Source organism: Brassica napus, chromosome A6 (assembly GCF_020379485.1).
Source record: "Brassica napus cultivar Da-Ae chromosome A6, Da-Ae, whole genome shotgun sequence".
Lineage (NCBI taxonomy): Eukaryota > Viridiplantae > Streptophyta > Magnoliopsida > Brassicales > Brassicaceae > Brassica > Brassica napus.
In genome coordinates, this window is record NC_063439.1 from 9,983,701 (window position 1) to 10,047,106 (window position 63,406).

At 33.6% G+C, this 63,406-nt stretch overlaps 7 protein-coding genes, 1 non-coding gene and 2 pseudogenes across 8 annotated transcripts; 6 read left to right on the forward strand and 4 right to left on the reverse strand.

Annotated features, from left to right (window-relative positions):
* The first annotated feature begins 2,185 nt into the window (after nt 1-2,185).
* On the forward strand, nt 2,186-2,778 carry LOC106350104. The gene is made up of 2 exons (XM_013790040.1): nt 2,186-2,315; nt 2,468-2,778. Exons 1-2 carry the CDS (start codon nt 2,186-2,188, stop codon nt 2,776-2,778), a joined length of 441 nt encoding a protein of 146 aa, XP_013645494.1.
* Nucleotides 2,779-18,688: 15,910 nt separating this feature from the next.
* On the forward strand, nt 18,689-22,327 carry LOC106347432 (wax ester synthase/diacylglycerol acyltransferase 6). The gene is made up of 7 exons (XM_013786961.3): nt 18,689-19,060; nt 20,379-20,996; nt 21,088-21,154; nt 21,243-21,364; nt 21,454-21,663; nt 21,762-21,899; nt 21,994-22,327. The coding sequence occupies exons 1-7, from the start codon at nt 18,761-18,763 to the stop codon at nt 22,153-22,155; spliced, it is 1,617 nt and encodes a 538-aa protein (XP_013642415.2). The 5' UTR covers nt 18,689-18,760; the 3' UTR covers nt 22,156-22,327.
* Nucleotides 22,284-24,586, reverse strand: LOC111198611 (annotated as a pseudogene).
* A 593-nt stretch (nt 24,587-25,179) lies between these two features.
* On the forward strand, nt 25,180-28,008 carry LOC106347433 (pentatricopeptide repeat-containing protein At3g49170, chloroplastic). The gene is made up of 2 exons (XM_013786962.3): nt 25,180-27,371; nt 27,447-28,008. Exons 1-2 carry the CDS (start codon nt 25,301-25,303, stop codon nt 27,926-27,928), a joined length of 2,553 nt encoding a protein of 850 aa, XP_013642416.1. The 5' UTR covers nt 25,180-25,300; the 3' UTR covers nt 27,929-28,008.
* A 155-nt stretch (nt 28,009-28,163) lies between these two features.
* Nucleotides 28,164-30,462, forward strand: LOC106351643 (probable polygalacturonase). Its single transcript, XM_013791413.3, has 5 exons — nt 28,164-28,308; nt 28,404-28,742; nt 28,880-28,982; nt 29,081-29,329; nt 29,664-30,462. Exons 2-5 carry the CDS (start codon nt 28,404-28,406, stop codon nt 30,347-30,349), a joined length of 1,377 nt encoding a protein of 458 aa, XP_013646867.2. The 5' UTR covers nt 28,164-28,308; the 3' UTR covers nt 30,350-30,462.
* A 1,182-nt stretch (nt 30,463-31,644) lies between these two features.
* On the forward strand, nt 31,645-34,846 carry LOC106347436 (uncharacterized protein At3g49140-like). The gene is made up of 11 exons (XM_013786964.3): nt 31,645-31,829; nt 31,913-32,012; nt 32,500-32,719; nt 32,925-33,027; nt 33,105-33,172; nt 33,272-33,421; nt 33,526-33,687; nt 33,768-34,058; nt 34,133-34,285; nt 34,378-34,473; nt 34,591-34,846. The coding sequence occupies exons 1-11, from the start codon at nt 31,766-31,768 to the stop codon at nt 34,699-34,701; spliced, it is 1,518 nt and encodes a 505-aa protein (XP_013642418.2). The 5' UTR covers nt 31,645-31,765; the 3' UTR covers nt 34,702-34,846.
* A 1,565-nt stretch (nt 34,847-36,411) lies between these two features.
* Nucleotides 36,412-39,397, reverse strand: LOC106347437 (peroxidase 34). The gene is made up of 4 exons (XM_013786965.3): nt 38,901-39,397; nt 37,741-37,932; nt 37,118-37,286; nt 36,412-37,031 (listed from the first exon to the last, which is right to left on the reverse strand). Exons 1-4 carry the CDS (start codon nt 39,132-39,134, stop codon nt 36,562-36,564), a joined length of 1,065 nt encoding a protein of 354 aa, XP_013642419.2. The 5' UTR covers nt 39,135-39,397; the 3' UTR covers nt 36,412-36,561.
* Nucleotides 39,398-47,404: 8,007 nt separating this feature from the next.
* On the forward strand, nt 47,405-47,511 carry LOC125576055. The gene has a single exon (XR_007314588.1). It is a non-coding gene; the product is annotated as a small nucleolar RNA R71 (small nucleolar RNA).
* Nucleotides 47,512-51,344: 3,833 nt separating this feature from the next.
* Nucleotides 51,345-59,471, reverse strand: LOC125609924 (annotated as a pseudogene).
* On the reverse strand, nt 54,400-56,045 carry LOC125609923. Its single transcript, XM_048781538.1, has 6 exons — nt 55,908-56,045; nt 55,449-55,817; nt 55,204-55,366; nt 54,689-54,715; nt 54,518-54,605; nt 54,400-54,421 (listed from the first exon to the last, which is right to left on the reverse strand). Exons 1-6 carry the CDS (start codon nt 56,043-56,045, stop codon nt 54,400-54,402), a joined length of 807 nt encoding a protein of 268 aa, XP_048637495.1.
* Nucleotides 59,472-63,406: the final 3,935 nt, after the last annotated feature.

The window sequence follows — 63,406 nt, forward strand, 5'->3', positions numbered from 1 at the left end:
GAAATATTGAGTTTCCTTATATTTATTAAATCATATAAAAAAATTGTGATTTTTAAATTAAAAATGAAATAAAACATGGATTTGGAAACTTCTTCTCACGCCATCTTCTTCTCCCCTTTTTTCTTCAAGGAGAAGAGAAAAATGAGTTTGATTGATTAAAAATCGAGTTTTAAGAGTTCAGCTTGTGTTTGTTTGGTTCAAATCAAGTAGAAATCAAACCGGATTTAACTGACGAAAACCAGGAAATCGATTTGGAAGACTTACATGGGCACGGGATCGATAGATCCCAAAGACGCGACCGATCGATCGAAGTGGTATCGAGCTTCTGCGATCGACTAACCTGGGCTTGGTCGACCAGTATATGCTCCGCATATTTTCGTTGTTCTGGATATATTTATCAGGATTGACCGGTTCAGATCGAACAGTTGTTTACGGGATCGATCGATCCCTTTGAGATAATTTTTTTGGAACTTTAAGTTTTTCTGGGGGATTTTAAAAACAAAATTCTTAATTATTTGAGTTAACAATTATATTTCAATATTTAACAATTATTTTATTAATTTTAATTTTGAAATTTTAATTGAAATTAAGGGCAATATTACCATTTTGAAAATATTTAGACTAATATTAATAAAGTATATGAGATTAGCCTAATATGACACATTTATCATGTTTTTGGCCTAAAAAATAACATTCCCTAAAACGTATTACATGTACAACAAAAAAAATTACTCCATTTAGGAAATTGATTATATGTGTTTATTTATTTTACAAGATAATATATAAATCTATCTTATTAAAACATAATCATACGATTTTCATGTGTTATTTTTTAAGTTGGAATTTTTTTGAAAAGTATTAAATGTATATTAATAAAATTACTCAATCCAGGAATTTTATTAAATGTGTTTATTTCTTTACAATATAAAATAAAAATAGTTTCAATAATTTATTTAAAATATCTTTTTAATATATTTTGATTTTAAATATAAGTAAATATTTTAAAATTCTAACAAAATCTTTTGAATAAATATTCTACATATTCTTAATAAAAAATATTTCTATTAAATAATTCATTGATTTCGTAATTAGTAAAAATATTATAAATCATTGTTAATTAATCCCGTTATTATTTATTACAAAAAATAATCATTGGATGCTATTATAAATTCTGTACTGATCTAATATGTTATACTAAAACGAAGATATTATATGGACTTATATATGCATATCATATTACATTGATAAATTAGCATAAATTATTTTAAGATATAAAATTACATTCCTTTAATTAAAGATAAATAATACATAATATGTTCTCAGAACATGTTAAAATTAGAAAGATATACAATACATTTATACAAGAGTGAAATGATTGACATATCTTTAAATTTTAAATTAAAAGTTATTTATCATCTTAAACTGATTAATTTAAAATTTTATAAATTCTTGTTAGTTAATTCAGGTATTATTTATAAACAAAAATAATCATTTGATGGTATTTATATATTATATATTCATCTAATATGTTATACTAAAATGAAAAATATTAGATGGACTACACATGACATATTATATTATATTGATAACTTATAGTATTTTAAAGATATAAAATGATATTAATTCAAATTAAAAATAAAGAATACCTAATATGTTTGCAGAACTTGTTAAAATTCGGCAATTATTTATTATCTAAAAGTGATTAATTTAAAAATAATGATTTTTGAAAAAAAAAATATTTTTGCGCTTTTAAAGCGCGGATCTGAATCTTGTTATAAATATTTTTTTGTTTAGCATGTTAATGTATGAGATTCATATTATATTATATTTAGTTTTTAGGTTAATGGTTAAATATATTAAGTTCTTAATATAATTAGTATATTTAATTAATCTAATTAAAAACACTTCAATTTTTTGGTTCGGTTTAATACCAAACAAAACAGAACCATTTGAGTTGATAAAATCTTGAACAAAATGGAAAACGGGTCCTGAATTTGCTGGAAGTTACTTAAGCTTCGAGACATCGCTTGTCAATTCCTTCGCTTTGAGGTCAAAGATGGTCTTGATAATTTCTCCTGGCATGATAAATTGCTACAGTTGGGAAAACTGATTGACATCACGGGTTCTTCTGGTCCTAACTTGTTAGGAATTCCTCTTAATGCAAAAGTAGCTGATGCATTAGGCAATGAGCTTTGGCGACCGTGTTGTTCGCATGTCAGACAGTTCCCGGCGTTGCGAAATGCAATCCTGGCACTACCTTTTGATCCAGCCCTTGGTGACAAAGACAAAGTTCTCTAGCGCCATTCACAGCGAGAGTACTGCAACAGTTTCAGTGCGTCACACACCTGGGAGCAGCTCCGACAAGTAAAGCCTAAAGTTTCTTGGGAGAGAATCATTTGGTTTGCACAGGGCGTTCCACAATACTCTTTCATTATCTGATTAGCGATATGGAACTGGTTATCTACAGGTGACCGTATGAGATCATGGGGGAAAACTCAGGGTTGTATGTTTTGCGGTGAGCCAGACGAGACTCGGGATCGTCTATACTTTGCCTGCCCTTACTCCTTCACAGTTTGGCTGAGAGTGGGAGGAGGACTGCTTGCAGATCAAGCCTCTCCTGACTGGATTGACACGCTTAACTTCTTGCACCTGGGAGGCCGCAACCTGATGGATCAGATACTCTTGTGTATGATGTTCCAAACTACGGTTTACTACCTCTGGCAAGAGCGAAATACCAGGAGACATGAAGGACCTTGGATCCCACATGAGCAGACTTGAAGACTCATTATCAAATCAGTGAAAAACTGAATATTCTCCTTGGGATACAGATTTCAACATAAGTTAACATGTCTCTTGCGCAAATGGATTGAAGTTAATTAATTATTTATTCTCTTTGGGTGAGTTTGTAGTTTATGCTTTTCATGCCTCAAGGTTCTACATTACACAATTCATATTTGTAAATATACCTTTTGTTGATCAATAAATTTCAAATTTTGATGAAAAAAAATCTTGAACGAAATGGTTTAGATATATACTTTAGTTTGGTTGGGTCGGTTTGGGTTCAGATGGATCGGTTTGGTTTGATTCGGTTTGGTTTGGATTTGTTGCCCACCCTTACTTCAACCTATAAATCTTATTACTATTTAAATGATATATATTTTATTGATAAACTATTTATACTAATACCATTTATACTTCGATAGTAATAAGTAGCTGTTCATTTTAAAGGTTTTGTTTAAGTAAAAAAAATATAGAGGATGTTAACTACGGGAATACAAACTTAGCCATATTCTGGATCAATTAAAAAATCAAGGTATGGTTAGTTGTTGAAAAAACTGAATTGTTTTATGAATATGAATAATCGTTCAGATAAAAAATAGAATAGTTTTTGAATAAATATTTAAATGTTTGATCCAAGCTAATAACTAAACAAAACAAACTAAAAGTCATGAGAAAATATGGAATAAACAGATTTTAGTACTGGATACAGTAGGGGTGGACACGGATCGAATACTAGCATAATTTTAATATTTGTGATTTGCTTTGTATTAAACGGATATCAAATATTCTGATTTACTTTGCTTTGGAAAAAAATTAAATATCCGGTTTTTTGGATATCCGGAAAATTTACAGATATTTGGGAATATTTACGGATATTTTATCCACTTTGTTAAATACAAGCGAAATCTAGAAAAAAAAACTATATGAAATTGTTTTAAAATAGTATCTTTTACATATTATAAAATAAAAAAAGTAAAGATTAGTTAAACTATATGTCCATAATTTTAACATTATTTAAAATTTTATAAAGCCTAAAATTTTAAAAAAATTGTAATTTAAAAAAGTATATTATTTTCTTAATTTAATACTTTTATAAGTAACTTTTAAATAAACTTAATAAAATTATATGTTAAAATAATATTTATATAAACTTATACATTTAAAATTCTATGTTTGATTTTAGATATACATCTATCTATCTATTACAATTAAATAGACTTGCCTTTCTCCTTATGAAGCCACGTCAGTATGGAGGAGTGGGCATTTTAAGACACGTGACAGCAAAAAAATCGTCAAACTCGCTTGTCCTTTACGTTTCGTGGGCTTTCGCCAGAATCGCTGTTTCTTTGATTTTGGTGGACTTTTATTTAGTTCTCAATTTCGCGTGGGCTTTAAGCAAAAATTTCAAGTCCATACAACTTAGGTTTCGTCGTCTTCTTGTCGGTCTTCGATATTCTCAGTTTAGCAGACGAAAGACTGAATATCTTCCCCGTTACCCTGCCTTTTGTCGAATCGAAGATCTGAGTAACGGATGCACCACTCTTAAGGACGATGCCATTAACCTTCGCATTCAATCTCAGTGAACTCGACCCCCACTTCGTCTCATTACTTCGCCACCTCTGTCCTCTTCAATTTATTCACGATCTCCTACCCATAAATAGACATCTTAGGCATAGTTTGCACAGATTCTTTTCTCATCTCCCCTCAATATGAAATCAATTTCGCGAGGCATGAAGCAATCGGTTCTTTATAAACCTCTGTCAATTTCGCGAGGCATGAAGCAATTGTATTGTTTTTTTTTTGAGAATCTAATACATTAATCTTATCAGTATTTTACAAAGAAAATGTTACAATATGATAAATTTATTTTATGTTAACTTTTTCTTTTAAATCTCATTAATGAAAATGTATTGATAAAACTATTGTAAAATTATTACTAAACTCCCTGAAGAAAATCAATTTGATGTTTTCAAAATACTTACATATAATTATTGATTATCTAAAATTAATGAAATATTTCATTTTACTTTTTATATTTTATTTTATTTTGCCTAAGTTCAGAGGTAAAACCTATAAAACAGATATTTTTCCCCTATAAAAACAGATCATGTTAAATAAGATCGTAACTTTTTATATTATGCGAGAGAAATAAATTACTTTTAAATAATTAACATAATACTAACAAAAAAATCAATTATATGAATTCCCGCAAAACAATAGCTCATTCTCAAAAAAAAAAAAAATTCCCTCAAAACAACTTATTTCACCAGAACAAATGATGATTTAATGCTAACAAATTTCACTACTAGAAGAATTTTATCCCATGTCCATTTTCGTCAGACTCAACTTTTGCAAGCACTAAAGATGTAACAACTGCTATTTTTATAAACAAATGACTAAGTTTTTTTTTTTTGAAAAAAGGGCTTTTTATATATTATATATGATATGTGCCTAAGAAGGCAATGTTTTGGACATAAATCCATTACAAACGAGGTCTTGCAAGCCATTAAATAGAAGGGGATAAAGCCCATTTTCAAAAGCAGGGTCATGGCCCAAGTAAAAAAAAAGAAGTGACGACGGCTTCCGAACTCTTTGACGATACGTGCAGAAGTGATGTCGCGAAGGTGATAATCACAGGGGTGATAATCACGAAGGCAGTTGATCTATCAGCCACCAATCCAAATCTGGAATAGAGTTGAGGCGAAAGCGGAGTTCTGATCTCGAAAGCTGGAGATTTTGTTTTTAATCAGAGAGGATGCAGCAGTGGAGATGGAAGATGATGATCGGTAGTGCTGACGATGGAGACGGTTGTTTCGCTCAGTCCAGATGAAATAGATCGAAGCCTGCCAAGCTAGGAGACTGAGGCATCTCTCTGGCTTGGAGCAGGAGCGACGCTCAAGGTAGTGAAGGGTCTGGGACCAAGAGTGATTTGCCACACAGTTTGCTTTTTGTGCTAAAGAGGCCCATACTGCAAAGGAGAAGGGGCACTCGAAGAAGAGATGATCTCTAGACTCGTTTGCCGCATTGCAGAGAAGGCAGAGGGGACTTGTGGAGAGACCCCAGCTGATGATACGATCTCGTGTTGGGCATCTATTTAGAGTGACCAACCACGCAAGGAAGCTATGTTTTGGAACGCCTCGAGAGAACCAGACAATCTTGGACCAGGGGACATGAGTTTGATGCGGCTTGATGAGGTTGTAGGTCAGACCCGTCTTGAATGTTTGGGAACCGTTTCCTGGTTGTCTCCACTCATACAAGTCATGCGACTGAGAGAGAGTAAGAGTAGTGAGAAAGGTATGGAGAGCCAGTTGAGAGTCAGAGCGAGGAGCTGGGATATGCCATCCTCCCTCGTAGTGAATGTCAGCCAAGGTAGCATTTTGACGTATTCCCAAGGCTGATGTGGTGGTTATATTGAGGAACTCCCTAATGTTTCCAAAAGGGCTCCAATTGTCCGACCAAAACCGTGCGGATGCTCCATCTTCTATCTTGATGTGGATCCAGCTGTAAGCATACTCTCTAACTCGAAGTAGTTTCCTGATTGCATAGGAGTGTGATTGCTTTTCCTTGATTGTCCAGAAATTACTCTTGCAATCTCTGAGTATGTGTTTTGTAAACCAGGCTACCCATATAGATCCTGATCGAAAGAACAGGAGCCAGACAAGCTTGAGAGTGCATGCTTTGTTCCAGAGGTGGAGATCACGGATTCCCAAACCACCTTCCTCCTTTGACAATGTAACCGTTTCCCACGATACTCGAGCAGAGTGGTGCCCCTCTGTCGTCCCTTTCCATAGGTAAGCTCCACAGATAGAGTTTATCAGTTTAATGCACTTCTTAGGGATAGTAAAAGTAGAGCACCAGAAGTTTGAAATCCCTGCAATGACTGTGTTGATCAATAATAGCCGCCCTGCAAATGAGAGAGACCTAGCGCTCCAGCTGTTAACTTTGTTCTTTACTTGTTGTATTAGTGGTTCACAGTTAGCTAGAGAGAGTTTTTTAGTGCATAGGGGAATCCCAAGATACCTGACAGGTAGAAGGCCATGCGTAATACCCGTCTCACTGATTATTCGATCTATTTCAGGTTGCTGGATTCCACAGGAGAAGAAACTTGTCTTTGAAATGCTGACCGCAAGACCTGAGACATCAGTAAAGTTCTGGATAATCTGAAGGACATTTTTCACCGACCGGAGTGAACCGTCACAGAATATGAGGAGGTCGTCTGCAAAGCATAAATGCGTTAGCTTAGAGTCCTTGCAGTGGTGGTGATAGCCGAAACTTCCTTCTGCTGCTCCCCGATCAAGCAAGATAGACAGACAATTCATAGCCATGACAAAGAGATAAGGGGAAAGGGGGTCTCCTTGTCTAAGTCCTCTCGTGCTCCGGAAATAGCCTTGGACAGTGCCATTGAAGCCCACCATGAAGCTCGGAGTAGTGACACAAGCATGCAGCCGCAGAAGGTAAGCAATTGGAATGTTAATTCCTTGCAGCATATTAAATATGAATCCCCAATCAATGGTGTCAAAAGCTTTGGCTATATCTACTTTGATTGTTACTCTTGCTGGACCCTTATCTCTATGGTATCCATGGACTATTTCAGACGCCAGGATGGTGTTTTCAACGAGCAGCCTTCCTTGGACAAACGCAGTTTGATTGGGAAGGATTAGTGAAGGTAGCAGGGGCTTCAGGCGCTTGACCAGCAGCTTTGAGATGAGCTTGTAGGTTGTATTACAGCAAGCAATTGGCCTATAGTCAGAGATCGCAGAAGCACCTATCCTTTTAGGCACTAGTGTTAGAATGGTGGAGTTTACAGCATAAGGTAGAAAACCTGTGAGGAGGAAGTTCTTTATGCTCGCAGTAATCTCACGTCCAACCACAGTCCACGCTGATTTGAAAAAGCCAGAGGTAAGTCCATCTGGTCCTGGGGCCTTGTTTGAATTGAGTTTGTACATTGTCGTTTTGATCTCTTCATCAGTGGGCATTGTAACCATTGTCAACGCATTTTCTTCAGGGCAGCGAAAGTCAGAGATCTCCTGAAACCAGATGGGAGAGACTGCAGTAGTGAGTTGAGTTGGAGGAGCCAGGAGTTGTCTGAAGTGAGCGATAGCCATAGCACCCATGTGGCTCGGATCAGTTATAACCTCTCCAGTGGGCAAGATGAACGAGCGAATCGAGTTGAAGGAGTTCCGTATTTGCATCAGTCGGTGAAAGAAGGTTGTGTTGAAATCTCCTTCTCTTAGCCAGTTGATGCGTGACCTCTGACGGAAGTAGCTTTCTTCTATGGATCTGAGGAAGTTCCATTTCTCCTCCAGCTCCTTTTCCTTTTGGAAGTTCTCCGAAGTTGGGTTAGATAACGCCTGCACCTGCACATCTTTTAACAACAAGTTAGTCTCTCTCACTCTTTCTTGGATATTTGAGAAATTCTCTCTATTTAGTTTTTTTAGCTCTCTTTTTATTTTTTTCAGTTTGACACACAAGTGAGAAAGATCCCAAGCCATGCCTCCGGACTGATCCCAAGCCTGCAGCACTGTCTGGAAGAAAAGAGGGTGTTTTGTGAGGTAGTTGAAAAATTTGAAAGGTCTGGTTCCGGGGGTAGGGAGGTCGACAGCCAGGTCAACAACAGAGGGGGAGTGATCAGAGATTTCAGGGGCTAGGAAAAAAGCTTGGCTGTGGGGAAAAGTGGCTATCCAAGATTGATTGATAAGGATTCTGTCTAGTTTTTTGGCTATGGGGTAGGAAGGGCATTTGTTGGACCAAGTGAATAGGGGGCCAGTGAAACGGAGGTCGAAGAGGCTGAGGTGGGATAGGGTGTCTCTGAATTGTGTCATATGAGGGTCAAAGCAGTTTACAGAGGGAAGGGAGTGCTCAGAATAGTGAGTGATCTGGTTGAAGTCACCTCCAACAATCCAAGAGGAAGAGTCGAGGGAGTAAGTCTGCTGTACGTTGATAAGGTCAGCCCATAAATCTGAGCGCTCCTCACTTGTATTTGCTGCATAACAAGCTGTTAGCACAAACTGTTGTAAGGGAGCTATGGTGACTTCACACGTGATTGATTGCCTCGATTGGTGTAGAATGTTGACAGTGAGATGAGGCTTCCAGATTAGAATGATTCTGCCATCATGATCTGAAGCATGATTTGAGAAATGATTCCACCCATTGCTAGTTTTGGATAGAACGTGATTGAGTTGCGGCGCTTTGATATGAGTTTCCAAAAGAGCACCGAAGTGGGCCTTACTAGAGGCTAACCACTGACAAAAAGGGAGGTGCTTATCCGGGTCATTTAGACCACGGACGTTCCAAAAAAATATCTTGTTACTCATAGAGAAAGGTTAAGGGTCTCTCCTTGGGGTAGGAGGGAGCCTTCAAAAGGAGTTTTTGGCGGAGTGGGAAGAGTTTGGTCAGGGATATGAACCGAATCAGGAGGGTCAGAAACAGGAGCAGGGGAAAGAATGGGTGGAGGGGGGTCAAGGAGACTAGAATCAAGGGTGGAGAAGGCATTTTTTAGAGTGATGGAGAGGTGGGATGGGGGAGAGGGGCGTTTTTTAGTGACTTTGTGTTTAAAGGGGGATGATCGCCTTGTTTGAATAGGGTTTGCTGCAAGAGCTACAACAAAGTGGCTGTCCTTTGAAGAAGAGGAAAAGGTGATGGGAGGGAGGAGGTCACGGGGAGGGGAGAAGGGGGCTTGGGAGGAGGGGATAATGGCTAGGGAGGAGAACGGGTTAGCACCAGAGGAGATGGGCCTGATCTCAATCAATCTTGACTCTGAGGCAGAAGAATGAGGGGTTGACATTATCTCCTGCAGGTCTGCTTCGAAATCATCTGTCTCAGTTTCTGGATACGGTGCATCAGTCATTTGTGTGTCTGGTTTTTGCTGCGCAGGCATGTTTGTCTCTGGAGTTACTTCGTCAGAGCTAGGAGGTTGAAGGTCAGTTTTTTTCTCAACCCAAACATGAGTAGCAGTTAGGCAGTCCTTTGATATGTGCCCTATTTGTTTGCAGAAGGAGCATACAGGAGGGGTCCAAGGGTACTCAACATGGACAGGAATGATCTCTCCAGAGGTTCTTCTGAGCTCGATCAAAGTTGGAAGGGGCTTTGTCATGTCTGCCTCAACCTTTACATGCGCAATATTGACGTCTGAGATGTTCTTTGTAAACTCATCTGTTTCTTTTGGCTCACCAATCAGACCAGCAGCAAAACTGAGGCCTTCTAAAGTTCTCAGATCAAGCGGGAGACCATTGAGATGCGCCCAAAGAGGAATAGATCCTATATCAACAGCGGAGACTGATCCTCTAGATGACCAAGGAGTGACCTGAAACATGGCAGTTCCAACATACCATATCCTTTTTTCAAGAACTTTTTTCCTGATATATTCATTTGGGATTCTAACCATGATTGTTCTCTTTTCTTTGTTTGTGCGAATGTCAAGCTTCTGACCTTTTCCCCACATAAAGTTCAGGACGCTTTGGATTGCTTGATACGAGGGCATCTTTGCAAGGAAGGAGCCAAGGACGAAATCCTTGTGAAGCTCAGCTCCCCGTTGGAAGACTTCATCAGGTATAGTAACTTGTGGAACACCATTTTCAGAGTAGGATAAGGGTGCTACTCTTCGCAAGGTTTTATCTGCTATTGGCTTAGCTTTCTCAGCATAGGAAATGGGAGGGGAGGCAGGTTTAGGAGATGGAGTAGCAGGCTGAGAGGATGATGATTGGTTTGGTTTTGAGGTGGAAGGGTTTGGGTTTAGTTGAGGGAGTTTAATGGTGGGGTTATGGCCAGGGGAATGGTTTGATTTACTGGGAGTATAGTTGGAAGGGTAATTGGATGAGTTCTTTGGAGGTAGTACAGTGAAACCCGTAAAACTGTTGTGAACAGTAACATCAAGGGTAGATTTAAAATCTGCAGATCTAGTATGGAAAAGAGACTCTTTCACTTTTTCTGGTGCAGGACCAGAGGAGGAACAGAGTAGTAAAGAAGATTTGCCATTACCAGATCCAAAAGAAGCAGTCCCTTTTAGAAGAGAAATTTGCTTTTTTGAAAGAGGAGGAGAGGCAACAGTAGTTTGCAGGGTTGGGAATTGGAAGTCAAAGGAAGGAGAGGAAGGGGAGAGGGGGTCGGGAGGGTCGGGGGGGTCCGGTGGAGGGGCAGAGCTACCAGCAGTAGCAGGAGGAAGCAGGACGGAGGCGGGCACAGGGGGGAACCAGGGGTTCACTTTCTCACTCATCACTTTCTCACTACAGAATCTTTTATTATTTTTGTATCACAAATGACTAAGTTCGTCTATTTTATTTGATATATGTTCAATCAATTTTCGTTTAATCAATTTTATATCTTAAAGTTATAATTTAGAATTCCACGGCTATTATATACTGCGTGAACAAAACATATTAGTGGATTTATATTCGCCGCATATAAGGAAACAGTTAAAAAAAATATTATCACTCTTCTACAGGTAACAATTTGTCTATGTCTTCTTTCTCCAACATATATATTTTGTAATTAGCACATTTACCCTATACACTATTAAACACAATTTGTTACCTACAAACTAAACACACGTCCAACATAAAAAGTCTCTCTAAACTCCATAAAACAATCTCATCCCACTTTTATAATACACTTGCATCAATAACGATAACAAATAGATGACCTGAATTTTAAATTATACAACAAACCGAAAAAGAATTACAAATTTGATAACCTCAAAGATTAAAACCTAAATAACCACGTATATACATGCCCATTTGCAGTTTTGGTGTGTATAGTTATTTGCTTGATGACATATTCTTTGATTGTTCTAGGCTGGAATATAAACCTAACATATTGTTTTGTTCCATTTAATTATGTAATTATATATGCTTTACGACGTTACTATGTGGAAATTGAGAATGGGATATTTGAGTAGATAGGAATTTTTTACTTTCATTCAGTACATCCACAACTGAAAATATTATATGATTTAGTTACTTTTTTTTTGTTTTAGTCTTTGAAGAGAAAAACAATTTTCAAAAAACATTTGTACGGAGTTCGGTTCCTCTTAATTGTCAGATTATTAATAGTTAAAGTACATTTAAATTATTTGGTTAAATTATATTTGGTTCACTCTAACTTATCTGAAGCAAATTATTTGCTATGATATGAAACTCAAGTAAAATTCTGATAGAAATGTAATACTTTATTAATTTATAACACTTTATAAAAATATTTTCAAATAGCATGAGCGACATTTCCAACAAATAATTTATTATAAAAAGTTCAACACATGCTAAAATAATTTACAACACATAATTAGTAAAACACTAAAAATTTAAGAAAATTTCATTATAAATTGAATATCTAATATAAACTGAAAAACATATATTATAAAACAGCATTAGTTGTTACATAATATATACTAATTATTATTTATGAAATTATTGAAATTTTTATATATTAATTTAAAGTATAATTATTTATAATTTTATCACATTACATTTGATTTTCAATTGATTTACCTTGGAGGTGGATGTATTATTATCGGAAGAAAATTAGTTATTGTAATAATATTAAAATCTGGTACTCTTAGAAATAAAAAATAAAAATATTAGTTATTGTTACTTTAAACTTTCTTCAACTATATCAAATTGCAATAAAGATCAAATAGAAAAATATAAATCATTACATTTTCTTATAGTTTTTAAATTAATATTTTTTGACAAAAAAATGTGAGTGGTTTTTCAACCCAAACTAATAAAATTTAATTAAATTTACAATATGATCTTAAAATAAAAACATATTAAAGTAAATTTTCAAATTTTTTATAAAATTAAAATATATTTTAGTCTAAAATAGTTTTAACGTAAACTCACCCGCCCGTAGGACGGACCAACCCCTAGTCTATTTATATAAAAGTCAGAGCAGAATGGATATCCGAGTCTAAATTTTTTAGTATTTGTGATTTGTTTTGTTTTTAACGGATATTAAATTTTAATATTTGCTTAGCTTCGAAGACTTACGGATATCCAGATTTTTCGGATCGAGTTGAAATGAATAATGAATCGAATCAAAATTTACGGATAAAATGCCCACCCTTAGATACAAAAGTATTAAATAAAAATACAAATGAATCTAATTGTCATTTACTTTAGTGATTTTGGTCGTTGTGAGTCAAATCATTTTGTTGTTGTTTTGAACGTCGTTGGTTACTTTAAGAATAACAGCTGGTATAACAGCAGGTTTGATCGTGTTGTTCACTTTTTGTGAATCCAGTTCACGGCAACTTCACTTCATGCCTCATGTCAGTATTAGAAAACAGTCTGGAAATGGTTGAAACAAAAACTGTTATCCACTGGCACACGAGCCAGTGGAATCAATTCTACAACTTCTTAGTATAAACTGAGATATGATTAATGTATTCATCGTGCGATATGTTTTCCAAACCACATTGTATGCGATCTGGCGGAAACACAATCAAAGAAAGCATGGAAAACCACCAATGACACATGCCTAGCTTATGCTGGAGGATTAGCTATTTGGTTTGCCACAAGATAGTAATAGCGTTACAGGTTTAGGAATATAAAAAACTATGCACCAACGCAACACAAAGTGTGAAACAGTTTTTTCGAAGAAATTTAACAAAATCTAGAATCACCTCCACAAGAATATGACTACAATATTAATCGGGTTTATTTCAACTGACTGACCACTTTGTTTAAGAGAGAAACTATTAAACTTTTAGGCGATTGAATTTCTACACTTCTCTATTTACCTCCTAATTAAGTCTTAAATCTATTACTCCCTCCGTTTCATTAAGATAAGACTTTTTAGAAAAAAAGTTGTTTCACAAAAATGTATTGTTTGTGCTTTCTATAATTGTAAACTTCAAGAAAATTAATTGACTTTATTGAATTACTATTGGTTTAAAATTATTAAAAATTAAAAATTACAGAAAACGATACATTTATTATGGTAGTTTAATGTGTTTTTTAATATGTGTGAAAATACTAAAAAAGTCTATCTTGGTGAAACGGAGGGAGTATCGCCAAAGATATTTTCAAGTCTCTCTTTCATTTATTTTTGCAAAAAAAAAAACGTTAAACTTTATTGTAACATAAAACTGTTTTACAACCAAATTTAGCTACACTGAAATGTTCTAAAAGAATTGTAGGAATGTATGAAAAAGAATTAGAAAAGAAAGTAAGCAAAACTTAGCGGCGAGTATCAAACAACAACTTCAGGAGATCATGTATTGGTGGTCTCTTTGGCTACGAATAGAGATGAGGTACTCACATACGGTTAAGAAGACATGGAACAGCCTGGTCACAGTCTCTTTTGAACTTGGGAACACTATATATAATTTTGAAAGGAGAGGTCAATCAACTTTATTATTAGGTAGTTACTAACCATCCTTTAGTTTAAGATAATGTCTAAGATATCCATTAAACCACCAGCTGTAGACTGTGGTGTCGTTGTACACGATAGCCGGCTTTAAACTCTGGTGTTGTTTTGTACGACAACCAGCTCTGATCCTTTCTAATGCTTGTAATCAGATATATTGTATATACTATTTGTTTGAATTATAAGTTGTTTACCTAAAACACATATTTTAAAAGAAACACTGGTTTGTGTTTAACCATTTAATTAAAGAAAGAGTGACCAATAATAAATCATATTTCAAAACTTTGAAATTTTAAATTTAAAATAAATTTTACTTAACTAGTAAACTTTTTGCATTAGATCGATTTGAAAACAAACTATATTATAAAACAAAAAGTCATCCAAAACCATTTATGTATTAAAACAAAAGGAATATATATCAACAGACTATTTAAAAAAGGGAAGTTCCATATAAATATCCAACTAATTTCGTTAAACTTTTTAAAAATTAAATTGTACCAGGTTCGATACCCAAAATGTTTTTTCTCATTTTAATACATTTACTTTTAAAAATGTGCTCATTTTAATATCAAAACTATGTTTATTTTTAATCAAAAATATTAATAAGTTTCAAACAAAACTAAAAAACTCTCAAATTAAAAACAAATCTTAAAAATTTAAAATTTTATTTTAAGTTTTAAGAATATTTTCCGATAAAATTTTAAAATACGGAAAACTGAATTCTGAATAAAATAAATAAACTAATTTTAAACTTTAGAAAACAAACAAAATTTGAAGTTAAAACTAAAACGATCATTATATTTTTAAAAATATTTTCCACAATTTAATTACCTTTACTCCTATAATTTAAAATAAAATTACGATTTTTGAAAATTTATTTTTTAATTTTTGAATATTTTTATAATATCCTTTAAAAATTCAAATTTTTTTATTTAAACATAGTTTGAGTATTAAAATGAGCACTTTTTAAAAGTAAATATTATAAAATGAAAAATATAATTAATTTAAATATTAAACCGGGTAGCAAAAAAAGTTTGGATATTAAGAAGCTTAGTAAAATTTAATTGAAGTATTTTTTATGAAATTTTTTGTTATAAAAAATGTTTAAATTATATGCAGTAGAGCTTTTCTTAACTATGTTATTCATAAACTAAAGCTTTAACTTGCGACCACTAAAATAGAAATATGAATGAGTAGGAAAGAAATAAATAGGAACAAAATAAAAGGAATGAAAATGAATATTATTATTTTTGTTTCATATCAATTTTGATAAGAAATGTTTTTTTTTAATTGTTCCTTAAAATTCAAGGAATGGAAAGGAATCAAACGCACCAAAATTTCTTATAAATGGGTAATTTTTAAGGAATGAATAGAAACTGACTATTCTCCTTAATTTTTTATGTCACCATTTGAAGCCTATATTTTGTTATCTTGTCCACCATAGCTACTGGCTAAAGAAATTATAAACCGTTAATAAAAAAGGTCATAAAAATGTGCAATAACTCCAAAACATTAATATCCATTGGTCTATTTCGGGGTTTCTAAACCCAAGATACTTAATTAACGCATGAAGAGACTACACAGTGTAATTGTCATTTATGAAGATGATGCATATCATAGAATTAGTTTTTTTTAATCACGAGAGTATAATATTTTAGGGAAATTGGACCGTCTGACAAAGAAAAGAAGCATAATTGGATAAATAGCCAAATGCCCTATCTTTTCTATACATACATTCTATTTTATGTAATAATACTGCAAAAAAGAAAATAAAAATTCTTAACTATTAGCTGTGCGCAAAGTAACTCGTGGCATTTTTAGAACCACATCATCTTTTTTACTATACTACTAGGATAAGATCTGCGCTTTGCGCGGAGTGAATTTAAAAAAAAAAAAAATTTAAAAACTAATCTGAAGATCGTTTGTTCTACAGACTCATATGTCTAGATTTATTCGGACCCAACCTTTATTATATTGTCATACTTTTTTTTTTTTTGAAAAAGGTTATATTGTCATACTTTTGTTCTACATACTCATATGTCTAGATTTATTCACATTGTAAACGATGAAGTATTCACATTGTAAAATAATCATATGTCTAGATTTATTCACATTGGATCATAGAAGCAGAACATTTGTTGTGTAAACTTTACTCATTTGTATTCATCTTCAAGCATAATGTGATGACTCTATTTTGAAGCATATTCCATTTGGTTAACTCAAAGTTTTATACGACATTTTTAATATGAGTAATGACGAAATATGATTTAACCAATGTATTCGAGTTTATAACAAAAAAAGTTATATTTTCTTAGGATGTTTAATTTTAGACTAAGCTCAACATATTGTGCTCTATAAAACTGCCACGTAAAACTTTTAAGAGCACAAAAACTACCACGTAGGAAGGGGCTATTTTCAATTAGTACAAACTTGAGGTTGTAACTATTTAAAAGATCCCCAATTAATATATATGAGATTTTATCATGTTCCACTCTATTTGACGGTTACTAAAAAGTGTTATATTTTGTTTAGATAAAATTTATTAAGTTCTAACTATCATTACCTGTAAAAATTGTACTATGAGCTATATTGTGTAGTTTTATATTACATAATATAATTTAACTTTACATTATATTATGTGCATTTTAGATTTTAATATTTGGGTTTAGGGTTCATATTTAGGTTAGAGTTCATATTCGGGTTAGGGTTTAGTGATTATAGTTTAGGGTTTAGTATTTAGAAGGGGAAAGGCTATGGTTGAGGTTAGAATTAACTTCTTCCATGTAATCTTACACATTTCATAATTTCACCAATATGTACTATGTTATTTATTTTGTTCCATTATATTTGGGTTTAGGTTTATATTTGGGTAAATGTTTAGTGATTAGAGTTTAGGATTAATTATTTATAAGGTAAGAGGGTATGGTTGGAGTCAGCATTAACTTATTCCATGCAATCGTAGATATTTCATAGTTTCACTAATATGTACTATGTTATTTATTATGTTTAATTATATTTAGATTTTGGGTTTACATTTGGTTTTATGGTTTATATTTAGGTTTAGAGTTTACTGATTAAAAATTAGGATTTAGTATTTAGGGATTAAGGTAAGATTAGAGATCAGGTTGGAATATGTTTAGTATTTAGGGATTGTAGGTTAAGTTATAATCTTATACTACTTCAATGATATGGAATAGCACATTACGTAAATATGTATGTGATCAATAAAAGTATACGTAGATGACTCTTCCTTCTTTCATATAGAATAATATTCATGTGCCACTTTACAAAATCCAAATGACAACCTTCTACTTGAAGGGGCGTAATCGGATGGATTGTGTACAAAAAGTCTCACATTTAATTATGTCAAAATCAATGCTATTCACTTAATTTCACACTCCAATATGGTTATCTCACCAATAAGTCCATTATTTTATTACAAGAGTATAATATTTTATTTTATGTCTCTAGAAACAATCTAGCTCATACCGCAAACAGTATTGAAAAATTACCACAAATACCACATTCATAATATCACTTTTCATGTCTACACTAACCACTTTTACCTTCACTTTTAATAAAGGATAAAAGATATTTATCCATAAGGTTAACTAATCTAAACTTAGGGTTTAGAGTTGAGAGGTGGGATAGAGTTTTTGGAATATGAAATTTAAGATTCTAATAAATATATAAATAAATACTTAAAAAAAAATTTAAAATAGTTTCAAACATAATTTTTGATTTTCAAAAAAAAGTTATAAAAAGTGGTATGAAACTATTGATTCACCTAGATTTAGGTTTAGAGTTGACGGGTGGGGTAGGGCTTTAAGTATAAATATATACTTAAAATATAAAAAAAATATATATATATAATTTTTCAAACATAATTAGGATTTTTGATTTAGGATTCAAACAAATAAAAAATATAAAAAAATAAAAAATAGTTTCAAACATAATTTTTGATTTTCAAAAAGAAATTTTGAAAAAATAAAAAAATAGAAAAAAATAATTCAATAAAAAAATATTTATAAAAAAGTTTGAATTTGAAAAAGTATAATTGAAAAACATAATTTTATTTATTTATTTAAATAATGATTTATTGTATATATATATATATAACAAGGGTGTAAGATTCTTTTGCCACTTAATGAAGAAAATATTTTTGAAAATGTCCATTAAGTGGTGGTAAAGATGAAAAGTGGTACTATGAAAGTGGTAAACATAAATTTTCTTTTTTCTAGTAATATAAAATTAAACAATAAATGATAGAGGATAAACAATTTTAACAAATTTTTATTATTCAAAATAATTAATTGTTATATATATTTTGCTCACATTAAGTAATTTCACATTTTTTATTTATGGAAAGAAGAAAAACTAATTTTTGTAGACTACTAATTTAATTTTGTTGTTAGTTTAATGAAAATATAATATGTATTTAGATGCTTCAATGTATTTGTCTAAAGACACTAAAAAATCATTCTATTGATAGAGACATGTCATAACTCATATGTTGTTATACTGATTCTCAGTTTATATATAAAGGATGTACAAAACATAGAAATGTGAGGCTCTCTATATTAATAGAGACATCGAAGTTAAGAGAGATAAAACTATGGAGATTAAGGTCGAACCGAAAGCTATGGAAATTAAGGTCGAACCGAAAACTATGGAGATTAAGCTCGAACAGGAAGCTATGGAGATTAAGATACATCGAGACACACCAGAGGCAACCCTGAAGAAAACGAAAGAAGAAGAGCAACCGCTTAGTCCGGCGGCGCGTGTGTTCCACGCACCGGCGTTCAATTGTTATGTAATAACGGTGATTGGTGTTAAGAAGAAGATCGAGCCAGATGTGGTCATCGAAGGATTAAAGCAAACTTTGATCAGACACCCTCGTTTCTCCAGTAAAATGGTCAGTCCAAACACTTTTGCATACACATGCAAATGTTTATACGTTTAGAATGATCGTAACTTATAGTTTTGATATGGTATATATAAACTTATATGCATGTATAAGTTTTCCCTATGGCAGGGAAAAAAAATCAACTCTTTTTTATGGATAGACCTTTTTGATTCAACAAGTTTGGTTGGTTTGGAAGTTACAAAAAAGTTTGGTTGGTTTGGTTGTTTATTTAACACTTTACCAGAAAAAAAAACAAGTTTGGTTGATTTATTTTTCATTTATTTTTGACCTCGTTTTTGCGTGATCGTCGAGTCTGGATAGTGTTTCTTGACCAGTAATCTTTTGTAGGGCGATTTTTTTGTTTGTTAGGTTTGTATTTTTTGTCCCACAATGTCAGTGTCACACTCTAAACTCAGACTAGAATTTTTTTTCCAACACATTCTGAAAGTTTCTGTTAGTTGAGCCAAACCACTGTATATACTTTTCTTTCCCTCTTATATACAAGAGTTAATAATAATATAAACGTTTTCATGTAGATTATTTTCTACATGATTAAACTTAAAATTTGCTGGTCAAAAACATTGCGTTTTATTAAACTGTTACAATTAAAGGTTTCAAAAATATAGTGTGAAATCTGGCTTAGAAAGGTAGATAAGCTAAAAAGGCAAGATAAATATTTAGAACAGGAAAAAGAAATTAAGAAATGGTAGGTGAAGAAAATATAAAATTCTAAAATGGGAGAATATTGTTCCATTTTCGCTACAAAAATATAAAAATTGTAGGTGAAGGAAATATAAAATTCTGAAATTTCATTCCGAAATAGGAGAATATTGTTCCATTTTGCTTACAAAAATAAATCTACCAGAAATCATTTTAAATTTTTAATAGTACCATTTTATTCCTCTCAAATCATAAATTTCTTAGGAATAAACAAATATTTTAAAATAATATTTTTCAGCTAAAAACTTAAGTATTTAATTTTTCATCCTAAACATTAAGTATATATAATATGTTTCAATTCATTCGCTTCTATATGAATTTTAGTTTTAAATACTAAAAGATTGTATATAAAAATATATTTATCATGCTTGGTTTGATCAATCTTTTATTCTAATGCTACTAACATTAATTTTCTGATTTTTCTTACTTGTATGTAATTCATTATTTATATATGTACGTATAGCTCATTTTCCTCCTGCAGTCCTTACAAAAATTTTATTGAACTTGACCATTTTTCTTTTCTTTTCTTTCCCTTTCCCCGAATCTGTTTTTAGTTTGAGATATTTACGGTAGTTTTAACATATATTAAATGATTAATTACTTGTAGGTCAACAAAACAAACAAAAATAAACAAACACAAAGATGGGTTCGGACAAACGTGGTCGCCAATAATCATGTCATCGTACCAGACATCCAAACGCAAAACATAGAGAACGCAAACGCAGACAAGTTTCTTGATAGTTATGTCTCCGATCTCACGCTGGTCCCTTTAGACACCTCGAAGCCATTATGGGAGCTTCACCTACTCGATTTAAAAACATCCGATGCTGAAAACGTCGCCGTTTTGAAGTTTCATCACTCTTTAGGAGATGGTATGTCTCTAATGGCCCTTGTCCTCGCTTGCATGCGTAAAACATCGAACCTTAACGAGCTCCCGACTCTACCGTACCAAAACCGAACGTCATCTGGATCTTCACGGTTAACGGGAGGTTCATGGAGTGGTTTCCGGTTCTTGTGGTTATTTATGGTTCTATGGTCCACGATTATGTTGGTTTTAAATACGATTTGTGATGCTTTGAGGTTCATTGCTACGGCAATGTTCCTTAAGGACACCAAAACACCAATCAAAGGCGATTACCGGCTAAGTAAGCCTAAACGGATGTCTTTGGTTCATCTTACCGTAAGCTTAGACGACATAAAGCTAATCAAGACTAACATGAAGATGGTAAGATTCCTTACAATTTTTTTTTTGTGTTAATTATCGACGGTTGATTTAACTTTATATATTTATTATTAATTTGTTTTTGGTTTATTAGACTGTCAACGATGTTGTAATTGGAGTAACTCAGGCTGGTCTCTCGAAATACTTAGAGAGAAGATATGGTACATACTAACTCTTTGCCATATACATGTCATAGAATATTGTATTATTAACGACTGAATTTTTAATAATCTTATGATAAACTAATAGGAGAAAAGAAGAATGTAGTAGGAGACGATCAAAAATCTAAAAGGAATTCAAATGATATGCCTAAAAGAATAAGGCTAAGATCAGCTCTTCTTGTAAACTTAAGACCCACCACTGGAATTCAGGTAATTTCTTAAAAGCTCACTTACCTACCACCTCCTTTTCATTTTAATGACTACCATATAATAAACGTTTTTTTTTTTTGTAAAAACAGGATCTAGCTGATATGATGGATAAAGGATCTAAGTGTAGATGGGGTAATATGATCGGCTACATTGTGTTTCCGTTTTCTATCGGTCTACGAAAGGATCCCTTAGAACATCTTGGAACAGCCAAAAGGATCATCGACCGGAAGAAAAACTCGTTGGAAGCTGCGCTAACATTCATCGTTGGTAAATTCATGATTAAAGCGTTTGGTGTTAAGGTTAGTTTGGATAACAATCATGATTACACCTAGCTAACTCACCATTTATTTTCGTTAGTTGGTCGTTGATCTATTTTTATGATTTGAAATGAATGTAGGTGACAGCTAATCTATTAAATAGAATGTTGTCAAACACAACGATGTCCTTTTCAAACTTGATTGGTCCCATTGAAGAAATTAGTTTCTTTGGACATCCTATCACTTACATGGCCCCCAGTGTTTACGGCCACCCCCATGTAAGATTCTAGCTAAACCATTATGTTCTATCTAATTGTTTTCCTTTTAAAATTTGGTTAATAAGATTTAATGATCTCATGGGTCTTTGATTAGGCTTTGACGATGCATTTCCAAAGTTACATGAACAAGATGACGATTTCGTTGACAGTAGATCCAACGGTTATAATCAATCCTTATCAGCTACTTGACGACTGGGAGGAATCTCTAAGAACCATCAAAACTGCTGTACAAGAAAGAGGCTCCACTCATCAGTAAATCGAGTTTAATCTTTATTCTTACTTGTATCTGTACCAGTTACCAAATCTCTCAAACATCAGACACACTTTTTTTATATGCTCACCTTTGGATTAAAGTTTCTGATTGTTATTTGAAAGATGGACTAATTGGTTGAGGCAACTTGGAATTAATAAAACATCTTTAGTTGCAATTTCAATTTCCATTTGAATAAAATATATCTCAATATAATTTCAAAAATATGTATAAAGAACAACAATAGATAAAATCTTTCAATTGGAACAACCACCGTTTAGCTCTTCTTCCATAACCACCTGGAGCAAATTCTCATAGTTCTTCTGCCATTGATCATTCATCTGTATAGATTTTTTGTACTCAAGTTTCAATCTTTCCATTTCGATCTCCGTTGCTGCAGAGCCTTGTTGCTGATAACCTCAAGCTCTTTAACTTGCTCGTTAATAAGGTCAGCGCTGTGGTAAGAAGAGTAAACAGGAACATCAGAAGATGGCGGCGGATAAACGATGACTATACCATCCATGGTATCATCATCTCCTTTTCTTTCGTATTTTTCCAAAGGAGGAGGTAACGAAGAAACATTTCTTTTCCAGGAAGATTGTCCTTTGTTGGCATTACCAACGACAACTTGAATATTGTTCACAGGTCCTGTAAGAAGAAAAGAAACAAGTTTGCAAGGCGAAAAAGGGTTAAATAACAGATAATCACATTGCATAAGTAGAACTACAAACAGAAGAAAAAGAAACCTTTTCCATGGCCGAAAGTGAAAGTACCAACAGGTTGACGTGATCTGGGATTCCAAACGCAAATAACACCACCTTCTGATCCAGAAATCAAAAGGTTTCCGTCTGCGCAATATGCTAAGCAAGTAATAGCTTTGCTGTGTTCAAACAAATATGATTTGAGTCAATCACTATTAGTAAGTCAACGGATGCTAATTTCTCAGTACAAGTCTATTGTGAACAGATGCGAATTTATCTCCAAGAAAGCAAATAACTTAAAAGAGCAAAATAACAATTGAGGCAAATACCTATTTAGGGTTTGTATATTGTTATGTGAATGAATATTTACAAGAACTTAAAACGCAATATTTTTTTTTCCTCTTTAGCAAAACATTCTAAGGGTACTTTTGTGCACAAAGATCTTTTACTGGTGAACAAAGTCCATTACATGATCCATTGAAACAGAAAAATCAGATGCAAAATGTTAAGAGATCTACTAGAAACAATCTTATGAGATCTTAGAATCAAGAACTACTTACAAGCTAATGTTCACCTATATAAAGAGATCCCATAAACACCATCATTTGAACTATTACACGCTATTTTTCCTATTTTATAAGAAATCACACAAAACCCATCCCAGAGTAAAAAAGAACTACTATAGCATTCTGTTTAAGTTTAGATATTATGTTATACAAGATGCTAACGAAAGAGAAGAAGATAGTAAGGAACAGGAAGTATCTTGGGTCTGATACTGAAACAAGACACTGTGTCGCATAGTCACTTGAGGAATTCAAGGCACCGATATAAATTTTGCCATCTCCGCCACCAGAATAGAACACAGAGCCGCCAGGGTCCAATGCAAGTGCATTGAAGCAGAAACTATCAAAGGATTGCAGCCACCATAGTCTATAACAATATCGGTTACAGCCATCGTATGCTCATCAAAAATGTGTTCATAGAGAGTTCTTTCTTGGTGCTGCCTTTGTTGATGATCAAAGAGCCTAACTCACCAACAAAACAAGAGCAAGGTATAAGAATAACGGCAATACCTTAACTTAAAGAGAAGTACTAAAAAAATGCTTAACCTTATAAGAGACCAGACTCTAACAGACCCATCTTGAGATCCAGAAACCAACAAAGAATGGTCTCCAGAGAACACCAAGCACGTTACTGAAACGTAATGAGTAATGAGCATGCCACTTCTTTAGCAGCTTCCCAGTCGCAACCTCCCAAATGAATATATCTCCAGAGGCTCCACCACCAACTATGTAAGTGCCTTCACTGTTAGTTGTAAGAGCCGTTATTGATTCCACGGGAAAGCTCTTAACTTCCACGAGAGGCGGCGAGGAATTTCTCTCCGACGGCGGTGAGGCCGTGGGCGGGAGAGGCGCACTGCTTGAACCGAAGCTGCTCGTTCCCGGTTTTGAGATCCCAGCTTCCGATTCCGCAGTCGAATGACGATGAAGCAATAACAGTTGTTGTCTCCATGGGAAGTTTCTCTGTTTGGGTTTTATGATTTCAACTAGGGTTTATAAAATATGGGCTTAGTTGAATAAAATAATGGTTCTGTGGCGTAATTAGCAGTTCCATAAAAAGTAAGGGGCTATAATATAAATATCAGATAATTGATATTTCATTTGATTTACGTACACCTGGGCATTTCAGATATTGGTTTGGTTTGGGTATTTCCGTATCGGGTAGTTCGGTTAGGAGACTAAAAAAGCTATTTACTACATGAACTATTTCTGGTTTTATTTTTGTTTTCATAGTTTCGGGTTCGGTTCGAATAGTAAAATTAGGAAAACAAGAAAAATACCCAAAAAAGTTTGGTTTTCATTTGGTTCTGGTTCCAGTTCGGTTATTTCGGGTAGTTCAGATAATTAAAATAAAATATCAGGTATTTTAGATAAAATATCGAATAATTAGAATGATTTGGATAAAATCTCGGATATTTCAGATAAAATTATCATGATACTTTCAGATAGTTCAGATAATTTATAGTAAATTATTTTTCTTCAAATATTTTAGGATACTCTTAATAGATTTTTAATTATAAATATATAGTTAGTTATGTTATATGTATACATAATTAATATTTTTTTATATCCAGATAACCATTCGGTTCTCGTTTGGTTAGGAACTATATGAATATTTAAAAAATTTGCTCCGGTTGCGGTTTCAGATATTTCTATTCGGTTCCAGTTTTTTTTGTCTAGGCCTAGACATATAGATGTTTGGGTTTTATATTATGAAATCAATCAGGGTTTATAAAATGAGATAATTAGTTCTCAATAGGGCATGATGAAACAAATAATAGTTTTGCGGAGTATTAGGAGTTTTATCAAAAGTAAGGGGGTTAAAGTGAAAATTTTAGATAAATAACATTTTATTGAGATACGGTAACGGAATCGTTTAGATGAGAAAGGATGGCGACGATAAGCTTCTCGCTTCCATCTCCCGCCAAACTCCCGGTTACATCTCCACCGTCCGTTCCAAATCGTATCAACATCGCCGACCGTTTGATCCTCCGCCACCTCAATGCCGGAGATCTCCGGGGAGCGATCTCTTCTCTCGATCTCATGGCTCGAGACGGGATCCGCCCCACAGACTCCGCCACTTTCTCCACCCTCCTCAAGTCTTGTATCCGAGCTCGCGACTTTCGACTCGGGAAACTCGTTCACTCCCGGTTAGCTGAGTCCGATATCGAGCCTGACTCGGTTCTCTACAACTCACTGATCAGCTTGTACTCCAAATCCGGAGACTTGGCGCGAGCAGAGGAGGTGTTCGAGACCATGGGGAGAATCGGTAAGCGAGACAATGTTTCGTGGAGTGCTATGATGGCTTGTTACGGTAACAATGGGAAGGAACTCGACGCGATTAAGTTTTTTGTTGGGTTTCTGGAATTGGGTTTAGTGCCGAACGATTATTGTTACACGGCGGTGATCCGCGCTTGCTCGAATCCGGAGAATGTTGCCGTCGGGAGAGTGATTCTAGGGTTTTTGATGAAGACTGGGTACTTTGAATCAGATGTATGTGTGGGTTGTTCTTTGATTGATATGTTTGTTAAAGGAGAGAATAATCTCGAGAATGCGTATAAGGTGTTCGATCAAATGTCTGACCTAAATGTTGTTACTTGGACGTTGATGATTACTCGGTGTATGCAAATGGGGTTTCCTAAGGAAGCGGTTAGGTTTTTCTTGGACATGGTTTTAAGTGGATTTGAAGCAGATAAGTTCACGCTTAGCTCTGTTTTCTCTGCGTGTGCTGAGTTGGAGGATCTGTCCTTTGGAAAGCAGTTGCATTCTTGGGCGATTAGGTCGGGGATGGCGGATGATGTTGGGTGTAGTTTAGTTGACATGTATGCGAAATGTTCTGCGGATGGTTCGTTAGATGATTGCAGGAAGGTGTTTGATAGAATGGAGGATCATAGTGTGATGTCATGGACGGCATTGATCACTGGTTATATGCAAAGATGTAATCTTGACGCAGAGGCTATTAACCTCTTTTGTGAAATGATAAGTCAAGGTCGTGTCCAGCCAAATCATTTCACTTTCTCTAGTGCGTTTAAGGCGTGCGGGAATCTTTCGGATCCACGGGTGGGTAAACAGGTTCTTGGTCATGCGTTTAAAAGAGGGCTTGCTTCGAATAGCTCTGTTGCGAACTCGGTTATCAGCATGTTTGTTAAATCTGATATGATGGAAGACGCCCGGAGAGCTTTTGAATCGCTTTCTGAGAAGAATTTGGTCTCGTATAACACCTTTCTTGACGGAGCCTGCAGGAGTTTGGATTTTGAGGAAGCTTTTGAGCTTTTCCATGAGATCACTGAGAGAGAGTTAGGTGTTAGCGCTTTCACTTTTGCTAGCTTGTTGAGTGGAGTTGCAAGTGTTGGTTCGATAAGAAAAGGCGAGCAACTTCATTCCCAGGTGGTTAAACTCGGGCTCTCATGCAATCAACCTGTCTGCAACGCTCTGATCTCTATGTATTCCAAATGTGGAAGCATTGACACAGCTTCACGAGTCTTTAATCTAATGGAAGATCGTAATGTCATCTCCTGGACTTCAATGATCACAGGTTTCGCTAAACATGGATTCGCTAAAAGGGTACTGGAAACATTCAACCAAATGATGGAGGCAGGGGTAAAGCCTAATGAGGTCACTTACGTTGCAATCTTATCCGCATGCAGCCACGTTGGTTTGGTTTCCGAAGGTTGGAGACATTTCAATTCAATGTATGAAGACCACAAGATCAAACCTAAAATGGAGCATTATGCTTGTATGGTTGATCTTCTATGTCGATCCGGGCTTCTCACTGACGCATTTGAGTTCATTAACACAATGCCCTTTCAGGCTGATGTTCTCGTGTGGCGTACGTTTCTTGGAGCGTGCAGAGTTCACAGAAACACAGAGTTTGGAGAGATTGCTTCAAGAAAGATCCTAGAACTCGACCCGAATGAGCCTGCGGCTTATATACAGCTCTCAAATATATACGCTAGTACAGGTATCTATACTAGTCAGACAATGAAAAAATTGGTGTGAAGTTAAACTATGTTGAATGTTTTGAATTTTGATGTAGGGAAATGGGAAGAATCTGCAGAGATGAGGAAGAAGATGAAAGAGAGAAATTTGGTTAAAGAAGGAGGTTGCAGTTGGATAGAGGTGGGAGATAAGTTTCATAAGTTCTACGTAGGCGATACATCTCATCCGAATACTCATCGTATATATGATGAACTGGACCGACTGATCAGAGAGATTAAACGTTGTGGATATGTTCCGGATACGGATCTTGTTCTTCACAAGCTAGAGGAGGAAGATGATGTAGCAGAGAAGGAGAGGTTATTGTTTCAGCACAGCGAGAAAATAGCGGTTGCATTTGGGCTTATAAGCACGAGTAAGTCGAGACCGGTTAGGGTGTTCAAGAACTTGCGAGTATGCGGAGATTGCCATAACGCAATGAAGTATATTACAGTGGTCTCTGGTAGAGAGATTGTGTTGAGAGATTTAAATCGCTTTCATCATTTTAAAGATGGAAAATGTTCTTGTAATGACTATTGGTGAGTGGTTACTTTTGAGATTTAGACACATGAGGCTATCACAAGATTGTAGATCCTTTACCAATGAATTGATTTTATTTTGCATTTGAAGCAAAGGAGGTTATCGAATATCTAAAAACTGAATAGTTTTTAATCAAAGAAGATAAGTTATTTTTAGGGAAGTCAACACCATTGCTTATTTGGTAAATCAAGATTACACAATCACGATGTTATAAATACATGAGATTGGCTGTTTACGAAGATCGGATTTTGCCATCTTACTCTCTTTTTTTGTTGTTATTTTTTCCTTATATTTTTCTTATATTGACTATCATTTTATATAAAACTATCCTCAGTTATATGTTCTTCATCGAGTAAATCGCCCTTGATCTCTCAAATTCTAAGGTAATTATTTTTTATTCACTTCTTTCTTGATAGTGATTCGTTTCTCATTTTTAGACAAAGAAAGAGAGAATTCTGATATATTCATTTTCTTACAGATGAAAATGATTCAGACAAGTTTGTGTATACTAGTGGTATTAACAGTATCCGGTTTTCCGATGATGGAATCCAGCGTTGAAAGCAAGAAAGGTATAGAATACATGGCGATGCAATGTCGGAAACACAAAGCAGTTTTGACAGATTTTGGAGCTGTTGGTGATGGGAAAACCTCCAACACAAAAGCGTTTAGAGATGCCATCGCCAAGCTTACACCGCAGGCAGCTGACGGTGGTGTACAACTCATTGTTCCGCCGGGGAACTGGCTCACCGGAAGTTTCAACCTCACAAGCCATTTTACTTTGTTTATCCAACAAGGTGCAACTATTCTTGCTTCTCAGGTAATATATCCACCTTTAAAATGTTAGCTAGTGTTATTTATAGCCTACATAGGAATGAATGTGCTAAAAATTACTAATTTGATTTGAGATGAATAATTTGTCTACGAATAATCATAGTTTGGTTTGAAAACAAACAGGTTGAGTCTGAATATCCTATGATTCCACGTTTGCCGTCATATGGAGATGCAAGGTTTGCTAGTTTAATCTATGGAACTAACCTAACAGATGTTGTTATCACCGGTAAGCACAACATGAAAAATCATTAATCCATCAAATAGTCTATATGAGACTGAATCAAAATATGCATTAGTTTATATGATTTGAATGTTTTTTTGTAGGTAACAAAGGAACAATCAATGGACAAGGGAAGTCATGGTGGTTAAAGTATCGAAGTGGTGGTTTCAATTTGATATCAAGACCTTTGTTGATCGAAATCCTCTACTCTGAAAACGTACAAATCTCAGATATCAATTTAATCGATTCTCCCATGTGGAACATTCATCCTGTGTATTGCACGAACGTCATCATCAAAAATATTAAGATTGATGCTCCTATCGATTCTCCTAACACCGATGGAATCAATCCTGGTACATTATTTTCTAAATAGTTTATTGATAAATTCTTTGATTTTCTAATGAAAACGTTCTAGCTGAGAATAAAAAGCATTCGGTTTAAACAATTCATGTTCTTGATTTGGTTTTAAGCACTTGCTCATTTTCTTGATTTGGTTTAAAATACTTGCTCATGCTCTTGATTTAGTTAGCTCATGTTCTTGGTTATGTTTTAAACACTAGCTAATGTTCTTGATTTGGTTTTAGACACAAGCTCATGTTCTTGATTTTGTTTTAAACGCTAGCTTACGTTCTTGATTTTGTTTTAAACACAAGCTCATCATGTTCTTGATTTTTTGTTTCAACGTAGATTCTTGCACCAACACATTAATAGAAGACTGTTCCGTTACTTCCGGTGACGACTGCATCGCGGTCAAAAGCGGTATCGACCAATATGGAATCGCGACCGCAATCCCAACACAACAGCTCTCGATCCGACGTCTCACTTGCGTTTCACCCGACAGCGCAGGTATAGCCATCGGAAGCGAAATGTCTGGAGGAATCAAAGACGTTAGAATCGAAGACGTGACGCTAATCAACACACAATCAGCGATCAGAATCAAAACCGCCATAGGACGTGGAGGTTACGTCAAAGACATTTTTGCAAGGAGGTTCACGATGAAGAATATGAAGTACGTGTTCTGGATGACTGGTTCATATAAACTTCATCCCATAGGCTTCGATCCTAATGCGTTGCCAGAGATTAGAAATATCAACTACCGTGACATGACGGCTGACAACGTTACGATCTCGGCTAAGTTAGAAGGGATCAAGAAGGATCCTTTTACGGGGATATGTATGTCGAATGTGACTATGGATTTGTCGCCCACCACGAAGAAGCTGCAGTGGAATTGTACTGACGTCGCCGGAGTTACGAGCAGGGTTAAGCCGGAGCCATGCAGTTTGTTGCCGAGTAAGGGACCTGCGATGGACTGTCATTTTCCGACGGATAAGATCCCTATTGAGAGTGTTGTGTTGAACAAATGCACTGCTTAGAAAATGTGTCATAGGTTCATTAAGGGAAAAACTAATAGAAAAAATGATTGGTAACTACACCAAATATAATCTATCATATATGTAACTTTGATAATGTATTTATATGTATATTAATAAATAAACTAGATTTGGATCCGCACAACCGTGCGGGTATTAATTTTCATGTTTATATATATTTTACATAATTAGAATATATTTTTTAAGTTACTTATATATTTAAATATTTAAATATAATTATTTTAAATATAACAATTTGATAGTTTTCATGCTGTAAGTTAATTGATTATTTCAAACCATCATATATATTTGGTATTTTTTATTATATATATATTTTAAATTTATTTTTTATTCAATTATTATGATCTGATCTATAATTCAAAGCGTTAGATTTCTTTTATCAATATTTTTTATGTTTATTCATTTAAGATAATAACTATATATATATATAAGTTTAAGATAAGTTAATTTTATATATGAATTGTCTACTTTACTAATGTTAACCAGTTCTACCAACATATTATATTTCTAGCATAAATTTGTAATATTTGTGAAAATAAAATATATTAATTTATCAGTTTAAAATAATTTTATCATATTTAGTTAAATACAATGTTATATTTTAAAATGATAGATATAACTATAAAATAGTAAAATTTGATATAACTTTTTTCATTTTATAAAAGATAACTGAGTGTATATATATATATATTAATGTATGATAAAATTAATTTCATTACTAAATACAAAATTAGTGAAAATATTTATATACAGTTTTTTGATAATTAAGATATTGTTATAATGTTTTTCATCACATTTGTTAAAAAAATAAATAAATATATTTATATTTTAAATTAAAAGATATCAAATTATATTTTGATTTAAATAGTTAAAAAAATATATATTAGCATTAAGAAAATATATTTAATAAAAAAATTAAATGATGATCCAAATAAAAATATCATACATGAATTAATGTGAGTTTGTTAACCAATTCGGGTTTTTAGGAGTCAATGTTATATTAGGAATGATATATTATTAATCTATATTATTAGTAATAAATGAATAATAACTGACTTTTAGTGAGAGTTTATTTTAAAAAAAACTCACACGTAAAACATGAATCAAGTTGTGGCTTCTGTTTTAATATATAAGATTTGGATGATGACATAAACAAATAAACATATTACAGTATGTGGTTACTTATATGTTAAAGAGATGACAAAGAAAACGCAGCGTTTTGACGAGATGAAAATACACCTTTTGAGACAGCTTTATAATATCTTCTCGGGAGATAACCAATGATAAAGTAACACGTCATCAAGTGTAAGGAAAGCTCCCCAAACTAGATAGCCTAATCTGCAAATCCCTCTCTCTCTCTCGCTAGCTTCTGAGCTCAGAGAGAAAATATCTTTACGGATGATTGAGTCGGTCATGGCCGTCCGTCTCTCCACCGGATTCTCCTCGCCGGCGGCGTTACTCCGTAATATCCGTTTCCCTTCTTTCAAATTTCCTCTTTTTCTTATTTAAATTCCTGAAAAATGCTATCTTATTCGTTATACGCAGAGTATCGTCCTGCACCGAGCACGGAGGAGGGAGTGAGCTGCTTCCATTACGCGTCCCGCCGCGTTTTTCACCCTCAACGTCTCAACAATACTGCTTCTTGGTACTTTACCTTTCCTTTTCTTTCTTCCTCCAATTGCCAAAGAAATTTTGAGTTTTGTTTTTTTTGTTCTGAGAGTTTTAGCTTTTTATCAAGATGTTCGATTATAGTTTTTTTTTTAATAGCATATCTATAGAGCGATTAGTTCTTAGTCACCATGCAGTATGTTTCTTGTCAATGGGAATGTTAACTGTAGTGCGTAATTGGTTAGATAACTTATCATTTTAGACCTTGGAACCAGTTAAAGTTCATTTCTTTTGAGTTATTGTTAGGAACGATGAGTTTGGTCCTGCGTTGTTAGCTGATGTTAAGGTGTTTGTGAGTATACATGGAAATGTCTGTTATCCTTCACCTGTGATGAAATGCATAAGATATTAAGACTTTTGGAGACTAGTCATCTCTCTTTTTTTTTTTCCTACGTATTTGTACACACATTCTTATTACCTTGTGTGGGAAACAAATGAAATTGACTGATATGCACTTTTTATAGGAGTGGATATCTGAAGTACAACAGTGACTATTTAACAAAGAGACACCCGAAGAAGAATCGAACTCAAGCCACAGCCGAGTACGTTGATTCAGCTTCGGACCCAGAAAAGCAAACTGGCAAGTCAAGATATCATCCTTCAGAAGATATTAGAGCCTCTCTGCCACAGAACGCTGGAGATTCCAGGCTTTCCCCTGCAGAAACTACTAGAACCATCATTGAGGTGTTATACTGCGTCTCTCAATCTTCATTAGCTACCTCTTTTTTTTTGTGGTAAAGAAACATTGTAGGGGCCAATGCCTTAATAGTATATATGCATTGTTGTAATCACATGTTAGCTCGTTTATTTGTTTTGCTTGCTCTTGTATTCTTTGTCCAAGATTCGTTTTGTGCATCTAACATTTCCCGTAGTGTGTCGTCATGTTCAGGTGAACAATAAAGGAACCTTGATGCTTACTGGTTCAACTGGTGATGGAATTCTTGAGAATATTCTCTGGCCAGATATACCTTACATAACAGATCAGAATGGAAGTAAGAGGACGTTTAATCATCTTTAGTTCTCTGTAATTATGTAATCCACAAAAATTGAGTCTAATTATCCTCTCTAGATTTATACTTTCAAGTTAAGGAAGATGAGGACGTCATGCAGTCTGTTACCTCTGAAAACAACTATGTGGTATGTTGCTGCCTCATGACATGCATATCCTACTTATATCACATGCATCTCAGAATCTTTTAATGAAATGATGAATATCTTATTTACATTGCATTGCAGCAAGTAATAGTAGGCTTTGATACGATGGAGATGATCAAGGAATTGGAGCTGATGGGTCTGTCTGATAGTGACTTTGAAACTGAAGATGATGAAAGTGGAGGAGAAGATGACAGTGAGGAAGATGGGGATGAAGGAGAAGACGATGAGGAGGTTTTAACTACTTTCATTTCTTCACCTTTTAGATTGAGTCTATGCGAGGAACCCGTTTGCCATCCCTTAGCATGCTTCACTAGCAACTGTGTTCTTGACTTCAGGAATGGGTTGCTGTTCTAGAGGATGAGGATGAAGACGAAGATGATGATGAGGATGACTATGATGATGATGATGAAGATGACGATGAATCGCTTGGTGACTGGGCAAAACTGGAAACAATGAGAAGCTGTCATCCCATGTTTTTTGCAAAGAGAATGTCTGAGGTTAAACATCAGTCTCATCTTCTGAAGAAACTGTGTTGTGATTTTTTATTTTACAAACTTAATGCATTTGGCAATTTTAGGTTGCTGCAAATGATCCTGTAGATTGGATGGATCAGCCGTCTGCTGGCCTTGCCATCCAGGGACTGTTGAGTCATATCTTAGTGGAAGATTATTCAGATATCCAACAGAAACTTGCTGACATCAAATCTACAAGTACCAAGGGAGACAAGAATGCTGAAAACTTAGAGGAGAAGCTTGAAGACACTAATAAGGCAGATAGTGATGATGAATCTGAGAAGACGAGAAAAGTGGTGGCGTTTTACAAGCTGGAGATGATAAGAATTCAGCTTATTACAGCACAAGGGGATCAGGTTTGCAATAAACCTCCTCACGGTTCCCTTTTTCTGTCTTATGCTTAGTAGTGTCTTTTACTCTTTTGGAATAGACTGAAGTTGAAGTGGAAGATGTCAGAAAAGCACAGCCTGATGCTATTGCTCATGCATCAGCTGGAATCATACGCCGTTTAGAAGAGTCTGGTGATAAACTAGCTGAAGCACTTAGATCTCTGTGTTGGAGATACTACGGTATTCAAGCAGAGGTAACTAATTAGCTGAAACCTTGACTTTAGAAAGCCTAGTTTCTGTAGGTTTTCAGTAAATTGTATTTTTATGAGAATATTTTGTTTTGCAGGAAGTGAAGCTGATTGGGTTAGATTCCCTTGGTTTTGACCTGAGGCTTTGCGCAGGAGCGAAGATTGAGTCATTGCGGTTTGCATTCTCGACAAGGGTAAATCAGTTCTCTACTTGGTTCTTGTTCTTGATGTTTAAGTAACCGCGCTTACCAAAACAGTTGATATTATTATGGAGTTTATAACATTTGAAGCCAATGAAAACTCTTGCGCAGGCAACATCAGAAGAAGACGCAGAGGGACAAATGAAAGAACTATTATTCCCGACAACAAACCAGTCGAAACCACTGGAACCCAAGGGAACAAGTCAGAAAGAGTCTTCTTAATGCTGTAGTGATCTTTAATGAAGATGCATGTAGGAAACAGTCCCATGAATCAAAATCCAAACTGCAAATGCATTTTCTGTGGGACAAACATGAACAAGGGTAGGATCTTTGGGATAAAGCATTCAATTGATTTTCGACGCTGTGATTGTGGTTTCAAGTTTGTGGGTTTTACTCTGCACAAATTGAGCATCGTAGTTTCAACTCATTCGTTAGCAAAGCTATTGCATCAAGATTTTGACGTACCCCAAAATAAATCCATCTTAAAATTGTGAGAGTGGACGGACAGTGTGACTTGACAAATCTATCTCTTTCTCATTCAACCTCTTAAAGTACTCCCTAGTTCCATTAAAATATAAGTTTTTGAAGAAAAAAAAATTGTAATTTAATAAAATTTATCAAATTTATCAAAAGATTATTAGTTAAAAAAACATTAGAATTTGATAATTTCTAAAAACAATGCATGATTAATGTGTTTTTTTAATATTTGTGAAAACACTAAAACATTCATCTTTAAAGAAAGAAACAACCCCACAAATACTTGGCCTTGTTAGTTTCTCCAACGTAGAGACAGAATAATATATTCTTTTAATAAAAATACATTTGCGGGGACAGTATAGTATCGGTGATGGATAATCCAGCAGAAGGGAACTAAACTTGTGGTCCATTGTCTTGGATTTTGATTCAGTCCATATATAGTGGGGTTTTTTGACAGCAAAAGATGAATGAATTGGTTAACCTAATAACTCCATAGAACTAAAATAGGGTTACAATAAAACTTTGGACTAAAGTCACAGTAGAACATAAATTGATAGGCTCCTAAAAACTTTCCAAAAAAGTCTGAAGCTTAAGGATGTCATCACCAATAGAGATCAAATCTTCTTCATGTGGCGTTCAAGACCCAAAAAGTTCTGTTTTGGATCTCTTATGTTATGCTTTATTTAAGTCATATTTTTAATCTATCAACTTATTTTCATTTACAAATCCAATCACGATAACTTATATTCATACACATCTAGCCTTTATCTTCTTCTTTTGTATTCTATTTTCCTTCATCTAAATCCTTGTTTATTCTCCTCTTTCATCTACTTATGTTATACTCAGCTTGATTGTTATTTTGTGTTTCAGACTTGAAGTTTTAGATTTGCAGTATGCTTTTGCAATTGAGTTGTGTTATGTTTTTCTTTTGCAGCCGAATGGTATAACTATTACTAATTTAACTAGTGCAATAATAGTCTGACTTGTACAACTGACTTAACTACATATCAATAGTACTATTACTAGTTTAACCAAAACAACACTAATCTATATTGTTGACATTGGGTGGTATGCTTCTCACTTGGAGATCTACTTTTTGATCTAGACATGAAAATAAGTAAGAGATAGAGCAACCATTAACATACTAACATGACGAAAGTTGTATAGTTTTGATGCCCATATATGACATATATACCAATGTTTCAGTATCCTTAACTCCAGATTAAATTTTAGATAGATTTCGCTTCTCCTGTTCTGCAAATTACCAACGTCTATTCTGCTTATCATAATTTTGTGAATTAAAAATTTGAAACAAGCAGTGAAGAGTGATGATTAGATATATGTTTATCTAAGAGATGTTGCACATGTTTGAAAAATATTTTGAGGTTATTTATCAAAATTTATCTCCATCAAAAGAACGTAAAATTACAAAGCACACAAATAGAAGAAAATGGATTACTTAGAAAAAAACTTATTTATTATATAGTCTTCAAGCACAACAGACAACAGCTAGTGATCTAAAATAAAATATTCTCAAGTAACATCTTGAGAGCACTTTATTTATCATAAAATATATTTTGGTAGCCACATACTGAGATAATATTCTCATATAGAGCTAACGAAATCAACGAGTTCAACCACATCTTGGAGTAGAGAGTTGGAGTTCACCACCTTACAATTCAATCTGATCTCTCCTTGAGTTCCCGTAAGAGGTGTAATGTTGCCCATCCTATTCATGGCCTCCACAAACGCATCGAAGAATTTTTGTGTACCATCAGCATATTCTCTCACCAAGGGGATTGTGTCAGTGGCATTGGGGCTAGAGAACAACTCTTGGTCAGTCTGGATAAGACCTTTCTGTTCTTTGAGATTCACATAGTATTTGTTGTCGAAAACCGTAGGGGTACGCAGATCAAAATCCACCAAGGCACTTAGGTTACCATTAAGGGGGCATAGTCCACGAAGAGTTTGGAGGTAAGTACTATTGAGGGTAGGATCAGGTAAACCTGTGTTGCTGAAATTGTATAGTCTGCGTATAATGAACTGGCATTGATTTTTACCAAATGTGTGACCCCCTAACCAAAAAATAAACATATGATCATTAATAAACTCGATAGTTACAGAAATATCAAACGATATTTAATAAGTTTTTGTAAATTACCAGAGAGAGCAACAAGATCAGAAGGACGGTCTAGGCCAACGTTTCTAAATCTGTCTTTAAGTTCTGGAAGTGTGGCGAATGGAGAAGGAAGATTAACATTAGATAGATTGAAAAATGCTTGTAAGCTGTCTCTTCTCCCCAAAGGAACCCTCCAAGAAGGACCTCCTGCCTTTATATTCAGAATAACTATTGTTTTTAGAGAATTGTTTTTTTTTTTTGCAAATGCTATAGAGATTAATTATTCTTATTATTCCCATGTGTAAATAGAAAAAGACATACATGTAACATTAAATCCTTGATTAGTTAGTCAAAGTGAAGCTCTCTAAATTCCAGTTTTTTTTTTTGAAAAATATGATTATTACTGTACCATGCTATCTAAAAAACTAACTTATCCAACCAAGTATATTCTCGTGATGAGATTTAAATCTGTCAATGTCTATTATAAACATGTCAAGTTTTCTTCAAGGGACCACGCGTTTTAATATTTGTCGATTGGTTTTGAATACATACCATATATATAGTTGAAAAGTCCATACTAATTATATAGACTGTGACGACTTTGATAGATATTAAGATTTAGAACAGTATTTGTTAATCAAAGCAAACGTATCAATGGAACATACCAACGTGACAGATTGTTGAGCAGCGATGGTGAGCATATCTGCGCATGAAACGGTTCTTGGGCAAGCCCTCTCCACTGCGGCTTTCATTGTATCAATCACCGGAAATCCTCTAGCCGAGTTTGCGTTTCCGATTGCATCTTTCTCTGTTCGGAACGATGTCGTGTTGTCTAACAAGATCGATGCGTCACAACCCTTTCATATTTCCAATATTATTTGACAAATCATTAGTCAATGTATTACATCTATTATATAATGAAAAATACAAGTGATGAGAGATAAACTTTTCTAAACCATATTTTACTCGATGACATATAACATGTGTTCCAGTTTTTTAAAAATATCTTATAAGAAAGATAAGAAAATCCATTATTACAAATTTAGATTAGATCATTTCAAAATGTTATTGGTATTAATATTATACTATTTAATAATTGCCTGGTTCAGGATATACGTGTGAGGAGTTTTTTGACAGAAATAAAATATCTTTTCTGTACACCTTAATAAAATGATTGAGGTACCTTAAATTTACACCGTGTTTGGTATGGCACTATGCTCTTTCTAAATAAATAACAATTGATGTAACACAAATAATTCATGTCCGGTAAATCCGAGATCTTAATTACTTAATATGTTAGGGCATCACCACTGAAACTAATAACTAACTGGTAGTAACAATCATCATTGTCGAAAAACGATACGTACATTTATTTATTTTTTGCAAAAACACATTATTTTCTTTTGTCAGCTTAATAATTTAACTAATGAAATAAACTATGGTGTCTTATCCAAGCTAAAGAGAAGTTTACCAATCTTAAAACAAATATATGATATCTAATAATGTGAAGTTTTATATTGATTATCTTGTCTAGAAGAAACGTGTAAGCCTAGAGAACTGACACAAAGTAGCATTTTCAATGAAACTGAATACAAATTTGAATATAAATTATTGAAAATGCAAATAACACTTACTTTGTAACATAAAACAATGCAAAATTATCTTTCATTTGAAACAGGGTGTATTAACATAAACATATGTTTGTGTTGAGCCTAAAAGTTCTATCCATTATCACTTGTTTTTAAGTTTGACATTGATTTGTTAAAATATTTAAAAGATGGGAATTATTAGCAAGGAAATAGAAAGAAGAAGAATAATATCTTACATTGACAAAGCAGTCGTGGAAATGAAGACGAAGGATGCTCGCGGCGATACGAGGGTCCGATCTTAGCTCGTTGACAATGGTGGCACGTACGATGTTAGTAACATTAGGACATGAAGTGTCGTAAAAGGTTGGTGTAAGTTGAGCATCGGACAGAGACGCACGAAACACAATACATGCCAATGTGATTAAGATTATCCAAGTCGAAGAAGTAGAAAAAGAATAAGAGGAATGCATTTTCTAAAGAAAGGAAAATAATCTGATTGGGTTTACAAGAGAAGATGAGGAAAGTCTATTATCTTGAGGAATGCCTTTATAGGCAACACGGGTCTAACTTGGAGGCTTTATTTCTCAATTGAAGGATTTTATTTCTAGCAATAAAATTAAGACTTCATACAAAAACAAAATGAAGACTTCATACAACAAAATGAAGACTTTTCCTTCTGTCAACTATTTCAACTATGATTCCTTTTATTGTTCAAAAAACTTTACTTCGGCGATGGATTTCTGATTTCTACATAAAAGAGGAATTATAATAAGGTAAGTTTGAGTCAGACGAAGATAATGGTGATTTAAAGAATCAATACCATTAAAAGATGATCATTTCCAAATTATACCCTTAATGAAAATTACAATTTTTTCAAAAATACATTTATTTTTACAAGAGATTAATAAAATTCATTAATAGCGTTTAAGTTTTTTTATTTTGGGCCTACGTATACACATAAATGGATCTATAAATAATGGACCTATATATATTTAAAAGATATACTCACTTTAAATTTAATATAAGTATAAATATATTATGAACTATAAATAAATTAACAAACATGAAAATATTATTTTCTTAAATATACGTATCAATATTTAAAATAGACCATTTGAATATTATACATATTTTCAATACAAACCAAAATCATATATCCTATGCCATATATCATATACATATTTGAATATCATTTTTCCATGGATACTGTCATTTTATACATAATATTGATATGGCAATTACGAGTATTCAAGAATATTTTAAAAACTATCTTAAAATTAAATTTTAAATCTATAATAAAAACACAAACATATAATAGGTTATTAATAACGAAAATAAACTAATATTTTCATATCAATAAAAAAAATTTATATTATCATTTTTTATTTGGATAACATAATAAAATTTCATCAAATTCTAAGGACTCACTAATTAATGTAATATTAAAAAAATATATGAGTAATTTAATCAATTTTTTTTAAAATACTATCAGATATTTTTTGTTTTATCGGATCAATGATATCATATTGCAGGTTAATAGTGAGTTTTTTGGTTTTTACCGGGTTATATCGAATTTTTAATTAGCGATTTTTTCATTAAATCTGAACCGGATTATATACAATGTATCGGGTCTATAGGTTCAACCATGAATCTAAGTCGAATATGAAAACAAATCTTAAAACTCAAACATTATTATAGAACAACTACCATATTTTGAACAAATACCATATTTTGAAGAGAAAGAAACAAATGATAAAAACCTAAAAACTCAATTGTTATGGATCGAAACAAAAATAATAGTAGTTTGTAAATTAGTTTTCGATGAATAAATGAAAAACAAACAAATTCGCACTTTTTAAGCGCGGCTCAAAATCTAGTGTCTATTTAAACTAAACACATATGACATATTGCAAGTGTTATTATGCGCTCTCTTCAAGAAACATGATCCTTCTTATCCAAAAAGATCCATGTTTTAAAAAATTTCAAAAATATATACTTTTACATTTTCAATGTATTAATTAATTAAAAATTGTAAATTTCAAAAACATAATTGTGGTTTAAAAAATTTATTGGTTAAATGTTATGGAGAATATCTTGTTAAAAAAAATAATGCATGGTAATCAAAATTTCATATATTTTTTTAATATATATAAAATTTTAAAATATACATCTTTTTAAAACAAAGAAAGTGATAAATAGAAAGAAACTAGAGAAGTGTGATATTAGGTTTATCATATTGGTATATGTCATTTATTTTACCATTTTTCAAAAATTATCTAAATATATGAATTATATTGTTAAACATATATATAATACTGTTAAAACATATATGTAATACTGTTAAACAGTTTGATATATATATATACATATATATATATATATATGTACACAATTTATAAATTCTCGGGCAAAGAAAATAAATTCATTAAAAGTAAAAGATATACTCCCTCTGTTTCATATTAATTGTCTTTTTTGATATTTTCACGGAAATTGAGAAAATTGTGCAATAAACTAATATATTCTTATTTAATGTATTATTAATAAAATAAAAATGATTTAAATAAATGCTTATTGGTTATTCAAAAGGGTAAAATTAATTTAATGTACAAAGTTACATTGGAATGGTAGAATAACATTTATTTTGAAATAAAAATAACACTTATTATGAAACATAACGAGTATTGTATTAGGTGAGTGAAAGGCGAAAAATGTACAGCAAGAATATCGAACCAACTTCGAGTGGGCATGGAAGTTAAGCACTAAGAATCAAATTCAAACAACTTTAAGAAAAACATAAAAGTCGTTCAAATTAGCTGTTTAATTCAATGAATGAAAACAACTGACTCAATAAGAATAAATACAATCAATAACATATCTAATGAAGATGTTGAAAAGACTCATATATAAAACAAGAAGATGAGATTTTCAGAAAAAATAAAACAAGTAGATGATACGAGAAAAAATAACACATTCTCAAAAAAATTACGCTATGCAATACTTTTAGGGCCTGACTGGTTTAAACACAGCGGTTACGGTTGCGGTTACGGGAATTTGTGGATGCGGACGGTTGCGGTTTCTAGCGGTTTTAAGAGATTTGTACGACTGCTACTGCGGTTAAAAATTGGTGCGTTTGCGGGTGACTTATGACTTGTTAACTAACAAATACGGTAACAGTCAAATAATAAATTAATAATATTTACATTTAATATAATTACAAAAATATCAAAAATCATAAAATTATAATAAATATAAAATTTATATTTAGAAAGTTATAATTTTAATTTTTGAAAATTTATTGAAATTGTTTTTATTATAGAATTTTATAATTTTAATTAAAATATAATAGATATATTTTAATATTTTCATAATTTCAATTTTAAATTTTTTATTAAATATTTTTACTTTTGTATATATATTGTTTTAAAAAAAAGAAAAAAAATTTACCCTCTCGCAACCGCCCGCAACCGCAAACGCTAACTGGAGCCAGCTTTTGAATTTATGAGATTCGGAGCGATTTGAAGCAGTTTAGAGTGATTTGAGTGATTGTTGCAAACCGCCGACAACCGTTACCAACCGCAAAAGCAGCGTTTACGGGTGGTAGCGGGAAAACCAGTCGCCCCCATCCGCATCCACAAACTCCCACAACCGCAACCGCTGCGTTTGAACCAGTCAGGCCCTAAATCTCTAGATTCTAGTTAAATGTTGAACAGTCATTAGATCATTTGTTTCATAAATAGACCCGATTTAATCTCTCTAATCTCATCAATGAAATATTTACCTTTTAGCAAAGAAAAAAAAATTACTAAGGTTGCCTTATTATTATCTATAATAAATGGTTGTTGTCCTACCAAAAAAATAAAATAAATGGTTGTTGAAATTTATGTTTAAACATCTCTTATATATTAATAAGGATCATTTAAAAAGTTGTAACTTTAAGTTTTTACAAATTAAAAACACATCCTGCTTATGTGTCACTTAATTAAAACGTCAATTTAGCTTATGTGGTAACTTAAAAATTAATTGAAAAAATGTTGGTCCAATGATATTACGTGTATACGCACACCAAATAACCTAATGTGCACACTACCACAATCGAATGGTATGTCGATGTAGCACTTTAGGATCGAATCCACAGAGACCAAATCTTACACTTTATCTTTATGGGATCAGAATCAAGCTAAAACAATATGGGGGTTTTAAAGTTTGTGGTAACGTAAAAAGCAAGTAACAGATTGGTTTTAAGTTTCAGATTAATGAGAAACTAACCTAGGGTTTAACGGGCGCTTACAATCATGAGCCAAACAATTATTCAAGTTTGATTAATGGACTAGTCTAGAACTAGGAACACAATACTAGATCAACCCACTGTCGTGGTGTTTCACCTTTCAACGATCAGCCTCAATACCTAAGCTCTCGCTTGGATCAAGGCGTGATGATGAACATTAAAATCAAGTCCAATCGGTTCACAAAACACCCTAATATCTACTTTCGCTGATTAGGGATGCTATGCTCATTCATAACAGATCTAGCAACCTATTACACGGTTAATGAATAGGTTAAACCTAGGATCTAACAATAACTGGCCAGTTTAATGCAAGCAATAAGAGCAGTTATGAATGAAGACAATCAATGGATACTTATCTATGTTTAGCTCACGATCTAACACCCTAACACCCTAGGCTAGCTAGATCGACTACTCAGTCATAACAAGAGAGAACACAGAAATCAATTCTGAATAATACTTCATGTAAATAAAAGAGATAGAAAGAGGGTTCAGGATAATCTTCTCTATGGTGAGAGAGATGGAGCCTTCTCCCTTTACAATCCAAAAGCACAAAAGTCTCCAATGGTTTTTCTTCTGTCTAGAATGGCGTAGTATCATAAAGAGAAACAGAAAATATGATATATCAAAGCCACAGGCGGCTGGGACAGAAAATAGGGATAATTAGGGCAAATCCCGTAATGATTGTAGTTTCCTTAAAAATCTCTGCCGCTGGAACACTCACTCGGAACAGTCACTCGGGTTGCTCCGCTATCCAGAACAGTCATCAAGACTGTTCTGCGTGAAAACCACCAAATTGCATTGTTTTCTGCCTCTTTTGTTCCAGCTGGTCCATCTCCCATCCAATGCAACTCCAGACCTGTAATGACTCCAAAAGGACTAGGAAGACTCGATAAAGACTTGAAAACCAATTTAAAAGCATATATACAAGATGTATAAAACACCATATATCAATTCCCCCAGACTTAGATCCTTGTTTGTCCTCAAACAATGTCAAGTATCAAGAACAGGGAGAAAGGTTTGAAAGTGTGGGAACTCTCCTATTCTCAGCAACCATACTTTAACCACGAATCTCTGAACCATACAAGCAGTAAAACTAGGACAACACACCCTTACCGGAACCCCACTGACTGCTGTTCAAAAATCGGCTCCATACTCTTCATCTCAAACCTGAAAAAGCAACACTATCGAGACAGAACTCCCTACATTCATTTAAGAGTAGCGTGAGCTTCTCATCACAGGCATCATTCAGGGTAGACGGTCTAGGTGTGGAACAGGCTATTTAATGGTGGAGTTAAAAGTGTTTAGGGGCTACCATTTCATTGAAGAGGATGCAGGATATCACACAAAATGGCAAGAGAGGATAGATCCATTGATGTCCACAGCCTCTACTCGTTTTTGCTCTATCTGGTGCGACTGTTCTGATGACGGAACAGGCAACTGATTGTTCTGCTTTCTACTTTCCTCTACACACTCTTCAATACTTGGTACCAACTTCTTGCTCGACCTTTCCAGTGGCTCCATGTTTCTTTTCTTTCTTCCCCTTCTCCATCACATTAATCTCGTTTTTTTTTTTTTTTTTTTTTTTTTTTTTTTTTTTTTTTTTTTTTTTGAAGACTGATATGGTGATGTGACGAAGAAGGAGGTAATACATGATCGTTCTGAGTGCCACTGGTGGTTCTGATTTTGCAACCATTCTGGTTCTCCACCCCTGCTCTTGCGCAGTTCATTGGTTATGGAGCAGTTGCTCCCTTAATCTGCTTGTTCTCCTTTCTGACTGAATTTCTGCAGCAGTAACGAGTAGCAGGCTGCGTTGATCCTTTCCTCTCCGACCTTTTTGCACATATCTGCACATATGACACTGAAAAACAAATGCATGAAGGTGGAATAAAGGCTAAGGTGCAGGGTGGGAACTAGCTAAAGATGAGCTAGCCACTCAGGATCAGCAAGATGGATAAAAAGGATAAGAAGTCCTGAGTGTGTTCTCGTTTCCCTGATCTAATGCCCATAACAAAAAGAATTTCAGTCAAGATTAGGTTCAAGTAAGGTGGAGTTAAGTCTACCCAGTGTAACCTGATCGGCTGAGAACTTCTGGAGAATCAAGTGAGATATGTCAGGGTGTTCCAGGTCCACATGTGTGTCTTTCGCCACTGCTAAGGTCACTGAATAAGATAACTAAAGCACGAGGTGGTTAGTGATCAACACGGAATAAGGTCCTAATTCCCACAAAATTTTGACTGACTCAATAAAAACTGACTCAAATTGACCCAAAAGAAAAACAAAAGAAAGAAACGAGTTAGTAAACGACGAAAACCCTCCCCCAGACTTACTTCACAACGTCCCTGGTGTGAAAATAAATCAGAGAGAAGGTGAAATCAAGAATAAACATTTTTTTTTGTTCGAGATACTTACCTGGCGCGGAGCAGCCTGACAGAGCAAGACGCGGTTGCTCCGGTAAAGGATGCTCTGGAATGAGAGCAGCCAGCTGCTTGCTCCAGTCAAGGGTCTCGGATTTTCTGATTTCTGACCTGAGACTCAACAAACTAAAAACAAAAATAAGTAAAAAGAAAATCCTAATGTTAATGACACTCACCAGTGGGTTGCCTCCCACCAAGCGCTTGGTTTAAGTCTCTAGCTTGACTTGGTGACTGGGATCAGTCGGGTTGAGCAGGAGGGCCTGTTCCAAAACAAGCTCCACAATCAGACATGTTCAGCTTCAAAACCCTGCTCAACAACCCTTTCACATCAGCTTCCCCTTTCTCCTTCAGCTCATGTGTGAGAATAGCTCTGACTTTAGAGAACGGTTTAGAGGTACCCTTGCACTTTACCTCATACTCAATGGAGTTCTCATCACACTTGAGAGGTATCAAAGTCATTGTAGGATCTCCCTTGATCCTTTTCTTCTGGACTTTCTGTTTCACCCTTGAATTCCCTCTGAATTTAGTAGGATCAGTGCTAGGATCTTCATCAGAGAACAGCCTGCTCTCACCCTTATCACCATGCTCCTTCTCTGGAACAACCTTCAGCTTTTCTACATCAAACACTGAGATGCGAGAGGCGTGTGATGAGGAAGATCTGGTGGGTACAGCCTTGTAGAAAACTTTCTTGTTGATGTTGGAGAAGCAGACTCTCTTGTTGGGCATATCGATGGTTGCTCCAACAGTAGCCATGAATGTCCTTCCAAATATTAAAGGCATCTCATGATCCTTGTTCATCTCAACAACTTGAAACTCAGCAGGAACAATGCATTCCCCTACTTGAACATGAAGGCTGCGGATGGTTCCATATGGGACTGCTCTGGAAGAGTTTGCAAAGGTCAGGGTCAGCTGAGAACGCTCAACATCAGCAATACCCAAATCGTCTACAATAGCCTTTGAGACGAGATTCACACAAGAACCAGAGTCACAAAGAGCATCCTTGAAGGTTGTTCCTGCGATGGAACATGGGAAAACAAACTTTCCAGGATCATCAACCTTAGGCAATACCTTCAATGCTGGTGTAGACAGTGCTTTGATATAGAGGACCTTGATCTCCTCTTGAGTCTCTCTACAGTGTTTAAAGAACTGGAGCAATGGACGAATCTGCAGAGCATCTTCGAATGCAAGTTCTTTAGGAAGCCTTCTCACCATCTTGTTAAAACCTATCAGCTGCTCTTCACTAATGGGATCCATCAGATGTCTAGGTGGAATTGGATAGGGAACCTTGGGAACATAGACTCGAGATGGTGGAGTCTCAGCAGGTTCGCTAGGAGCAGTCACTCCAGAGCTAGCAGACTGCTCTGCTCTCTCTTCTGCGCCTGAAGCAGTCTCAGCAAACGGCTGCTCTATTGCATTACAGTGCTCAGTCCTAGGATTTTTATCAGTTCTTCCAGGAAGCGTCTCTTGTTGCCTCTTGACACTCTCAACTGTTTGAGCAAGCTGAACATCGATCTTTCTTATATGGATCGCAAGATTGTCATACTTGTTATTCAGCTCAGTGAACATGTTGCCCATCCTGGTGTCTATTTCCGTGGTTACCTGATTCAACGCCTTGGCCTGAACCTGCTGACCCTGCAACAGCTGTTGCATCATCATACCCAGACCCTTCAGCTCATCTGGTTGACTGTTCCCGGTAGCTGGAACAGCATGCGGATTGCTCTGCGGTTGTCGCTGGTTCTGGTTCTGAATATGCCCGGCCGTAGGTTGTTCCATGCTGAAAACGTGCCCTTGGTTGTTTTTCAGTAGCTGATCAACCTTGGCAGTCAGCTCATCTATTTTCTGGGCGTCAGAACTGTTTCCTTTCTTGGAGCAATCACTCTCCTCTTTCTTATTAGCTGAGCTAGCAGCCATGTTCTCAATCAGCTTAAACGCTCCAGCAGTGGTTTGAGTCATGAAGTCTCCATTGCTCGCAGAGTTTAGAGCACCTTGGTATTTCCAGTCCACTCCATCATAGAAAATGTCCAGGATATAATCATCATCAAATCCATGGTGAGGACATTCTCTGCGATAGTCATTGAAGCGCTCCCATGCGTCGCAGAAAGGCTCATCAGTGAGCTGTTTGAAGGAGGTGATCTTGTTCCTCAATGCAGCTGTTCTCGCCTTAGAGTAGAAATGGCTGAGGAACGCTGATCGGACCTGTTCCCATGAAGTGAGAGAGCCGGTAGGGAGAGAGTTCAACCACCGTGCAGCTTTTCCATCAAGAGAGAATGGGAATAGCATGCACCTGATGTAATCTGGTGGAACACCATTCGCGCGAGTGAAACTGCAGACTTTTTCGAAACTCTCAATATGCTCCATTGGAATTTCTGTAGAGAGACCAGAGAACACCTTTCTCTGTACTAGACCGATCAAAGCAGGCTTGATCTCGAAGTCCTGCCTGGTGCAGAGTGGAGGAATAATGGCAGAGCGCGTAGTAGGGATGTTGCGCGGAAGGTTTCTCTGCCCGATTGGAACAGTCTGCGCTTGTTGTTCCTGCTGCGCGAGAGCAGCCTGTTCAGCAGCATCCTGCTGAGCTTGGATGGTCTGCTGCATTTGTTGCATCTGCTGCTGCATGAGTGCCATAGCCGCAGCGAGATCATCCTGATTGGCGTGATCACCCATAGTGGTGTCAGTTTGCCTTGGCTGTTGACGATTTGTTCTTTCTAACCTTGCTAGCTCCTGGTTGGTAAATGTAACTAACTCTCCTTGTGCGTTTCTCCGAGTATGTCTACTGGTCATGCACCTGGAACATTAGCTGCAACAAAAAGGATAAGGCAAGTTAGAGGTCTTAGACTAAATAAATAACCGAAAAATAAAGGTAAAAAGATGGTCCCCGGCAACGGCGCCAATTTGATATTACGTGTATACGCACACCAAATAACCTAATGTGCACACTACCACAATCGAATGGTATGTCGATGTAGCACTTTAGGATCGAATCCACAGAGACCAAATCTTACACTTTATCTTTATGGGATCAGAATCAAGCTAAAACAATATGGGGGTTTTAAAGTTTGTGGTAACGTAAAAAGCAAGTAACAGATTGGTTTTAAGTTTCAGATTAATGAGAAACTAACCTAGGGTTTAACGGGCGCTTACAATCATGAGCCAAACAATTATTCAAGTTTGATTAATGGACTAGTCTAGAACTAGGAACACAATACTAGATCAACCCACTGTCGTGGTGTTTCACCTTTCAACGATCAGCCTCAATACCTAAGCTCTCGCTTGGATCAAGGCGTGATGATGAACATTAAAATCAAGTCCAATCGGTTCACAAAACACCCTAATATCTACTTTCGCTGATTAGGGATGCTATGCTCATTCATAACAGATCTAGCAACCTATTACACGGTTAATGAATAGGTTAAACCTAGGATCTAACAATAACTGGCCAGTTTAATGCAAGCAATAAGAGCAGTTATGAATGAAGACAATCAATGGATACTTATCTATGTTTAGCTCACGATCTAACACCCTAACACCCTAGGCTAGCTAGATCGACTACTCAGTCATAACAAGAGAGAACACAGAAATCAATTCTGAATAATACTTCATGTAAATAAAAGAGATAGAAAGAGGGTTCAGGATAATCTTCTCTATGGTGAGAGAGATGGAGCCTTCTCCCTTTACAATCCAAAAGCACAAAAGTCTCCAATGGTTTTTCTTCTGTCTAGAATGGCGTAGTATCATAAAGAGAAACAGAAAATATGATATATCAAAGCCACAGGCGGCTGGGACAGAAAATAGGGATAATTAGGGCAAATCCCGTAATGATTGTAGTTTCCTTAAAAATCTCTGCCGCTGGAACACTCACTCGGAACAGTCACTCGGGTTGCTCCGCTATCCAGAACAGTCATCAAGACTGTTCTGCGTGAAAACCACCAAATTGCATTGTTTTCTGCCTCTTTTGTTCCAGCTGGTCCATCTCCCATCCAATGCAACTCCAGACCTGTAATGACTCCAAAAGGACTAGGAAGACTCGATAAAGACTTGAAAACCAATTTAAAAGCATATATACAAGATGTATAAAACACCATATATCATCCAAATTCAATTACCAGAAATATTATATTAACCCAAAATATAAAAAACATGTATTTTTTTTAAATAAAAGCTACAAAATTACCTAATATAATTAACATATATATGGTCATTAATGACTATGAATAATAAAGTTTTGATAACAATTTTTGCATCCTTCTTTAATTTTGTTTAATTTTATATTCTTAAAAAAATAAAAAAATTACATTAACCATATAATAAAAATAGATTTTTCTTAGGAAAATACTCTAGGATAACACTAAAAAACTTTATGTCACAAAAATAAGACACTAAGGATCAAAATGACCAAAATGTTTCATTAAAGAGGTAAAATATACACTTATACCCCTAGGGTTAACTAATCCAAACCTTAGGGTTTAGAGTTAAGGGGTGTGGATTTTGAATTGAGATTTTAAATTTTATAAATAAATATTAAAATTTTGAACATAAAAATTTGAAAATAGTTTCAAAAAGTATTTTCGAGCTACAAAAAGAAAATTTGAAAAAAATAAAATAAAATTTAATTTTTTTTTATAGAAAGTATGAATTTGAAAACATATAACTAAAACTATAAAAATATTATTTTTTAATTTTTTTTATATATCTAGGGTATTAGGGTCCTTTTACCTATTAAATAAAATATTTTTGTCATTTTCCTTCGTGTGGTCTATTTTTGTGATCAAAACTTGAAAGTGGTCTAATATGAGAATTGTCATCTTATATGTTATATTTTGAATTTTGAAAAATGACTTTAAGTTACAAAAATGAGAAAACCTTATATATTATATTTAAAAATTTTAAAATAACCTTAAATTACAAAAATGAGGAAACTGTATATGTTATATTTTTCTTATATGTTAAATTTTCGCTTATATGTTATACTTTTGAATTTTTTTAAACGATTTTAAATTACAAAAATGTAAGTTTTTCTTAAGCATACGACTAAAAGCATTAAAATGACATGTATCAATTCGATGGTTGATCTGAAACCTTTCAAAGTCATATGAAATATAAATGTCAAAATAATTCAACTGTGGAAACAGTACTGTTTACTTTTTTCAAGAATGTGTTCGGTGGAAAAAAATAAAATTTTTGTGTCATAATTTGTGTAATGTCCAATCCGATCAAACCATGATATATTAATTGTAGTTTATTTCCATGAGAAAGAAATTATATAATAACAAAAAAATATATTGTATATTTGTATATGTATAAATAAAATGAAAAATATATAAAACAAAATTGTCAGTTATATATACAAATAAACTCACTCTGTGCAAACTGCATATCTTATCCTAGTATATATATGAATCTAAAGAACTTTTTTCCTCGATTGAGATCATATTTGGGTTGAAACAGATATTTTATTGATCAATATTGCATGGCTTAGATCTTTTTATTTCGTATAAAATGTAGTGTGGACTAACACAGTAAGAGAGAGAAATGAACAATGCTATAATTTATTATTAATTGATGAATGATGATGACAAACGAATAATTAATTTCATTCGTCATATTAAAAAATTCAAGATGCACAATGAATATTAAGGGGGCGACTGGTTTTCCCGCTACTACTCGTAAACGCAGTTTTGCAGTTGGTAGCGGTTATCGGCGGTTTGCAACAATCACTCAAATCGCTCTAAACCGCTTCAAACCGCTCTGAATCTCATGAATTCAAAAGTTGGCTCCAGCTAGCGTTTGCGGTTGCGGACGGTTGCGGGAGAGTAAAATTTTTTTCTTTTTTTAAAACAATATATATGCAAAAGTAAAAATATTTAATAAAAAATTTAAAATTGAAATTATGAAAATATGAAAATATATCTATTATATTTTAATTAATATTATAAAATTTTATAATAAAAACAATTTCAATAAATTTTCAAAAATTAAAATTATAACTTTCTAAACATAAATTTTACATTTATTATAATTTTATGATTTTTGATATTTTTATAATTATATTAAATGTAAATATTGTTAATTTATTATTTGACTGTTACCGCATTAGGTAGTTAACCAGTCATAAGTCACCGGCAAACACACTAATTTTTAACCACAGTACCAGTCGTACAAATCTCTTAAAGCCGCTAGAAACCGTAACCGCCCGTATCCACAAACTTCCGCAACCGCAACCGTAACCGCTGCATTTGAACCGGTCAGATCCTTAAAACGATTTAATTTACTTGGCCTAATTAGCTAGAAAACCATGAATAAAAAGATATTTAGGAATGTATGCAATAAAATAGTTATTTAGGTAGCTAGATAAGTGAGCAGCGCAAAGTTACCCTCTTGACCCAAGTCACTTAGCAAGTAGGATAAATAGGTCTCCAATTATCAGGCTATGTGTCAGATTTTTATTAATATCTATTAACAAATTGTCAAGATTTTAGATATATTTTGTATGTTTTCTAAGTTTTCCTTACGTGCAATCACTGCTAAAATTATACCAATAAAATTTTGACAAATCATATTTATTAATGAGAAAGTAACAAAATAACTAAAAAAATAATTGCGGAAAAAAATATGACGTTGTTAAAACCGTCAACAAAACCATAAACACTAAATTCCAAACGTCGTCAACAAATATCGTAGACCATAAATCCTTGAAAATGAACCTTAGAATTTAGGAATTGATGCTTAGGATTTAGGAATTGATGCTTAGGATTCAGCTGATGCAGGTAACAACGCCACTCTTTTTTTATTTTTAATAATTAATAATATTTAATGTTTCTTTGTTTATTTTTTTATATAGACAAATACAACTAGACAAATTTTTATTGACTATCATTTTAACAGTGAACGCGAAAAAGTTTTGTTTTATTTTGAATTTGTCTTATGGTCACGTCCTATATTGAACCAGTTCATCTACCACTAAACTAATAGTCAATAGAAAAATTTCAAGTCTTATTTTGTTTATGAGAAAAATAAAAAATAATCAGAAAATTAATTGTCGGAGAAATAAATTTTTTTTTTGGCATTGTTAACTCAACTACAAAATCATAAATTTTAAACACCGTCACCAAAATGTAAACTCTAAACTATAAACCCTAAACCTAGGATATGAATCCTAAATCCTAAAATTTAAATCCTAAACTCTAGAAGGTAAACCTTAAGATTTACGGTTTAGCTAACGTCGTTAACAACATCGAAAATAACTATTTTATAATTATTTATTTTATAAATAAAATTTAGCATATTTTTATTAATTATTATTTTAATAGTGAACACACAGGTTACACTAAGAAGTGAATAATAGAAAAGGTTTTTATTAATAGTATGTTGAATTTGATAAAAAAAGAAGTGAATTTTAAAGAAAAAAATTAAGATGACTTTTTTTTTGAACGACAAAATCAAGAAGACCAGTGAGAGAGTGAGAGATAGTGGGACACCGAAACGTGATGTATATGACAAGTCTACAGTCTAGGTAGTAGGGTTATTATCGAGAATTAAAAATATTAACAGTGCACTCTCCATTTACCTAATATACTAGGTAATAACCTGCGTCTTACGTAGAATGAAATGATTAAATTTATAATTTGTGAGATAAAAAATATTAAATCTGATTAATTTGGATATTAGTTTGTTTTGGATTGATTGTTTCGGGTGTTAATGAGGAGTATATAGATTGGCGACGTTAATATGGTTGAAGTTTTTGCTTTTGTGGTCATAACCGGAAAACTATATTTACTTATTTGGTTTCATGTTATATGAAGTTTAGACAATACTGATGTTAAGCTTTCATATCATATTCAAATATCTAAACAGATGCAAAATTAAATCAATTCGAGATAATTGTTGCCGAAAAAATGAATTTTAGAAAATACATTTCACTACAATTTAGTTACAAGTCAAATGAACCATTAAAATACTTTTTTTTTTAGAAAGCTCACTTACGGTGAACATTTAACTGTATAGGTATTCACTTAAATTACACATATATATACATATATAAACATATATATGTATATGTAAAAATAAAAAAGTGATTGATAAATATATAAACATACCATTAATTAATATAGAAACAACTGTTTTGGTCAATATAACAATCGAAAGTTAATATGCTAACATAAAATTAATTAAAAATAAAATTGATTCGTCCTTTAAATTTTTTTTTTATATAAAGAAAATATAATTGTATACATAAACAATAAAATTAATACATATACAAATTGAGCCTGATGAATTTATTCTTATATTATGTTATAAATTAGCCCAATCATTTTTGAAATAATATTTTAATGGTTCAACATATATTGTATAATAGGGTCTGCTTCAAAACAAATAAAGCCTAACATTGTAAATCATGTTTTAGTTTTTTTTGGCTCAGATTCTTAAAACAAATTTCTAAATTATGGCCCATATCATGGAAGTGATGTAGCGAAGAGAAAAAAAATACGACTGGTGTTAAAAAACAAAAAATAATGCCAATTGAAACCTTCGAGGATTTCGTCCACACGTGATTAACGACGGTACTTTGTAGTGTTCGATCTGTTCAGTTGCTCCTTCTCAATCACTCAATCCATCATTTTTTGGTAAAGACGATTCAAAAATTCAATCTCATCAGTCGTTCTAATCGGATCCATCGGCGATTGTTCTTCCCATGATCGGCGCATGTACTTCAGTAGAGAATACGATTCGTGTTACTAACCATTGGAATCACAGACAATGGTGTATTAAGGTAAGTGTTCTAGATTTGTTTCACTTTTTCCTTACGATTCAATAGTATCCAATTATAAAAGTCTTCAATGCGATCGGAAATAGTGATTGTGTGTATATAAGAACTACAAAGAAGTCAGTAAGATAAATAAATCTATTTAAAATCAAAAACCTCAATTCCATTATAATAATTATGCATATCTCATTCTTTCAAATACAAAGAATGGTCTAAATATAAATAGGTATTGTAAAAACAAATTCAAACGAAAAATAGGATTGAATAACTTCGAGACTTCATAAATCGATTCTTGGAATCCTGCAATAAAAGAATTTCAATATATTAGGAATAACCAATAGTTTTTCTTATATATATTACTCATATAAAATAACAAACTTAGAATACTATGCTTACTGAGATTTGAAGAACTGAATCTCTGGGATGTCAGAATCAAACAAAATATCAGAACCACTTTCCATGTTTGTAACATAATTGAAACCACCTATAAAGTAATATCGACAATAAGTACACAAACCAAAAATATTCTGAATAGAAAATTAAAGATTGCAAATAAATATACTATACCTTCTCCCCCACTCAATTCAGCATAACCTTAAAACACAAACTACAACATCAGCAGTATTAGAACGCCAGAATGCATTTAAACGATGGGCTAGAGCTCCAGAAAGCAACACACTGTATATGAGTGTACCTGATAATATCGGGAAAGTTATCAGTCAATATAACTTCTACACCCATGGTCCTATTTAAAATTAACAGATGTATCAAATGAAAAGTTCAAAGCCGAGATTTATTAAGGAGAACTCCAACAAATACTGAATAGAGTTGTAAATGTTGGCAGGTTGAGCTAGCTTAGTAGCTATAAGATCTCCTACATGCACCAATGCTCCACAAAAATCTACATAACATAATTTTTTTTTCCGATTTTAGTACCATTAGTTAACAATGTAAGAAAGAGTACAGGATAGTTAACATACCGACGCAGTACATAGGATGATAAAGACCCCTCTTTATACCACGAAAGTTTGCACATCATATAAATTTAGAACCGTTCACTGGTTATATCTTCCTAAACAAACTTGATTCATTGAACTTGATTGTGTATTTGTGCTTTGTCGTTCTATGCAACTCAAAAACATATCTTATGTCGAAATTGAGAATCTCAACCCAGTCATCTTCTTTCAACTCAATCTCTCTAGGTAGAGATAAAACATAGTTTAAGCTTCCTTCTAATGTTACTCCCTGTTTAAAAGAACAAACTTTATTCACAATTTTTTTATAACTGTAATTTATAAGAGGTTCATTTAAATCTAAGAAAACTTACATTCGCATCTCCTAAGAGCATGACTGAGTGATGATCTCTTCCAATTTTTGTGTTGTAATATAAACTCCTATTAGCAAAAATAACATATTTAGATAAATTACCAACCAAATAGTCCGTATTGAGTGTACCATCTAGAATGTCCCTATAGTTGACTGGTTCAAAGCCAGTTAGGGCATCGGGCAAATCATCACAACTTCTCACACGTGTTGTCGACAGAAAACCAATTCTGTACGGATGAACGGTTGTTCGGTATGAACCGCAAGAGGGATTGAGTGAAAAGTTAATGAGAATCTTTGAACTTCCTTGTGAAAGGAAGTAATCAAATTGATTAACCAGATATTTTTTCACAGAAGCGTTAATCTTAACACCCTAAAAATACAAATCAAATATTCAACTTTTAGCCAATGACACATTAAGCCAACACAATATTAGTAACAATGATCAGTATAGGATGCTTACGCTAGAGTCGATTAGCACCATCTCAATGGTTAGGCCACCGGCCACGGAATACTGCTTCCACAAATGTATGATCTTGAGCCTAATCTTCCACATAGTCTTGAACGGTTTCAAATCAGACACAACAGTTATCACAGCCATTATAGAAGAATGAGGGTAGAGTATTTAGGTTTTGAGTGATTGAGATGAGTAAAAATGGTTCCAGACGTGTGTCTTATATAAGAGTAAAACCCTAAGGTTTGTAACTTAGAATCCCCGTTAAAATCGAATTGATTATCATATATTTTTGCCTTGGCCAGCAAACAACAATTTAATTATATTGCCATACCTGGTTATCTTCGTTGATTTCCAATATATTTTTTGCCTTGGCCAGCAACCAATAAATTGGTTATCTTCGCAGATTTCAATAGACTTTCCAACTCGGAACCGACCGGTTCGGTTCGGTTAACCCAAAATCAGAAGTTACAACTTCTCCGTTCTGTTTGCCTGCCTCTGTTATGGAGTTTTCACGTAACGTTGTCATATTGCTTCGGCGTTCTCACGTAACAAACTAATGGTACGTTGAATACATTATAGTGTCACAAATCCCTTATAAGAGAAAACGAAAAGACGTCATCATCCTCTCCGTTATGTCCTCTTGAGTAACAGAGAACTCCTTATCTCTTCTTGGGACGTCATCATCTTCTCTTTTCTTATCTATTCTTGGGACTCTCTATACTCTTTATAGTTCAAGCATGCTCATAGTTTGATCACATTGAAGAAGAAAGTTATGTGAGAAGAATAAGTCACATTTAAGAACAACGTTAGACAGAGTAATGATACTATTTATAGTTCAATCATGCTCATAGTTTGCATATTCTTGTCATGAGCCTAAGTATCACTATGACCAAGCACCATAACCTTATCATCATGCGTCATGTAATTGTTAGACAGAGTAATCGCCGTCGGGCCAATTATAGCATCAATAAGCCAGTCTTCACAGTTAGACAACGAACATTGATCAACCCAAACATGATTCCCTCCGAAGATCGACACACCGTCACCGTCTGATATCGTTCTCCACCCATAATGTCGTGGGGAGCTTCGCACCTTAGCGTTCCCACCTGCCTTGCAGTCATGTTTATGAATCTCGTGGATTATAATGTTGGTCACGTACTGGATCGTCATGCAAGACCGATGTGCACGGTCGCGCAACGACCGTCGATGGTCTTGAAAGAGTTCATGATGAGTTCTTCTTTGAGATGAATGGTCATGTCTCGCTGGAAGATGATCCAGAGCGGCTCGTCTTGCTACACAGTGTGTATTAACGTTCCCGGCTTGGGGGTTTCTGTGTCGTCGTTTCCTGAGTCGGTCACCACGTAGAACTCCGAAGGTTTCTTTTCGAAAAGTGGGTTTGAAGTAAAAGGTGGGTAAGAAGGAAAAAAAGAGAACTCTGAAGCATTAGCTTTACGTGAGAACTCATAGCATGTAGTTGGTTTTATTTTAGGAGAGTAAGGAAACTCTCTACGAAATTCGCTTATAGAAATGGTGAATAAGGAAATTATATTTGGAAGAGTGTCTCTCTAATGGACACGTGTACAAATTGGTGTGAAAGCATTAACTACAATGCTCCTCTTTTAATATATAAGGATTTTATTTCTATAGTCATCTACTGCAATTACCCTTACTTGGCCTAATTATATTTAAAAGTGGAAAATAAAAAATAAAATTGTAGAAAGCTTGAATTAATTTTATATGATAAAAATTAATCTAACTTGATTATAGTAATTCTTGGCTAATAATCGTTGAAAAATATTCCAAACATCTTGATATATCAAAAATCACAACCGTAAATGCAAATTTTTTTCTTTCTTAAAGCTCAATAAAATGTTGACCTTTTGGCTTCGGCCTAATATTCCAGTTCACTTTTATTTTTATTTTCCAATTTTAAATATAAAATCGTTTCACTTCAAACTTTCACTTTCACTTTCACTTTCACAAGCTAAATATGCCAAAATGATGTAAATAAAGTTTAACTACTAAACATAATGAAAGGCAAACAAAAAGGCAAACATAAAGAACTAAAGATATAAAGGTGATGACATTTTTCACTGTTGGGATAAGAATATGAAGATCTTGATCTAAAATATAAAACCCTATTTAGATCTCAAAACACAACCAGAAACAGATACTTATAATTTTACAAAATTAAAACATATATATTTGTACGACGATTTGGTCTGGTCAGATTGTTCCAATTTCCAAACGGGTCCAAATCCTCAGGCTTGGTAAAATTGGTATGCATTGGGATAATTTAGGTTATTTTTCGTCCTGTCTATTTACTTTTTTTCAATGAATACTAATCTTTTAACTTTATCCCAATTTATTTGTTCTATTTCGTTTTTTACCTCTTTTCTTTTCCTCTGACCACTGATTTACGTTTCTATTCTTTCTTCACTTTCAACTATTTAACTAGTCTCATTTCCATTCCCATAATCCTAAACCAAAACAAGATAACTATAGTTTGAACAAGAAAAACAAGATAACTATAATAAAGAAGATATATATACATATATATATATATACAATATATACACATACAAATAACTAGAAAAAATAAAACTGTACTATTTAAAAATATTTTAAGAAATAGTTAATTTTAGATAAAATATATATTAAAGTAGAAGTCAATGAAACAAAATCGATAGGATAAATATGAAAAGCATACAAAAAGTCATTGTGAATAAGGAGTAATTTATCAAAAATAAGCCATATTTAGAATTTGAATCTAAACCACAAATTCAATCTATATAAAAGTAACCTAAAAGAATGGTAAAATTATTAATATCTTTTATGATCAAATATAAAAGAGAAATTGCTAAAACTATGAGTTTTGGAATGTGGAGTTTAAGATTTAAGTAAATATATAAATGAATACCTAAAATTTTTACAAAATAGTTTCAAAAAAAAATCAAAAATCAAAAAAATTATAAAAAATTTGAATTTGAAATAGTAAAATTCTAAGTAATTATTACTAGTGGAGAGAATTATGTAGACTCGAAGTGACACTAAACTAACGGATGATGAAGTAGTTTCAGCAGCAGAGAGAGGCTACTCCTTGTAGGAATAAAAGCTAAAACAGGTCTTTTAGTTGGGGAGGTTAATGGAGACTGTAGATTCAAGATGAAAAGAGGAGCTAGCGTGAGAAATGAGTAACCCGACAGCCTGAAAGAGGAGTTCTCGTCGATTCTATAAGTGGAACTCAAGTCAGAGCAAGAAACACCGATGAGAGGTGGAGCCAAGTTGACGGGAAGCCGTAAGGGGTGGGTTGAAATTGGTGGCCATGGTTCACCACCGCCGGTTCTCTGGTAGGGGATCTTTTGGCGCGAAGGTCAAGGTAGTTTTCGTAAATTTTGAATAGAAGAGAAGACATTTGGTGGTTGAGTTTGCAAGGGTTTGAAAAAGTCAAAGATACTCAGGATCTGACTGGTAAAGACTTTGGCATATAACATAATATCCATAAAAGTTGTACTAAAATCGCTTAACATATAAAAATACATTTACCTTTCGAGAAGAAGACGACAACATTTCTATAAAAAGAAAATTTATATATATATATATATATTGATTGTTGATAAGAAAAGCAAATGGAATTGTTGTACCTGTTGGTTTTGTGTGTGATGAAATGAGTTTCTTCTTGTACTTATAGTACTGGAAAAATATTCTTAAAATAGTATTTTTTTTTGAATCATTCGTAAACGTTTTCAGTTACCTTTATAATAATTTCTATGTTTTAATAAACTAATGTGTAATAATAGTAGGTTATGACTTTTTCTTGATGTTAAAAACCTAACTAATTAATTATAATTAAATTATTAATTATTATACTGATTGTTTTCTTTTTTTTTGGTTAAAAATGAACAAAAGACAAAAAAAATAGCCCTCCACGTTTCAACATTAAAAAATTAAAGAAAAAAAAAGGCTTTAAAGCCTTAAAAAATAGCTGTTAAAAACAGTGAACAAAAAAACAATGAACAAAAAAAATACTATTAACATCATTCTAATAGCATAAAAATGTGTCAAATTAAAAAAAATGATTGTCAGAATATTACTAATTATATTGTTAACGGGACTAGAGTTGCGGTAGCGAATTATAGTTCTTGTCAATTAATTATTTTGTTTATATTTATTTACTTATTGCTTGAATTTTCAAAATATTACTGATTCCATTTGTTAATGCAACTTCGTATCCGGTTAACAAGATTATTTTTCCTAGAAACATATATTAAATTATACATAATTTTATTTAATATATTTATAAGAGGATAAACTAAACTAAATGCAATTAAAAATAATTTGATGTTAACTTATTTAAAACTAAAGAAATTACTGCTTAAATTGGACGAATAAATACAATCAACATACATACAAAAAACTGAACTTATCATAATTATTATACCTAAAATCATAATTAGATGATCCATGAATTCAATCTTGCTATTTTAGAAAAACAATTGTGGCAAGTGGATTGAGTTCTTCAACGTTTTTTTATTTCGGTGCGTTCCTTCGAAATGCAGGTTCTAGGATTACAAGTAAAACTTCTCTATGGAACTCTTCTTTCCTAAACCATATCTATCATCTTTCATGTTTTAGTTATTTTCACTTTTCAGTTTACCGTCGAGTTTCTCCGGTTGTAATCGTTTTAACCCATTGACCATTTACTTCTAATATAATCAGTTGTTCAAAAAAGAAAAGAATAGCTGTTTGGTAAAAAAGCAAATTAGATAGTAACATAATGATATACTAGATTTTGACCCGCACGTCCGTACGGGTGTATTTTACATTAAAAAATATGATGCTATTTGATTTTTATGTCACTATTTAGGGTTGGACAAAAAACTCGAATTCAAAAAATTGAACCGATCCCAATCCGAATAAGTAGTACTAAATCCGAACCGGAATTGATTAAATATCCGAATTATTCAAAATTTTGGTATTTGAAGAACTAAAATCTAATCCGATCCGAACTGAAGTATTTTGGGTATCGAAAATAGAGTTATATAGGTATATATATTTAATATATATAAAAACATCCATAATATATATGATACTTTTAAGTTTGCATAAATTATTGAAAATATATAAAAATAATCAAACGTAAATATCTTAAATAGTTAAAAAATACTCAAAACTCCAAAAATACTTAAATAATTATTAATTATCTATCCAAATATTTAAACCAAACCTATTTAAATTGGTTATCCAAATCCGAACTAAATCCTCAAAGATCTGAACTGAACACGAAATTCCCAAAAAACTTGGAAACGAACCCGAACGCCCACCCCTAATCACTATTATATATATATCATATATGTATCATCATAGGTTACAAAATATGTGTTATCATATAATTAATTGTATTTTATATGTACCATCAAATAAGTTTTCTTATAATTAATAATATTTTATATGTACAATCATATAAATAATCACATATATTATATTTTAAAATTTAATGTGAAATATAAAAACCATAATTTAAGTTGGTGTTTGAAATTGGGTTTTGTATTGTATTGTTCTTATATATATTGAAAACATTTTTATAATAGTTATTTGAAAATATGTTAGTGAAAATCAAATTTTGAATACATGTATATTTTTGAATGAATTTTTAATATAAATCAATTTTAAATTATTATTTTGATTTGAATATATATATCAAGTAACATAGACCCATTACTTTTTAATATAATGTAATGGACTTCCAATTTTTTTTAGTATCATAAGCCCATTATTTTTTTTCCTAACTTACTGCTATCCATGTTTCCAAACAATACTATTTTTTTAACTACTATCCATATTGCCAAACAATCTCAATGTGTACTTCAACTTTAATAATATAGATAACATAATTTTATATTTATTTTCATATATGCACATTACTTACATAACCAAATGGGAGCAGATCACAAAACAAATATTATGTTTGATTAATTTTATCCGTAAATGAACACGAAAAATCATGTAGTATATATATATTAATCTGGATTACGTGCAAAATAATGACTTAAGATATCAGAAACATAAGCTGTCTTATCTTATATGAATTATACGTTCCAGACCACACGAAATTGTCTCCATCTGGGTCCAGTGCGCAAATATGTAAGGTCTCCGATTATTTTCTGAAAACAAGAAAATAGATAAATAAGAATAAGGTCACGTGTGTTGTCGTAAGTGAAACGTATAATAAGACTAAGAACAAAGATCCTTAGTTTATAGAGATCGCGACAACATCTCTAACGACGATCCACGGCTCTAACTAACCGGACCTTAGCTTAGCTTAGCAGCCAGGTCGGTCCAAAATATTGGTATCCAACGCGTAAGTGTATGACCTTTTCCATTTTAACCATGAAAATGTCAAATACCATAGAAATTTAAGTTTTTTCTCATCAGTTCAAATATTTACGTACAAATGTGTAACCTGAAAATCAAGTGTACTTTTATCACATAAGTAGGTAAATCGATTTTTTAAACTTTTTATATAATACAAACCAGGATGTTATAATTCACCCCCTCAAAGAACACAATATTCTTGTTGCGTCCCAAGATTATTATCCACATTAGTGTGAGTCCACACTTGACTCCACATTCATTTGGGTTCGTTTCTGATACCACTTTTAATGGCCGACCGTTGGCCTCCACGCTCGCTTACTCTCTCATGGTCTCATTCCATGCGACGGACGGTGTCCTAATATTTTGGAGACTCGAAAGTCTTGTTTACGGATCCTGCAATCACATGAAGTTTTAGCCACACTGGACAATATTGCGTATCAATTCTCGATAGAGCACTTATCCTTCCACTACCGCAGTTCAAGCACACTTAATTCTGGAGATCTTTCTGGATGTGTGACCGAAAACAGAAATGCACTTTGGTGATATAGATAGCCAAATCAATTCTTTGTAAGTTTTTCCTTATACGGCAAACCCTGATGTTACAATATACATGAGCATGTGACACAAATGACAGTCATTTATACCAACCTTAGCAAAGAAGACACTTGTCTCCGGAAAACGAAAAAAAGGCCAATACAAAATTGATAAAATGTGACGGAATAAATCCACTTATTTTACACACTACATAGATAAAACCTGAGAACCATTTGTACACAGTAGTAAGGCTCGGCATTCAGGGGATCAATCGGGTTTCGAATTTTTGAGGTTATGAATTTTAGCCCCATTTGGATATGTACAAGATTGGTTCGGATTTGGTTCGGGTTTATTCGGGTCGGTTAGGGTTTAATAATATTTCCAAACCCAACTGAACCCAATATAATTTTGTGTTTTAGAACTTAATTTTCTGGTTCCAAAATTTTGTTTTGTACTTAGTCAAATCCAAAAATTAAATAAAGATTCAGTAAAACAAAAACCAAAAAAAATAAAAATAAAAAATTTGAAATGAGAAATGATTTTCTCATGATTCTTTTTGGTTCTAGTTTGACAAGTGAAATTAGCAGTGTTGGGGA

What these genes read in the sequence shown, in the direction of transcription:
- LOC106347433 (XM_013786962.3), top strand. Translation starts at nt 25,301, where the DNA reads ATGGCGACGATAAGCTTCTCGCTTCCATCTCCCGCCAAACTCCCGGTT. An exon ending in AAATATATACGCTAGTACAG is followed by an intron (nt 27,372 to 27,446) that starts GTATCTATACTA and finishes ATTTTGATGTAG; the next exon opens with GGAAATGGGAAGAATCTGCA.
- LOC106351643 (XM_013791413.3), top strand. Translation starts at nt 28,404, where the DNA reads ATGAAAATGATTCAGACAAGTTTGTGTATACTAGTGGTATTAACAGTA. An exon ending in CAACTATTCTTGCTTCTCAG is followed by an intron (nt 28,743 to 28,879) that starts GTAATATATCCA and finishes GAAAACAAACAG; the next exon opens with GTTGAGTCTGAATATCCTAT. An exon ending in CACCGATGGAATCAATCCTG is followed by an intron (nt 29,330 to 29,663) that starts GTACATTATTTT and finishes GTTTCAACGTAG; the next exon opens with ATTCTTGCACCAACACATTA.
- LOC125609923 (XM_048781538.1), bottom strand. Translation starts at nt 56,045, where the DNA reads ATGGCTGTGATAACTGTTGTGTCTGATTTGAAACCGTTCAAGACTATG. An exon ending in TGCTCTTAGGAGATGCGAAT is followed by an intron (nt 55,367 to 55,448) that starts GTAAGTTTTCTT and finishes TCTTTTAAACAG; the next exon opens with GGAGTAACATTAGAAGGAAG. An exon ending in TGAATTGAGTGGGGGAGAAG is followed by an intron (nt 54,606 to 54,688) that starts GTATAGTATATT and finishes ATTACTTTATAG; the next exon opens with GTGGTTTCAATTATGTTACA.
- LOC106347437 (XM_013786965.3), bottom strand. Translation starts at nt 39,134, where the DNA reads ATGCATTCCTCTTATTCTTTTTCTACTTCTTCGACTTGGATAATCTTA. An exon ending in TCCACGACTGCTTTGTCAAT is followed by an intron (nt 37,933 to 38,900) that starts GTAAGATATTAT and finishes GAAATATGAAAG; the next exon opens with GGTTGTGACGCATCGATCTT. An exon ending in CTCAACAATCTGTCACGTTG is followed by an intron (nt 37,287 to 37,740) that starts GTATGTTCCATT and finishes CTGAATATAAAG; the next exon opens with GCAGGAGGTCCTTCTTGGAG.
- LOC106347436 (XM_013786964.3), top strand. Translation starts at nt 31,766, where the DNA reads ATGATTGAGTCGGTCATGGCCGTCCGTCTCTCCACCGGATTCTCCTCG. An exon ending in TTACAGCACAAGGGGATCAG is followed by an intron (nt 34,059 to 34,132) that starts GTTTGCAATAAA and finishes CTTTTGGAATAG; the next exon opens with ACTGAAGTTGAAGTGGAAGA. An exon ending in GGTTTGCATTCTCGACAAGG is followed by an intron (nt 34,474 to 34,590) that starts GTAAATCAGTTC and finishes ACTCTTGCGCAG; the next exon opens with GCAACATCAGAAGAAGACGC.
- LOC106350104 (XM_013790040.1), top strand. Translation starts at nt 2,186, where the DNA reads ATGAGCTTTGGCGACCGTGTTGTTCGCATGTCAGACAGTTCCCGGCGT. An exon ending in TAGCGCCATTCACAGCGAGA is followed by an intron (nt 2,316 to 2,467) that starts GTACTGCAACAG and finishes GGTTATCTACAG; the next exon opens with GTGACCGTATGAGATCATGG.
- LOC106347432 (XM_013786961.3), top strand. Translation starts at nt 18,761, where the DNA reads ATGGAGATTAAGGTCGAACCGAAAGCTATGGAAATTAAGGTCGAACCG. An exon ending in ATACTTAGAGAGAAGATATG is followed by an intron (nt 21,155 to 21,242) that starts GTACATACTAAC and finishes ATAAACTAATAG; the next exon opens with GAGAAAAGAAGAATGTAGTA. An exon ending in TTAAAGCGTTTGGTGTTAAG is followed by an intron (nt 21,664 to 21,761) that starts GTTAGTTTGGAT and finishes AAATGAATGTAG; the next exon opens with GTGACAGCTAATCTATTAAA.